Source organism: Schistocerca piceifrons, chromosome 3, assembly GCF_021461385.2.
Source record: "Schistocerca piceifrons isolate TAMUIC-IGC-003096 chromosome 3, iqSchPice1.1, whole genome shotgun sequence".
NCBI lineage: Eukaryota > Metazoa > Arthropoda > Insecta > Orthoptera > Acrididae > Schistocerca > Schistocerca piceifrons.
Window position 1 is genome coordinate 174,677,965 of NC_060140.1, and position 72,089 is coordinate 174,750,053.

At 42.4% G+C, this 72,089-nt stretch overlaps 1 non-coding gene across 1 annotated transcript; it reads left to right on the forward strand.

The window, feature by feature from the left end:
• The first annotated feature begins 46,153 nt into the window (after positions 1-46,153).
• Positions 46,154-46,260, forward strand: LOC124791115. The gene has a single exon (XR_007016541.1). It is a non-coding gene; the product is annotated as a U6 spliceosomal RNA (small nuclear RNA).
• Positions 46,261-72,089: the final 25,829 nt, after the last annotated feature.

Sequence of the window (72,089 nt, forward strand, 5' to 3'; positions counted from 1 at the left end):
AGTTTAAGAATAGGTTTAAAACTATCGAAAAAATTACGTTTTTAAGGTGTAATGGATCATTAAGAATAAACTCCCTATAATCGAGATTGTACCAAAAATTTTTAAATTCCTCCAGCATGTCCAATATAAAACCATCTTGTTCCCTAAGCAAAATAACTGTATCTTCCAGTTTAATACCGGACTGTGCATATTCTATGAGATGCTCACCATAGGTGGAGCCATGAACGTGACCACCTCATAATGTTCTTTGAATCTTTGACTGCTCTTCCTTTCTTCCCATTATAGAAAGAGGGAAATCATTACACCTCATTTTACGGACGCTAGAATGAGAAAATTGTCATTATGCTTTAAGGTGTGAATTAAATTTTTTCCAAGACTTTTGTCGGTTGAAAGCGAAGCATTGCAGCCATACTTCTTAGTAAGAACGCGGCCTATACTTTATGAAATGTTTCCTAGAAACAGTGCGGAAAAAAAATCCCTTCCTCTTTACCTCCTTTCTCCAGCTCTATCGGGTTTTCTTCTCTTTTTCGAGATTTTTTTTCCTCTCTAAGGCGCAGTCTGTCACCATCCTACTTTAATGTGCTCCATAGTTTTGTTCACCATTTGCGTAGGTTTATATGCTCTTTTACAATTTTTTAATATTACTGTTTCTGTAATGTTATTATCTTAATGTAATTTTGTTAACAGGTCAGGTGTCCGTTGCAGTTGGCACCACTTCTTACGTGAGCGTCACTTGGGTGCAAGTTTCCTGCTGGTTTCCCCTTATGTGTCTGCGTATGCGATGCACGTCAGCTTTAGAGTACACTTGGATCATTTTTACTGGTGACTAAGCCTTATGGCTATGCCATAGTATTTATATTGATCATTTTCTTGTTGATTAAGCCTTATGGCTTTGTTTCTCTTTTCACGTAATAGGTGACGTGTAAGTTTGTTTTATACTTGCAATTAATGTAGTTTTTGATATTTCTTTTTGCTGCGCATGACTTTCGTGTATTGGTTAAAATAGGTCCTCCATTTGATGTTATTACTTCTCCTGAGGTAGACAAGTTAATATCTGTCGAAACCTAGGTAAAGAAATGAATAAATTTGCGACGTAGAACTGGTAGACTGTATGATTTCTATTGTATTCATCATTCTACAGTTGCTGAGTGCTGCCGTGTTGAAGATTTTAAATCTTCCAACGTATAATGCTAGAGTCTGAGGGAGTCTCAGAATTTTTCAGTCTTTATTGGGCGTCTACGGTTTACTTCCGGAAACAACAGCAATAATAAACTAAAAATCGGTTAAATTAGAAATGATGTTTTGAGCAGTTTTAACAGACAGGTTAAACCGAAGATAAAAAGAAAACGATCTAGCCCAAAATTGGTTGTTTCAGCTATAGCCGCCGTAAAGACTGAATGGTTGACGGCGGAAACCGTACACAAATCCGGAAGGACAAACCGAGAGTAATCCAAAATGTAAAAGTCAAGGATTACCCACAATTTACAAATAAAGCTACAATAGCAAACACAGAGGAAAACCAAGAGCAAGCGAGTCACTGTGTGTGAAAATAACGTAGGCGATCGGAAAATTTAGGAATCAGCAATGGAACTGGACGAGGAAAGGGTCCATACTTTCCTTCTAATTTACGCCACCAGAGGGTGTTGCCAATCGAGGCGAAGTCCACGCCACCACGAAACCAAACGACACTGGACATCTCGATCTTGATATCCAAGTGCGGTGAGTTTACTAAAATCTAAATAAGAAATACTGCGTTTCACGAAATCTGGCATCTGCTTCTTCAGTGTGTAGCCATAATTTTGAAGGAATGAGGAATTTCAAAACTATCACTACGAGGGGACTAAGCAATAATTCGTTGAGTTGATCTCAAAGTATGTTGAAGATATTATTCTGAGATCTACCTCACGTTTATTTCTGAGAAAATTAACAAGCCCTTATGAATTGTCATTAGTAGATATACGACTCAGTCTTTTATTTGGTCACAGGTGAAGTTGCACCAAAATTTGACCACTCCCTGTTTCGGCGCTTAGGCCACTTTCAGGTGTTCACAAGTGAACAATATGACCCATTCCGTTAGTCAGAGAGCAGCGGACAGACATGAAACCGGTCGCGGAGAAATTTTGGTACAACTGATGCTGCGATTCAACTGTGGATGCCCTATGAAGAAGGATAAATGGTAGACAAAATAACACGCTTTGCTGACATCGTTCTTTCTGTCTTGAGGTGCAGGTCCTCGGATTCTCTTGAGGTTTGAGCGTGTATTGATGCAGAACACCAGAAAAAAAAGCTTCAGATAATGTTTATTTCCTTCACTGGCAGGTCAGATAACAACATGTGGAGGAACACTCTCGTTAGCTAGCTTTACGATATGACGTCATTATTGCCACCATAAGATTACTCCAAAATAAGTTATTGTCGCTGCTCGACAGAGATAAAGACATTGTCTACCTCCCCTTCATGCTGTATGGCCGACACTGGCTAGCCTGCCTTCACCTGAGACAGCTTCTACTGAAATTGTGTTTTGAGATGCCATTGGTACGACGCAAAACCAAGTCACTGCATCTTTATTAGTAAATGTAGTTTTATTCAGTTTTCATTTTGTATAATTTTTAATTTAGTGGGAGCTTAATTTCCAACAAACCTTACATATTATTTCAAGCCTTAATGAAACTTTTCACCGTGACATCGCCCAAAAATAATGAAAAAACAGTGTATTTTTTAAAATGTTTTCGCTTTTCATACAGCAAAATTTCAGCGTAGGGCATGACGTTTTAATATATTACTTCTTTACTACGAAATGTATTCGCCACATATTTTGCAGCCAGTGTCTACATGCACCACTAAACCTCACGGTAAATGATGACAGCCAAAACAGTTGCAGGATAGAGATTTATTAAAATCCTTGACCACGGTGTCGGTATGTCCAAATATACCTTCATCAGAAGTAAAATACACTAAAATTACATCCTGCAATGGAGATTCATAAAACAATTGTGCCAAAGGCGTCGTCAGTACTTAAAACATCATCTCTATTTATACAACATGATTATGGACAGAGGGTTGATGTGAACACAGCATAGCGTCAGTACTTCGCCTATGAACTATCTGCACTACTAAATGTAACTGCAAAGTTGTACCATTGTACGACACATAGTTCAGGAGATTTGACGTCATAATGATTGAGATGAGTTAAGAGGTTACAGGACACAACAGAAATGCCGTTCACAGTTGCCGGATCTGTTTGCACGAAAATAGTGTATGTAATATGTTGACTGAACCGGACTGACATAAGCGTAGAAGAGTTAAAGATGTAAAAAATTAAAATCACTATGGAATTTAACACAATGTTGTTTATGTGTGTATCAAACCACTGTCTCTGATTTGGGGAGTATAAATCTGGAATCCGATTTCATAAAAAGAATTAGAACCATATCAGCGTGATCTTATGACTGTTTTCAGTACTTACTATTCATGAAAACATCGACTTCCATGGGAGATATTCGTCTGAATCAACGAATTTTTATTTTTGCTTCGACTGTAACGGCTGTTTTGCTTTCAAACCGCTTGAATCACAAGATGACAATCAATACAGTAAAATAAGTGACGTTTATGATATGTAAAAGACTGATAACGTCAAGCAATTTTGTATTATGTCAGTTATGTTACATCAGATCAAAATTTTAGTACGTCAGGATTTACGTTATGAGCAATAAGCATTCCATCTCCAGTAATTGATTAGATACTGATTAAATGCTTGAAATCAATCTATAATTGATTAAAAATCTGTAGGTTTGTCACACTACATTGCGAACATTTGCATTGCGGTTTTTTTTTTTTTTTTGTCATCAGTCTACTGACTGGTTTGATGCGGCCCGCCACGAATTCCTTTCCTGCGCTAACCTGTTCATATCAGAGTAGCACTTGCAACCTACGTCCTCAATTATTTGCTTGACGTATTCCAATCTCTGTCTTCCTCTACAGTTTTTGCCCTCTACAGCTCCCTCTAGTACCATGCAAGTCATTCCCTGATGTCTTAGCAGATGTCCTATCATTCTGTCCCTTCTCCTTATCAGTGTTTCCCACATATTCCTTTCCTCTCCGATTCTGCGTAGAACCTCCTCATTCCTTACCTTATCACCTAATTTTCAACATTCGTCTATAGCACCACATCTCAAATGCTTCGATTCTCTTCTGTTCCGGTTTTCCCACAGTCCATGTTTCACTACCATACAATGCTGTACTCCAGACGTGCATCCTCAGAAATTTCTTCCTCAAATTAAGGCCGGTATTTGATATTAGTAGACTTCTCTTGGCCACAAATGCCTTTTTTGCCATAGCGAGTCTGGTTTTGATGTCCTCCTTGCTCCGTCCGTCATTGGTTATTTTACTGCCTAGGTAGCAGAATTCCTTAACTTCATTGACTTCGTGACCATCAATCCTGATGTTAAGTTTCTCACTGTTCTCATTTCTACTACTTCCCATTACCTTCGTCTTTCTCCGATTTACTCTCAAGCCATACTGTATACTCATTAGACTGTTCATTCCGTTCAGCAGATCATTTAATTCTTCTTCACTTTCACTCAGGATAGCAATGTCATCAGCGAATCGTACCATTGATATCCTTTCACCTTGTATTTTAATTCCACTCCTGAACCTTTCTTTTATTTCCATCATTGCTTCCTCGATGTACAGATTGAAGAGTAGGGGCGAAAGGCTACAGCCTTGTCTTACACCCTTCTTAATACGAGCACTTCGTTCTTGATCGTCCACTCTTATTATTTCCTCTTGGTTGTTGTACATGACCCGTCTCTCCCTATAGCTTACCCCTACTTTTTTCAGAATCTCGAACAGCTTGCACCATTTTATATTGTCGAACGCTTTTTCCAGGTCGACAAATCCTATGAAAGTGTCTTGATTTTTCTTTAGCCTTGCTTCCATTATTAGCCGTAACGTCAGAATTGCCTCTCTCATCCATTTACTTTTCCCAAAGCCAAACTGATCGTCACCTAGCGCATTCTCAATTTTCTTTTCCATTCTTCTGTATATTATTCTTGTAAGCAGCTTCGATGCATGAGCTGTTAAGCTGATTCTGCGATAATTCTCACACTTGTCAGCTGTTGCCTTCTTCGGAATTGTGTGGATGATGCTTTTCCGAAAGTCAGATGGTATATCGCCAGACTCATATATTCTACACACCAACGTGAATAGTCGTTTTCTTGCCACTTCCCCCAATGATTTTAGAAATTCTGATGGAATGTTATCTATCCCTTCTGCCTTATTTGACCGTAAGTCCTCCAAAGCTCTTTTAAATTCCGATTGTAATACTGGATCCCCTATCTCTTCTAAATCGACTCCTGTTTCTTCTTCTATTACATCAGACAAATCTTCACCCTCACAGAGGCTTTCAATGTATTCTTTCCACCTATCTGCTCTCTCCTCTGCATTTAACAGTGGAATTCCCGTTGCACTCCTAATGTTACCACCGTTGCTTTTAATGTCACCAAAGGTTGTTTTGACTTTACTGTATGCTGAGTCTGTCCTTCCAACAATCATATCTTTTTCGATGTCTTCACATTTTTCCTGCAGCCATTTCGTCTTAGCTTCCCTGCACTTCCTATTTATTTCATTCCTCAGCGACTTGTATTTCTGTATTCCTGATTTTCCCGGAACGTGTTTGTACTTCCTCCTTTCATCAATCATCTGAAGTATTTCTTCTGTTACCCATGGTTTCTTCGCAGCTACCTTCTTTGTACCTATGTTTTCCTTCCCAACATCTGTGATGGCCCTTTTTAGAGATGTCCATTCCTCTTCAACTGTACTGCCTACTGCGCTATTCCTTATTGCTGTATCTAAAGCGTCAGAGAACTTCAAACGTATCTCGTCATTCCTTAGTACTTCCGTATCCCACTTCTTTGCGTATTGATTCTTCCTGACTAATGTCTTCAACTTCAGCCTACTCTTCATCACTACTATATTGTGATCTGAATCTATATCTGCTCCTGGGTACGCCTTACAGGCCAGTATCTGATTTCGGAATCTCTGTCTGACCATGATGTAATATAATTGAAATCTTCCCGTATCTCCCGGCCTTTTCCAAGTACACCTCCTCCTCTTGTGATTCTTGAACAGGGTATTCGCTATTACTAGCTGAAACTTGTTACAGAACTCAATTAGTCTTTCTCCTCTTTCATTCCTTGTCCCAAGCCCATATGCTCCTGTAACCTTTTATTCTACTCCTTCGCCTACAACTGCATTCCTGTCACCCATGACTATTAGATTTTCGTCCCCCTTTGCATACTGCATTACCCTTTCAATATCCTCATACACTTTCTCTATCTGTTCATCTTCAGCTTGCGACGTCGGCATGTATACCTGAACTATAGTTGTCGGTGTTGGTCTGCTGTCGATTCTGATTAGAACAACCCGGTGTGGCTATGTTCCAGAAAGTGACATCGCAAATCAGTAACCAATACGGTTACGCTAGCGTGCGGGGTTTGAATGCGAGTTTTCCGAGTGATAATCCGACCATAGCAGATCCTTGAATATCCATTGCAATGAAGCACTGAACACGTACGTATTTTTCTACACGACAATTCTATATCAGTAGTGCCGGCCGGGGCGGCCGAGTGGTTCTAGGCGCTACAGTCTGGAACCGCGCGACCGCTACGGTCGCAGGTTCGAATCCTGCCTCGGGTATGGATGTGTATGATGTCCTTAGGTTATTTAGGTTTAAGTAGTTCTACGTTCTAGAGGACTAATGACTTCAGAACTTAAGTCCCATAGTGCTCAGAGCCATTTGAACATTTTTTTTAATCAGTAGTGTGTTTTCTTTGTTTCTCTTCATCTCTCGTGGCTGCGGTAGTGGAGGCGGACACACAGCTGTATACAGAATGAACCTTATTAACGTTTAAAAACCTCCAAAGCGACTAAGATGACGCTGAGACAAGTAATTTAATATATGACACCTGGGATCGCAAATGTCGGGAAATACCCCAAAAGTGGACGACAAATGTTGAACATATGACGTCACCATATCACGTATCTCTCCTTACAAGCAGGAGTTGAGCCTATCTCAACACAAAATAGGTATTGACGTCGGTGTGGCTCTAGATCCAAGTGCGCGACTTCAACGTGTGGTGGTCAGGGTTCGAGTCATGCGTCTGTCAGGCAGTGCTTTCCTCATTGCCTCAGACTATTATGTGTTTACACCGAAATATGATTTATATTTTATTTGTCAGTCTCGTTGTCTCAGCTGGTTTAGTGAAAAAAAAACACTTACCGTATTGTGTCACAAGTAAATGAGTATAAACTTCTGAACTGCGTAGTTACCAGTAAATGACCTACGTTTCTTTACCAAATAATGCCTGTTAAAGAAAAAAGAAGGAACATTAGAAAAGAAGCACACAATAAGAACACCTTTTCCTTGGTTACAGCGAAGACAGTGATTTTGTAACTTCTACGTTTACAATGGATCGCATTTGTTAATCACTGCTTCACGCCCAGGCCCAACCGCTCCAAGTGCGGCGAGGTGCGTCATCCGATAAAGCGACATGTTTAACATTTGTCATCCATTTTTGGGGTATTTTTCTACATTTGCCACCCCATGTGTCTCACATCAAGTTACTTGTCAAATGGCTCTGAGCACTATGGGACTCAACTGCTGAGGTCATTAGTCCCCTAGAACTTAGAACTAGTTAAACCTAACTAACCTAAAGACATCACAAACATCCATGCCCGAGGCAGGATTCGAACCTGCGACCGTAGCGGTCTTGCGGTTCCAGACTGCAGCGCCTTTAACCGCACGGCCACTTCGGCCGGCAGTTACTTGTCTCTTGCGTCATCGACGTCATTTCGTTCTTTTTTTTTAACATAACATTGTATGTTGGAGCTGTTATCAGCCTTCAGAAGTTGCCTGGAATGGCGAGGATGTACTAACAACGCTCACGTACCATACTGTGGACCGTCTGCTATGGCAGATTTCTTGAGTTGGTCTTGCTGTTCTCTGTGTACGAACTGAACAGGTAGAAAATCCACAGAGCCTCAGCCATTCGGAAAACAAGTACTGAACTGGGAAACATCGTTGGCCATTATGACAATCGTGCCACATATTTCCTTCCAGTCAAACAGAAGTTTAGCTTATCCCTTGTCAGGCGTACCGTAGTGAATTCACATGGTCTCGTGGGGCTTAAAAAACCGACACTAAAGGCTTGAGAACGGTGCACAACCCAATTACCCCTCTGTTCCTGGCGACTGGTCATCCATTATCCACAAGTATAGGCATTGATAAGTTGCTAGCATCGCGTCGTACTTGGGTTTCATGATATCATGACCACATAATGCACCAGAGTGCTTAATCCGGTGATGTAGCAGTGACGTCGCCCCTACATAAATCATTGTCTATGATTATTTCTGTTTATAGCTCCTTACGTCGAATGGCAATCTTGTGCAAGGCCCCTAATCTTTGCCATGGTCTTGCCACTCCTCTTGACTCGCTTCTTTATTGTTCACTCCATACTTCCTGCAATCTTACAATCTTATTACCTGTCTTTTTACATATAATAGTCCGAAAATGAGAAGCATTTCGACTTGTTCTTCGAAGGAATACATCATTCACATTCGCTTGATTCGACGATACTAGTCTTATCGTTCCTATTACTGTTGTATTGCGAAACCGTCGTATGGTCAATGGCAGGTTAGATGGATACGCCGCATTCGGCGAATATTTACCATTTGCATGATATATGAGAGAGAATTGTCAGAGCATGTGCTTCGATAAGTGTCGATGTGACAGGAAATACCACTCAATGCATGATAGGAAGACTGCAGCACTGCACTGTTACCAACGGTTATCACTTCGAACACCTTCTGTAAATGGACGTTCATGCAACCTTTGTGACCTTCGTTGACCTTCATGTCCCTGAAACGACCCCACCTAGCAACAAAAAACCTACGTCATATAATGACCCCTGTTGTCCCATGCAATTTTTTTCCCACAAACTTTTCAGCTCCTATCATGCTTTCGCAGTTACTCTTGGTGGCAATAGACTCGATGTTCCGTCCAACGTAGTGCCACTTGTGCTGTTTCGCCGTGATATCGCTTGGACTAGTCTAAGCTAGGTTCCAGAAACGATTATTTGATATGAGGTATGAGCGTCTCGCACCAAGGACAGAAAGAAATCTGTTCCAGAATCAGTAGCTCTTTGCTTATTTTCCACCTTTGAACAGCATAGGGATTTTGAACGTTTGGTGTCAGGTCCACGGCCTTGCCACAGTGGTAACACGGGTTCCCGTCAGATTACCAGAGTTAAGCGCTGCTGGGCTCGGCTAGCACTTAGATTGGTCACCGTCCGGGTCGCCGAGTGCTTTTGTCAAGCGGGGTGCACTCAGTAACTGTGAGGCCAATTGAGGAGCTGCTTGATTGAGAAGTACGAGGTGCATTCAAGTTCTAAGGCCTCCGATTTTTTTCTCCGAACTGGAAAGAGATAGACACACGCGCATTCTTTTAAAATGAGGCCGCATTCATTGTCAATACGTCCCAGAGATGGCAGCACCGTACGGCAGATGGAATTTTACCGCCAGCGGCGAGAATGAGAACTGTTTTAAATACTTAAAATGGCGACGTTTTCCTTACTTGAACAGTGTGCAATCATTGGTTTTCTGAATTTGCGTGGTGTGAAACCAATTGAAATTCATCGACAGTTGAAGGAGACATGTGGTGCTGGAGTTATGGATGTGTCGAAAGTGCTTTCGTGGGTGCGACAGTTTAATGAAGGCAGAACATCGTGTGACAACAAACCGAAACAACCTCGGACTCGCACAAGCCGGTCTGACGACATGATCGAGAAAGTGGAGAGAATTGTTTTGGGGGATCGCCGAATGACTGTGGAACAGATCGCCTCCAGAGTTGGCATTTCTGTGGGTTCTGTGCACACAATCCTGCATGACGACCTGAAAATGCGAAAAGTGTCATCCAGGTGGGTGCCAAGAACGCTGACAGACGATCACATGGCTGCCCGTGTGGCATGTTGCCAAGCAATGTTGATGCGCAATGACAGCATAAATGGGACTTTCTTTTCGTCGGTTGTGATAATGGATGAGACGTGGATGCCATTTTTCAGTCCAGAAACAAAGCACCAGTCAGCTCAATGGAAGCACACAGATTCACCGCCACCAAAAAAATTTCGGGTAATCACCAGTGCTGAAAAAATGATGGTGTCCATGTTCTGGGACAGCGAGGGCGTAATCCTTACCCATTGCGTTCCAAAGGGCACTATGGTAACAGGTGCATCCTACGAAAATGTTTTGAAGAACAAATTCCTTCCTGCACTGCAACAAAAACGTCCGGGAAGGGCTGCATGTGTGTTGTTTCACCAAGACAACGCACCCGCACATCGAGGTAACGTTAAGAAACAGTTTCTTCGTGATAACAACTTTGAAGTGATTCCTCATGCTCCCTACTCACCTGACCTTGCTCCTAGTGACTTTTGGCTTTTTCCAACAATGAAAGACACTCTCCGTGGTCGCACATTCACCAGCCGTGCTGTTATTGCCTCAGCGATTTTCCAGTGGTCAAAACTGACTCCTAAAGAAGCCTTCGCCGCTGCCATGGAATCATGGCGTCAGCGTTGTGAAAAATGTGTACGTCTGCAGGGCGATTACGTCGAGAAGTACCGTCAGTTTCATCGATTTCGGGTGAGTAGTTAATTAGAAAAAAAATCGGAGGCCTTAGAACTTGAATGCACCTCGTAGTGCCACCGGCCAAGAAAACTGACAACGGCCTGGAGAGCGATGTGCTGACCACATGCGCCTCCATATCCGTATTCGGTGACGCGTAAGGGCTGAGGATGACACGGCGGCCGGGCGGTACTGTTGGGCCTTACCTGAAACAGTTATCTTACATTTGCCAAATTTATTACATCAATCTGTGCCTCTTCTGTTAACGCTCCTTCTTCAAGAATCTGTTCATGAGGTCGACTGCACAACAGTTACTACTAACAGTTACTACAGTTGCTCATCAGTGTGCTGACGGGACAGAGAGAGAGGAAGAGAGAGAGGAAGAGTTAGGTTGGCAGGGTGGGGGTGCGGGGAAGCGAGAGGATGTGGAATACGCCATGTACCCCAGTGGACAGCTCCGATGTCTGTGCCACGAGAGAGAGGGTGGTGCAGCGCATTCTTGGCGAGCAAGCTGATTAAGGTACGGCGCCAAGGACGGGCGTGATTCCGCAGACGAGCAGCGAGAAGGCCACCCAAGCTAACGGGATGAGGGCACCATGGGGCTTCGGCCTATCTAATTACCGCAGCGGCCGCGTGCGCCTGCAGACGCCGTGCCTGCCCAGACCAAGGGGACTTCCTGCCCCAACCTGTGTGCAGCTTCCAAGGTCTCCATCGTCCTCAGTCAGGGGTCAATACTGAGTGGGGTAGCGTATAAGGTTCGTAAACTGTTTTAAAACGGGAGGCCAAGACGTTCGGATGAAGGATTCACTTCAAACATTTTACAGGGAGGTCACGACGTTCGGATGAAGGATTCACTTCAAACATTGTACACCTTTAGTAGTCCGTTGTTGTTCTTGTTGTTGTCTTCAGTTCAGAGACTGGTTTGATGCAGCTCTACATGCTGCTCTATCCAGTGCAAGCTCCAAGTAACTACTGCACCTTACATCCTTCTGAATTTGATTAGTGTATTCATCTCTTGGTCTCCGTCTACGATTTTTACCCTCCACACTGCCCTCGAATATTAATTGGGTGATCCCTTGATGCCTCAGAACATGTCCTACCAACTGATCCCTCCTTATAGTCAAGTTGTGCCACAAACTCCTCTTCTCCCCAATTCTGATCCGTACGTCCTCATTGGCTACATAACCTAACCATTTAATTCTCATTTTACTAAGGTTTGAAACACCTCTTTTCGTTCTTCCGTGTTTGCGATTTCAAAATGATTCAAATGGCTCTGAGCACTATGGGACTTAACATCTGTGGTCATCAGTCCCCTAGAACTTAGAACTACTTAAACCTAACTAACCTAAGGACATCACACACATCCAAGCCCGAGGCAGGATTCGAACCTGCGACCGTAGCAGTCGCGCGGTTCCGGACTGAGCGCCTAGAACCGCGAGACCACCGCGGCCAGCTGCGATTTCAAAACTGGGTTGTTTTGTAAATCAGCCTTATGCAGACACAATTAGTTTATTTTTCTTTTTATGTTTGCCCGGACATGTTTCTACACCAACGTGTCATTTCCTCAGAGGGTCAAATTTTTTACAGCATCACATTTGTAATAATTTAACTGCTGTAGGCTTAAGAAATGGAATATTTGCAATTTGCTAAGTTTGGTTTAGACACTCACCATAAAACTACATCGCTAACTGAACTGTATTAATATACATCGTTGTTTGTGCTCTTTTTCATCTTTTTTTTTCAGCATGTCATCTGCAAACTAGCCATTAAGAAAATTGTTGCGTATTTGTGGAGAGCTGGTTCGAGTGTAGAGGTTATGTACGTTTCTGTACTTACATTTTTCGTTCTATTTCTGGTCCCTGGTTGGTGTCTCAAACAACTGCTATTTAGTACATTCTTATCATTCAGTTTTTCACAAATTTCCGCTTACTGCTTCACCTCACATGCACTTACACAAAATGTGGTCTAAATGTGATCTGAGCATACAGTTCTCGCCACACACTCAGTGAGAGGTATTATGTTGTTTGAGTGTGTGTGTGTGTGTGTGTGTGTGTGTGTGTGTGAGTGAGTGTGTGAGTGAGTGAGTGAGAGAGAGAGAGAGAGAGAGACAGAGAGAGGGGTCCCCGGAGGGAGCCAAGAAAACAGAAGTTCTTTTTTATATAAAAATCAACTAATTGTGTTTGCATAAGGCTGATTCCAAAACAATCCAGTTTTTAAATCGCAAACATGGAAGAACGAAAAAAGGAGCTTCAAACCTAAACTGAGTATTTCAAAGCCAAGTCAAACATTTCCCACGAAGCTCTACAACAAAGTCAAGAATACAACAGGACAACTGCATAAAATTATCCTCAACAACAGGTTTACCAAAATCTGTCTAAGTAATAACATAACCCCTGGTTTTGTAAAAGTCAAGGTAAACAGCAAGTCACCTGCAGCACAAGTAGCCAAAAGAAAAGCAGAAATTATTTGGTTAGAAGAAGAAATTCGTTTCCTCTATGCGAAAAAAATAGCAGCTTCATCTTCAGCTATACAAAACACACCTTGAATTAACCAGTCTCTTAAAAACACCAACCAATTGCGATGACATAACTCAATAAATCAGGTCTTACACAGAAACACTAATGAACAAAAAGAAACAAAAATAAAAAACTGAATCATCTCATGAGCTCTGCCACAATAGATAAAGAAGACAGTAGGGACCCTACATCAGTTCCATGACAGACTTGTCAATTTCACTGACATAGAATGAACAAAAGAAGAAAGAGAATTTCTTGAAAAGGGGTCTAAACGCAACATAAACACAAACCTGTCACACAAAATCATAGAAAACCTAATCACAGAAACAGAATAAATAATAAAGCAAGAAGAAAAGTTGGAGGACCGAAACTTCAATGCCAACTTGATACGGGAACTTGTAGCAGAAGAGGTAAAACACATAATACAGGAGAACAAGACTCACATCATCTCAAAAACTAAAACAACAGAGCAAAATATATCTACAAAACTAAACAAAAAACTCCGAAAACACAATGCAATCTTTACCAGAGCAGACAAACAGATTACACTTGAACTGATGAATGAGGCAGAGGACGTCAAGAAAACAGAAGAATTTATAGAATCGAACAACATCATCAAGTTAATCAATAATCCTACCGTGAGGTACTAAAGAAACATTCAAAAACTCTTAAAAATGCTAAGAGTCACTGTCACGGAAACTCGAGCCAAATACATGGCACAAAAAATCCCTAACCGCACAGACTCAATAGTTTGCCAAAGGTACATAAAAATAACTGTCCAATCAGGCTCATAATCAGTTTCAAAAATGCACGATCTTGCCACCTAGCTAGACACTTACATAAATTACTACAGAAATTATACACTTTCACAAACAGCAGAAAACTAAAAAATACCAGTGAACTGATAGAAAAGACAAAGGGTATAAACATACCATCAACAGCAACCCTGGTATCTTTTGGCATCACATCCATGTACACAAATGTGCCAGTAGAAGAAACAATCAGCATTGTTACTAGTACACACATAGATGAAATAACAGCCATCCTAAAGATTATAACAGAACGGAACTACTTCACTGTCAAGAAAGAGTTCTATCTGCATAAAGATGGCCTACCGATAGGCTTGCCCATCAGTGGTCTATTTGCAAGCATATTTCTAAGCCATGAAATCAAACATTCAAAACAGTGCAACATTATATACTGGTACCAATATGTAGATGAGATCATTTGTTTGATTGATGAAACAGATACCCAAATAAAAAAATTACACAGTGACATAAATACAGTTCATCCAAAAATACAATTTACCATTGAGACAGAAGAGGAAATGAAGCTTAATTTGTTAGACATTACCATACACAGAATCAACAACAAACATAATTTTGGAATTTTCAGAAAACCTACAGCCACAAGTACACCCATTCACATCAACTCCAACCACCCCCAAGCAAACAAACTCTCAAACTTCAGAGACATGCTACACAGGCTCAAGAGAACTCCACTGGACAAACTAAACTACACACAGGTACTAAATACAATACACCAAATAGCCAGAGAGAATGAATACAACACACAAATGACAAACGAACTGAACAACAAAATTAAAAAAACAAATTATATGAGAACATACCATCAACAACAAATCACCAGCCACAACAGTGAACCAACAACACAAGCTCCAGACAAACACAGGATACCAGGAACACCCTACAAAGAGTATAGTATGGCACATACTAACATACTGTAACAGAAACGTCCACAGGGTGGAAAACATACTGAAGAAACAAGGGCTACAAATATCATTCCGCACAATTAACACAGTACAGAAGAATCGAAGAACACCTCTGCAGACAAATTCTCAAAGGTTGAATATATTAGTTAACCTGCAGTTCATGCCAGTCGAACTAAAAAAAGTGGTTCAAATGGCTCTGAGCACTATGGGACTTAACTGCTGTGGTCATCAGTCCCCTAGAACTTAGAACTCCTTAAACCTAACTAACCTAAGGACATCACACACACCCATGCTCAAGGCACGATTCGAACCTGCGACTGTAGCGGTCGCGCGGTTCCAGATTGTAGCGCCTAGAACTGCTTGGCCACTCCGGCCGGCACCCAAGAAACATGGAGACTGATCTTAAGGTCCTCAGAGAAAGCAACAGTCTCTGTCAAAAACTCACAATAGAGGAAAACTACCACATACAAAAAGCAATAATACAGGAAAGAGAGCCGGCCGAAGTGGCCGTGCGGTTAAAGGCGCTGCAGTCTGGAACCGCAGGACCGCTACGGTCGCAGGTTCGAATCCTGCCTCGGGCATGGATGTTTGTGATGTCCTTAGGTTAGTTAGGTTTAACTAGTTCTAAGTTCTAGGGGACTAATGACCTCAGCAGTTGAGTCCCATAGTGCTCAGAGCCATTTTGAACAGGAAAGAGACCTGAATGAAAATACAACATGTGCAACAAAACATTGTTTGGAACTATCAATTAAGTATACAAAGGTGATCCCCACAAAAACATAACAGTAAAAAGAATTCTGTTTTCTTGGTGCCCTCCCCACCCCCACCCCCCTTCTCTCTCTCTCTCTCTCAAACAGAGAAACCTACCCACACACAGACACACACACACACACACACACACACACACACACATACACACACAGACAAACATACATTTAAAATCAGTGCCATAACAAATAGAAGACCAACGATGAGCAAATAAGCAACGACAACAACGTAACACCTCTCACTGAGTGTGTTGTCAGAAGTGAATGCTCGGATCACATTTTCGCCATATTTTGTGTAAGTGCATGTGAGGTGAAGTAATGAGGGGAAATTTGTGAAAAACTGAGTGAAAACAATGTACTAAATAGCGGTTGATTGAGACACAACCAGAGACACGATACATGACGAAAAATGTACGTACAGAAAACCCTCAAAACAGCTCTCCATAAATACGCAACAACCTTATTCATGGCTGGTTTGCAGATGACATGCGGTCAAAAAAACGACGAAAACGAACACTAAAGTCGATGTATAATAATATAGTTCAGTTAGCGGTGTAATTTTATGGTGAGGGTCTAAACCAAACAAAATAAACTAATAAGGCTGATTTCCAAAACAACTCAGTTTTTACCCATCTAATCTTCAGCATTCTTCTGTGGTATCACATTTCGAAAGCTTCTATTCTCTTCTTGTCTAAACTATTTATCGTCCATGTCTCACACCATACATGGCTACACTCCATACAAATACTTTCAGAAAAGACTTCCTGACACTTAAATCTATACTCGATGTTGTCAAATTTCTCTTCTTCAGAAACGTTTTCTTTCCATTGCCAGTCTACTTTTTATATCCTCTCTACTTTGACCATCATCAGTTATTTTGCTCCCTAAATAGCAAAACTAGTCTACTACATTAAGTGTCTCATTTCCTAATCTAATTCCCTCAGTATCACCTGATTTAATTGGACTACATTCCATTACGCCCCGTTTTGCTCTTAATGATGTTCATCTTATATCCTTCTTTTAAGACACTGTCCATTCCGTTCAATTGCTCTTCCAGGTCCTTTGCTGTCTCTGACAGAGTTACAATGTCATCGGCAAACCTCTTGGTTTTTATTTCTTCTTCATAGATTTTAATAGTTTCTCCAAATTTTTGTTTTGTTTCCTTTACTGGTTGCTCAATATACAGACTGAATAACATCGGGGATAGGCTACAGCCGCCCGTGGTGGCCGAGCGGTTCTAGGCGTTTCAGTCCGGAACCGCGCGCCTACTACGGTCGCAGGTTCGAATCCTGCCTCGGGCATGAATGTGTGTGATGTCCTTACGTTAGTTAGGTTTAAGTAATTCTGAGTTCTAGGGGACTGATGATCTCAGATATTAAGTCCCATAGTGCTCAGAGCCATTTGAACCGTTTGATAGGCTACAACGCTGTCTCACTCCCTTCCCAACGACTGCCTTCCTTTCATGTCCCTTGGCTCTTATAAATGCCGTCTGGTTTCTGCACAAATTGTAAATAACCTTTCGCTCCCTGTATTTGACCCTTGCCACCTTCAGAATTTGAAAGAGCGTATTGCCGTCAACATTGTCAGAAGCTTTCTCTGCAGATGCTAGAAACTTAGGTTTGTCTTTCCTTAATCTACCTTCTAAAGTAAGTCGTAGGGTCAGTATTGCCTCACGTGTCCCAGCATTTCTAGGGAATCCAAACTGATCTTCCCCAAGATCGCCTCTACCAGTTTTTCCATTCGTCTGTTAAGAATTCTTTTCAGTATTTTGCAGCCTTGACTTATTGAACTGATAGTTCGGTAATAGTAGTCCGTTAGGGCAACATAAGGCACAAGTAGTAAGGCGTACTTCGTAGGCAACTTAGAGAAAATCGGAAGGGAAGTTTTATGCGTCGAATGTGTTCCTGTGCTTTGCGACTTTGAGAACGAGACGGTGGCGGGTAAGTGGTTAGAGATCAAGCTCTGTAATCGGTGGATCGCTGGATCGAGTGACGCTTATTTTCTTTTTAAATGCATACTTTCTTCAACACTGATCACATTATTTCACATGTATGATATCTGAACGGTATAAGTAAGAAACAGCACATGTATTTGCATCAAGTCTGTAGAGTTTATAGATATCAGGCGGCGTGTTCTCGTGCGAGGCTCACTACTTTTATTTTTGTCTCCAAGTGGATGTATACGGATTTTGCCTTCTTTTCCGCTGGACCATTAGCTGTATCATCGGAAAAATCTTCAGCTTCACGGAGTAGATCTTCTTCATCAACTCCATCGGAATAAATGAGGTCCTTGTCAGTAATAAGTATCTTCTGTCCTAACATTTCGGCGGCAGATCGATAAAGTTTTTCACCAATCGCGACTGCATCTGCAGAAACTGTTGCTGATCATTCTGTATCAACAAGGTCCACTTATAATTAGGTAAATATTGAAGCGGTACCCACGTCCTGCCTCAGATACACGTTACAGAAACATTTAAGAAACGCTGTCACACTTGAACATAGAATCACATTTGAATATAGACTTACTCTAGACACAGAGACATGAAGTACTCACATTCCGTCTGAGGGAAATGGTTACGTCAGGAGGAGCACCCGGCGACTAACTACCAATAATATTGCCTCAATGGAGAGGCCTATAATAATGCTAACCCAGTGTACCATCTTGTAACTGACATCTGTCCACTGCATTAGGCTATGCATTCAAACTTCATGACATTTAACACCTGCAGTAGTCGAAAAATCGGGATTCACCTCCATTTTTGTAGTAAATATGTAAATTTCGTGATTTTTAAAAATCCGTCCATACCCTATTCTTTCTTGCTAAATTAGCAAGGTCTTACTGCTACGCAAATTAACTGCAAGTCGAAGATTTCATTTCCGATGCAGTTCTGAGTACCTTACCCGATTGCAGGTATAACGAATTTCACAAATTACGACAGGTACACGTTTTCAGGAAAACTTCATTCGTTGGGTCGTTTACTTGTGAATTATTGCAAATATATGTTGCAATAATTAACATTAGTAAAAAGCCAATTACCAAACAGAGCGAGGTGGCGCATTAGTTAGCACACTGGACTCGCATCCGGGAGGACGACGGTTCAAACACGCGTCCGGCCATCTGATTTAGGTTTTCCATGATTTCCCTAACTTGCTTCAGGCAAACGCCGGGATGGTTCCTTTGAAAGGGCACGGCCGACTTCCTTCCCCGTCCCTCTATAATCCGATGAGACCGATGACCTCGCTGCTCGGTCCCCTTCCCAGAATCACCCGCAAATTCAATAAAAGTTCATGGAAATACACGTGTTTTTTTCATTCTATACTTTTCAAAAGTAATATATATAACATAATACGAGCTGTCTTTAAAAGAAAGTTCCGCCATTTGACTGTATAGAACATTTTTTCTGCTGTGCTATCATGATTGCGACTTTTGACCATTTCTAACTAGTTGAAAATGGCGAAAGGCCGAAATCAAGACTGTATAATAGAATATACGATCTATACCAGACGTGGCAAATCGTGGCTCTCAAGCTATTCCCCTCCGGCGAGTGCTTCCCCCTCCAACTCTGCCCGTACGCTGCCGTTAGCGCCACAGCGCCGTAGCCACGCCGGCCAATTGCAGCGGCAACAATCTGTCGTCCTCGATTGCGAGCCTCACCCACTCCGTGGAAGCAAACGAAAATTCAAATTATTTAAGTGATCTGTAAAATTCGTTAGAAATGCTAATTCTGAAAAAGAAAAGTCAACCCTTCAGTTTCTTTTTCGAACTCCGAGGTATCCGATTTTACCTTTTTATCCAAAAACTTGTAAACTTCTAAGAAAAGAAAAAAATCTAAACTGTTGCCTGCTCTCGACCAACGATTTTCGGAATGAAGAATTTTATCTCCATATACTGCGTTATTTCCCACCAAAAGCTGCTTGAACTTTCGATCAAACATTGATTTTCATTGCAGACGGCATTCTAACACTTTTCTCTCAATCAGAAATTAAATAATTTATTCCGTTCTTTTCATAATCGGCCAACGAAGCTATTTACTCTACCGATCATAACTCGTAAATTACCCGTACAAACTGCAGAGCATTTTTGAAAACCGTCACGTTTGTCAACATACTTTTTAACTGCATTAAAAATATCCAAAGCTGTTGCTCCTAGCAACGGAACTAAAACAAGTAATTCTTCGTGCAGAGAAAAGTAGTGTACTATTACATGAATAAAAACTAATTGTTGACTGAGATCTGTTCCGTCAGTATTTTCGGCCGACAGGCTGCAGTTAAATTGTTTAGTTTCCTACTATGAGCCACATCAAGAAGTAGAGTTTTACTGTTTTATGTTACAAAGCAGCTGTTCTTAAATATTAACGATGTCGTCGCAGTCAAATGCCTTTTGGCACCTTCATTGCAAATTATTTTATGCATACGCCATTATCGAAGCATTTCTGATCTTTTTTGAATATTGAGCATACCGCTAACTGTTCTGTTAGACTTGATGGTTCAGGTAACTTTTCCATTGCTATTTTTACTTATCCACTACAGAACAATGAACGTCATCAGCAACGCTCGTGTGTGCCTTCATGGAGTGAAAAGCAAATTCGTGCTAGCTTACTACCTTTGTTTTGACTTAAGCGCTTTTTGCATATTAAATTTTCGGATCTTTTATCAGAATTGTCTGCAAAAAAACTTAATAATAATAACCAGACTCGAAACCAGAGTAACAGCCACAGTATATAATCGCTCTTTTAATTAAGAACAATATTATCACACTTATTTTCGTATAGGGGAGACGTGATCGATAATATCGGTAATAACTAATAGGAGTGAAAAAGTTTTAATCAAAATTATCGATATATAATCTCTTATCAGAATAACGCCCGCAGCAAAGTAGCGCTTCAGTGAAATCAAAGAGGGTTTAACGTGGCTACTTTTGTTTCTAAATTCTACTGTAAAAACCAAGCGCGGGTGTTGTTAGTTCTCTTGTCTTGGTTCCTGCGATGTGATTAAGTCTACGTAGCTGCGGCGTGCGATATAGCGGGCATTTCTGTACGATATTCTACGGAATGGATCGTGGCACTTTTGTTAAACTACAAGAAAATTAATTATGGTTCCATTTTTTACAGGACAGACTTTTGCCGAAAGTTCACTGACTAACAACATCTGAGGAGTTGTGTGCGCGAGGAAAAGTAGCGGTCAGTATTAAATTCTATTACATGCCGAATAACTGATAATAAGATCTGTGGACTACACGAAGGGACGTTAAATTTAATATAAGAACGGAACTGGACACTTAGCTTTGTGAAAGTAAGAGCGTACTAAGCATGAATGACTGTATCGAAGTACAGTAATGGACCATATTTCTTGCTATAATATCTTTGAGTGACGAACTATAAAAATCAGACATTTTAGTGCCATAACTCCTGAGAGTAATTGTAAGATAACCCCTCCTTTTCCCTCTATACAAAACGCAATCATTCATGATCATTTGATTATTATTGAATGTTGTTAATAATAAAACTAAACTGATTTCCATATTTACGTGTGTATAATAAAATAACTGACATCCAAAGACGTTATTAAATACGTTATCTTCAGTAAGGCAGCAACAAATGAAGGGTGATCGACTGAGCAAAAAGTTAACATTAATTAGTGTTAAAACCCGGAAATTAGTCGCCGTTACAGTGAAGATGTTTGTGGATGCTCCATCTGAGGTACAGATATAACAAGAATTCGGGCATATACAGTAGATAGCAACATAAATATCTTACGTCAGTCGACGGCAGCAGATCGACGGAGGGCGGTTACAAGTAGCAATCGAAATGACAGCCTAAGCGGTACACACATTAACGAGAATAAGTCTGAATAAACTGCCAAGAGCAGCCGATGCGTGTAAATACGATATTGCAATGCCTGTGTTATTTGGAATACGATGCAAAGCTCCTTTGGAGATGCATGCACTTAAAAAGGAACAGGCATTGCGGCGACTACATCCGTTATAAAATATATTAAATGTATTCGCAGTTGCGAATATCAGCTGATCAGCTGTAGAATACAATGACGACAAAGAAAATCTGTGTCAGTCCAGAACTTGAACCCAGATTTCCCGCTTATCGCGAGCGGTCTCTTTACCATTTGGCTATCTGTGCATGACTCGCGGCCAGACCTAAGCCTATATATGTCGTCTACCATGTGTCGAAAACCTATACTCATACAACCATTACGTATACTCCCGTACAGGCGAGGCATTTTACTTGAAAGTCGCTTCATCAAGTCAGTTAATATCTTGTGCTATATAATTTCCAAAGTAGCCTATGCTCTTTCTCAGAGCTCGAGCCACCTCCGTACTAAATTTAAACGACATTGGTTTAGTGGTTTAGTCGTGCAAACGTAACGGACAGAGCTATTCATGCGCTTCTAATATTAGTATGGATTTATTTTCTATACATTCGTTTACTTATTATAGCATAGCCTCCGGTAAAAAAGGATTATAAATAGGCTATCGATACGCAACTATAAAGAAGCGTGATCTGCGAATCGATATAGTTATGATCGTTGTCCATTTGTATAAAAATAATGAGAGTTTTTTGTTTCATTGTCTTCTCGATTCTGATGTTCTATCTGACGGACGCTTACTGTTGACGGTCGGTAGTTCAAACAATTACCTGTAGCAATATTAGAATTTGTTTGAATATATACGAAACTACTGGTTATGAAATGTGTTTTTGTCAGTAGCGAGTACCTTTTCTGAATATGATTTAGTTCAAAAATGTTCAAATGTGTGTGAAATCTTATGGGACTTAACTGCTAAAGTCATCAGTCCCTAAGCTTACACACGACTTAACCTAAATTATCCTAAGGACAAACACACACACAGTCATGCCCGAGGGAGGACTCGAACCTCCGCCGGGATCAGCCGTACAGTCCATGACTGCAGTGCCACAGACCGCTCGGCTAATCCCGCGCGGCTATGATTTAGTTGCGTAATAATTAAATGTTGCTCTGCCATTTTAGTGTACGCTCATTGTTGTAGCGACGCCATTAATGGTAAAAATGTTATAAGTCTTTTAATAGTCATTTCATGCTAAAAGTATTAAAGAGAATAATCTCAATAAATGGGAAACGGCGTTTTGTAATATTTTCCACTTCATATTAGGGCAGAGATACAGTTTCTTTTGTTAACGGTAATTTCTATAAATGCTTACGCTTCCATTGCACTTAGGCAGCTATCCTGGAGCATCAAGCCTCACAAAAAAAATTAAGCAGTGTGTTTAATGGTTTATCGCGTAATATTAAAAAAAAGATTTTTAATCCATTGTGAGTAAGACGGATGTCTTCACGTTGGAATACGTATGATATCTCTGGCTATAGCACTCTGAGAAAATTTAGCCGTGGCTTTTAACAAACATAAAAGAGCATTTTCAAAATGGCTCTGAGCACTATGGGACTTAACATCTGAGGTCATCAGTCCCCTAGAATTTAGAACTAATTAAACCTAACTAACCTAAGGACATCACACACATCCATACCCGAGGCAGGATTCGAACCTGCGACAGTAGCGGTCGCGCGGTTCCCGACTGAAGCGCCTAGAACCGCTCGGCCACTTCGGCTGGCAGACCATTTTCAAAACCATTTCATACAACAGGAATAACAGCACTGTTATCGTTGTATGAATTAACAGCATCTTCAAAAAGTTACTCGATATTATTCTTTCACGTCATGGCTAGTCAATATCGACTTCACGATGAGTGGCAGAACAGGTGAATCTCTCTGGAGCGCGACTGTAGATAAGACGCTGATGGGTTTGTTCTGAGCGCAGTTTGAGTCAGTCTATGAAAGCCGTTGTAGGCCAGCGTTAGTGTTGCATGTGATAAGTTAATCGTAATCTACTTAGGAACTGCAAGTAATTTCTTTTTTTCTTTAACTGTGTTTCATCTTTATTAAACAGAGTCTTACATATTCCTGTTAAGCTATACCGACGAAGGCAAAGATATGAGACTGACGAAAAGGCAACAACAGGTAATGGTGAATAGCACGAAGTCCAAGAAGTAATGAAAGTCAATTACAGACTTGAATATTATCTGAATCAAATATCCGGACATTCCTATGTAAATTGGAATTTACCACTAGATGTCACGAGAGGCAGAGTCACTAGTGTAAAAAGAGGCGAGGAGTACTGTGTTGCCAGTAGAGAATCAACAACAGCACAATGGGTCGGATAGGAGCTCAGCGTCTTCGAGTGTGGACTAGTCATATGTTTTCACCTGAGTAACACATCCTTAAGGGATATTTCAACAATACTAAAGGAGCCCAAACCGTCTAACCATCCAAAACCCACCCAGTCGACTGTTAGTGATGTGATCACAAAGTGGAGTCGCGAAGATGGCTCTGAGCACTATGGGACTTAACATCTGTGGTCATCTGTCCCCTAGAACTTAGAACTACTTAAACCTAACTAACCTAAGGACATCACACACATCCATGCCCGAGGCAGGATTCGAACCTGCGACCGTAGCAGTCGCGCGTTCCGGACTGAGCGCCTAGAACCGCTAGACCACCGCGGCCGGCCGAGTCGCGAAGAAACAATCACAGCTAGACAAAGACTACGTAGACCTCATGTACTAACAGACGGCGAGCGTCGAGCATTGCGTAGAGTGGTTGAAAAAATCGCATGAAAGCAGCAGAGTTCCAAAGTGCTACCAGGAATGCAACTAACACAATGACTGTGCCTAGGGTTTTACTAAGAACGATGTACAAAGATCGAGCAGCTCCTCATAAGACATACATTTCTGTAATCAATGCTAAGCAATATTTGAGAAGAGCGACGGCACTGGATAGTGAATGACTGCAAATGAGTGATTCAGAGTGTTGAATCACGTTATACCCTGTGTGAGGATGCCAATGACAATCATGCGAGGGTTCGGGTTTGTCGAGTGCCTGGAGAACGTTCCCCAACATCATAACGGTGATATACAGAGGAGGTGGTATTACGGTATGAGGGTGATTTCCGCTGTTAGGGTGCGCTTAAGGAAACGGCAAAACTCGGAAGGGTATGAACACATTTTACAGCTAGCGATACATTCCTCTGCAGCGAGTGCTTCTCCCTTCAACTCGACTGGTGCCCTGTCATCAGGACCGCGACACAGCCGCACCATCCGATCAATCAACGTGTTTGGGAATGAACGAGTGTATCTCCGTCTTCCGCGTCGACTTCTTCCCAAAACTATTTAAATTTTCAAAGAGACCGTCATCTATTTCTTTTTCGTTATATAGTCGTAAGTTTTCGTCACATCTTTCATTGCCAGCAGTATTGTGACACTTTTACCACTCGAATGAAAAGTCAAACTTTTTTTCCGTTTTTCCTTAACTGACCACCGAGGCCATTTTTCGCTGCTTGCCATACCTGATGCACCAGCGGTGGAAATTGCAGAGTACTTTTTGAAACCACCAGTTTTGTCAACACTCTTTTAAAATGCCTTAAAAATACACAAACCTGTTGTTATGAGTAACGGAACTAAACTGAGTAGCTCTTCATGTACATTAAAGTCGCCTATTATTAGACAAATAGATATTAGTACTTGACTAATATCTGTTCGTTCAGTACTCTCATCCACGCTAAGACATGCGGTTCTAGGCGCTTCAGTCCGGAACCGCGCGACCGCTGCGGTCGCAGGTTCGAATCCTGCCTCGAGCATGGGTGTGTGTGATGTCCTTAGGTTGGTTAGGTTTAAGTAGTTCTAAGTTCTAGGGGACTGATGACCTCAGATGTTAAGTCCCATAGTGCTCAGAGCCATTTGAACCATTTGAACCACACTAAGAAATAATCCCGACAATTTGCAAACTAAATTCTTTAGTTTCTTTTTTATGTGGGTCCCTTGTCAGTAGCTGAGCTTTCTACTGTGTTATGTGACAAAAACTGTCTTCAAACGTTCAGCTGCATCATCGTAAGCAAATGCTTTTGCCATTTATTTTCCACTTTATTTCACGAGTACGCCATCTCTGAAGTATTCTTGGGCTTTCACAAGTTTGAAGCAATCGACATACGATACAGTTAAACTCTTTAGTTTAATACTCGATGGTTCAGCCAAATCTTGTATTCACTATTTCACTTTTGAACTTTATCACATTTGTGAAAATGCTTTTATTGATTGATATATTCTACATAATACGATTCAACGCAATGAATACAATGCTAATACAGTCCTCAACGTGTTTAATCCATACTTGCATAATAATATTAGTCTACTAAACGCGATAGTTTGTTAAGCTCTTGCTAGTAAATTGCAGAACTGATTTAGACGATATTTGGTATGGAGAATCCTGAACATAAACTACCTTAAAAAGTTATTAAATTTGTGACTTAATTTACATATTATGTAATGCGTAGGCACTTCAGGTGGACGGTGCATAGATGCACCTCGTACTAAGCCTCCAGATATGTCTCAGTTTAGCCGGCGTGCAATCTAATTCGCGACCCTTTCCCACCCGAGTTTTGAGACATTTAAGCCAGTCCGTCCTTGATCTTAGTGAGCCGCCACATAGAAATTCTTACTACCTGTTATGTGGAGATGCTCTCGTGGTTTTATGTCCCCTTCTTGCAGAGCCGTCAGATTCTGAAAGTGCAACTTACTTAGTTTTTTGTGCAAATACTTTTTACACAGTATGTCATTATGTTCAGTTTATTTAAAAAAGGCAGTAAAATGGACTTGTTCACATTGATTATAAGCTAACTGTTAACGGTAGGAGAACATTGTCACATGACTAAATCAAAAGGCATTCTGTCGACGACTTCGGACTATGGCGCACAGTCTGTAACCTGAGAATACGATCGGTATGTTTCGTGTAAGATCGTACATCTTCGGTAATGCCTACGTTATTTATTTTTTTATTAATATCAACATTTCCTGGCACTGCAAAATTACTGAAAGGTAGTATTTATGATCCGTAGGCTCCTCCTAAGGTTTGACTGGCAAACAGCAACTTTTGTTAGCAAATATTTATTAATAACAGCTACTTGATTGGCGCCAGAATAAATGTAGCTTCCCTTTGTATCTCGCTGCTGACGTCACGTATGATTTCTGCATCGGCACGTCATCCCACTGGCTCCGAAAGCACCAGATGGCAAACCGCCTCTGCTAGCCACCGTGGAAACCTATTGCTCGTTCATTAGTCCGTATGTACTCCACCGCTGATACATTCAGTTCACGTATGTTAAATATCGAAACTGGAAATAAAGTAAAATGCGCTCTTATCTGCAAATAAGAGGTAACGTACCATGTGCAATCCTACTAATACCCCTCCTCATTACCGCTCAGCAGACACGCAGCGTGTGCCACCGCCACATCGTCCACTGGGGTTGCGGGATCTTGGAGTGTCGGGGGAGGGAGGCCGGGTGAGCGCAAATCACAAGCTATGCTTAATGCTTACCCGAACAAGCACACACGCGAGGGCAGCTGACGTTATTGTATGTACAGTGGCTTACTTACTCTCTCTCTCATCATAACAAAATTACTGATACGCAGGTGCAGGGGTGGATAACAGTTCTTTTTATACACATCAAGTACTGAGTGAGGATATAATCTCTTCACAGTCCCATTCAATCTCGTCTCCCTGAAGTTCATGAGTCTAGGAAGACTTTTTCCCATTCTGTTGCTGCATTTGAAAAACAGCTGGGCACTTCCAAATCTGAAATGCAGAGAATAGTCTATCAGGAACTCATAATGGGGCACTAAGTGATTGTTTACTTTCGGCAACTGGACCTTAAGAGACAGAGAGGAGAAAACCACTGAGCTTCTTTCTGCGATGGAACATTTGTATCAATAAAATGGCTCATAATACGACACCTGGATTCAGCCTGGTCTGCGTGTTAAAGTCGTGTAAATTGTTTGCTACAGTGAAGGACGATGGAACCCATTGAACCTACTACTTGTAAAGAATTATTTATGTGTGGCACAGCACCATTCTATTCACTGACGCAAATGGAAAATATTAGACCATGAACACAACCTTTTACGTGTGTACACTCTCAGATAGGAAAAAATCGATGCGCCATAAAGGAATTATCCAAATGGGACGGAATTAGGTAGATATGAACAGACAAATAAATGAGTCCAATTCCAGGACAATTGGATGATTCGGTCAAGAGAAAGAGCTACATAAATTAAGCAACTCAATGACGTGATGGTCAAAATCCCGTGTTGGTTGGAGGGCCCTGTCTGTAATGCACCAAACGTTCTCAGTTGGGGAGAGACCTGGAGACCTTTCTGGCCAAGGTATGATTCGACAAGCACGAAGATAAGCAGTAGAAACTCTCACCATGTGCAGGTATGCTTACCTTGCTGAAATGCATGTCCAGGATGGCTTTCTGTGAAGGGCAACAAAACAGGATGTAGAACAACGTCGACGTTCCCCTGTTTTGTAATGGTGCCACGGATGACAACCAAAGGGTCGTGCTATGAAAATAAATGGCACCCCAGACGATCACTCCCGGTTGTCGGGCAGTATGGCAAGCGACATTCATGTTGTTCCCCCCCCCTCCCCCCCTCCTCCCCCTCCCCCCCCCCCCCCCACGCTTTACGGGACGCCTCCAGACAAGGCTTTGTTAGTCATATGGGCACAGATATAGGAGGCACTCATGACTAAAAACAGTTCTGCTACAGTCAGTAAGATTTCAGGCCTCGATGGCTAGCGAAGACGTGTCTGGAGACGCCCTGGACAACGTGGGATCCCAACGCGACTGTCGACCGCTATGTCTCCTGACAGCCAGGAGTGATGGTCTGGGGTGTCGCTTCTTGTCATAGCAGGGCACCTTTGGTTGTCATCCAGAGCAGCCTTATAGCACAGCTGTACGTCGACGATATTCTGCGCACCGTTTTGTTGCCCTTCGCGGTAAGCCGTGGGCTTAACATTTCAGTAACATAATGCCCGACCACGCACAGCTAGCGTTTCTACTGGTTATCATCGTACTTCTTAAACCCTACCTTGGTCTGGATGTCTGCCCAATTGAGAATGTTTAGGGCCCTCCAACCATCTCGGTATTTTGTCGATCTACACGCCATTTGGGCAGAATTTGGCATGGTATCCCACAGGATGATATCAAACAACTCTGTCAATGAATGGCAAGCTGAATAACCGCTTGCCTAAGAGCAGTCGAACGCATTATTGACTTTCTCAATTTCAGCTCCTTCTCTTGCATGAATCATCCAATTTTTATGAAATCCTAATTATTTGGTTTTCTGTACACTGTAACTCAATTTTTTTGCATGTTACTTACTTTTGCTCGTGGCTGGCTATGAAGGGTCGCTTACTTTTGCTAGCAGGAACTTCTTTTTTATATTACTTCTTTTTGTTCCAGCCAGTTGTGATAGAGTATATTGTGCACATTCTTATTTTTCTTTGGCGAAGTAACTTTCTCTGATTATTTCGCCTGTTATTTGATTAAGGTTTAGACCCATCTAAATTTTCAGCACATTCCCTTAACTGACTGAATTTATTAAGGTCGCAACGGATAACTCAATGATATTCTTTGGAGCAGTCAGAGAAAACTACATGCTGTAAACTAATCTTGTGCCAAGAACTTTAAATTTGGGGTGTGTATCCATCAAATGCTACTAATATAACACTCTTTTCCAACAAGTGGAGAAATAAATTAACAAAATGTCTTTATTTTGACTACTCTTTCACATGTTAACAGTAATCTTTTTGTGTTTAACAGATGGACAAAACATTCATCATACATTTATATAAACGATCCTATGTCTTTCTCACTCGAGAATAACAAGCCACGTTGGCCTTAAGTTACTGAGTCCAGTGGGGTGGGGAGATCTGGGGAGCACGTGGTCACTGCTCAGTTTTGAAACACAGATATTCACATGCACTAAATCCACACGGGAAGCAAAATGTCGACAGCATTTCTAGTCAGAAGAATTGTATGCATCTTGTGGGTGGCATCGAGCAGGATTTGGTGGCTGCATATCTTTAGCGTGAAGCGCTTGGAAACAAATCGAATCATCTTGCCAAATGCACGCTCGATAGTTTTTTTTTTAATCTAAAATGTTCACCACAAATAAAAATAAAAGGCAAGCTGTAACTTTTTAAGATTTGGGTTGAGATTTGAATTTATAGGCCGCGTGGTCGCACCTAACGGAAATCACATTATTCTGCAACCGATTAACTGAACCAAAAATTATAACAAGTACGTAATGGTCATTGCAAAAATAGCTACGAGAAGAAATTTTAGAGTTTAACAAATTAATAACATATTCAAGTCTCTTTTGTCCCTTGTTCGACACAGCCGTTGTGAGGGACCGACTGGTCGCTTACCTGTCTTCAGAACAACTCATTCTGTAACCGTCGCGCGGAGCTCTCTCCGAACCGCCAGAGCTGGTGGGGGAGGCGCATGGCCAACCTCTGCTTGGAAAACGTTTTACTTTACACATCTTTAGCCAAATCCTCCTGTTACTGCTCTCTGCCTTCCACCGACACCGCTTAGGTTAAGAGGCCCGCCACTTCTCTGGTTCGTCTGCTACGACATTCAAATCACTCACACTTGACCACACACTTTCAGGAAGGGTGGAAAACGGAAATAAGGACACAGGACGTGCACATAAGAACGAGAAAAGAAATATGTCGACCCATATTGTTTCTACAATCCTGCGGTTGTTGGGGCTGATATTAATTAGTTGCATAAAAGATCGATTTAATTTTGATTTTTGTATATCAGATAGTACGAAGATTTGTTTTGGCACTAATTTTTAATCATGTAACGACACCTATAGTGATGTTACAACACGAACGTCATATCTACCGATTTCCATCCCAATCGGAAAATTCTTTTATAGTGCATAGTTCCTTTGTCTTAGAGCGTACTTTTTAATACTGATTGAAGCATTTCCTACAGATGAAGAATAGTGCAAGTAGGAGATGGCTGGAATTTCTCAAATGGAGTGCGCGATACAGCATGTTCAGAGGACATGCACAGGTTCCTGATCGACATCTTCCGGACTTTGAGAAAGTTCGCATCAGTGGAATGACAGACACGGTAGTATCGTACTGACAGATCGCACAGACAGTTGTCGGTATTGCAACGACTGCGCAGTGAGGTGGGCGTGATGGTCTCACGACGACACTGTGACAAGAAGAGTAGCAAGAAGGTCTACGCCACGAATAGTTCATAAGACCGTTCGTCTGGCTCTGGCAAATGTAGATTATGATAGATGAAATCCGAACAGATGTTGCAGACAGAGAGTCACCACGGACCGACGCTAACACATTACTAAAATCTGCGTTGAGAAACCGCGTTTCTATGCGTTGTTTGCCGCTGACGCCATCTCACAGAAAACAGATACTTACATGGTGTAGTTTGCACCCAGAGTCAACTGCGACACTCAGTTGCTGTATTTAGTATCTGTTCAGTGAATGTCTAACAATTACGTTGACATAAAAACACAATTTGGAAGCGATACCGAGTCTATAACGACAGTACCAGAAAACATATGAGGATGAAGTGCAATCTCTAAATGGTGATTGATTATTAAAATAAACCAAAGAAATGGTTCAAATGGCTCTGAGCACTATGGGACTCAACATCTCAGGTCATAAGTCCCCTAGAACTTATAACTACTTAAACCTAACTAACCTAAGGACACCACACACACCCATGCCCGAGGCAGGATTCGAACCTGCGACCGCAGCAGTCCTGCGGTTCCGGACTGCAGCGCCAGAACCGCTAGACCACCGCGGCCGGCAAAATAAACCACCCAAATGAATTGTACGCTACACAAATCGCTGTTAGCCCATAAACGCAAGTTGCCATGACCAAATGAATACAGAGATAAAGCGCTTTTTCGTCTCTGGGATATAAAAAGCACGTTGCTCTGTTCCCAGTTTCCGGTTGACGCAGCGCGTATGTTTTCTCATGGTGGAGCTGGAATAAACAAGAGCACAATCATTTTATTTTCACTGGACGACATTTGTATGTTTTTCGTCTCAAGCGTGATCTATAGGGTGAAATTTACTCCAGGTATCACTCCTCCACCAATGAAATACATTTATAATTGTGTACATTGCAACAATTAATTTTCAACTTACTCCCTACACGGTCTCACAAAACACAGCTTCGTTAAAGGCCATCTGTTCCTAACAACCGGTCATTTCGCACTGTCAGTGCTACTTCACAGCCGCAAGATCGTCTACTGATCTTCCGTGGTAACAATAAGTCACGACTAGACTCCTGCATGCTTCAGTGAGCGACAGCGAGTAGACAAGTATGAAGCGACTACAGCGACATAGTTCTGACACTCGTCATATTCATCGAACTACAGCGGGCACAAAGGAAGCTTGTTAGCTCAGGAAGCAGCGGTTCTTACGATACATATCTCTCAAATGGTTCAAATGGCACTGAGCACTATGGGACTTAACTTCTGAGGTCATCAGTCCGCTAGAACTTAGAACTACTAACCTAAGGCCATCACACACATCCATGCCCGAGGCAGGATTCGAACCTGCGACCGTAGCGGTCGCGCGGTTCCAGACTGTAGCGCCTGGGACCGCTTGGCCACCCCGGCCAGCACATATCTCTCTAACCCCTGTATTCTTGGTGCGGGACGCTACTGGGTGAGATTAGAGACTGGGTGTTGTGTGCTGTCCTTAGGTTAGTTAGGTTTAAGTAGTTCTAAGTTCTAGGGGACTGATGACCATAGATGTTAAGTCCCATAGTGCTCAGAGCCATTTGAACCATTTGAGATTAGAGTACTGATTTGTTAATTCTTAAAGGAGGCTAAATGTTCACCAATATCTGACGATAGTGCCGAAAACTTTTTGTCACGCTCTTCGTGACCGCCGAATCAAATGGCATGTCCCAGCATGATAATATAATGTCACATGATGCAGTTCACATCACAAACGCCTTGAGGAACATTCAGATCCTTTACAGACGTGCCCAGTCCCCTGATTTGTCACCGTTGTAGCACGTCTCGGATGCGATAGAAAGACGTACATTATCATACCAGCCTCCAGTTAACAATCTTTATGAACTGACTCAGCATGTGTTTTGCGCATGGCAATAAATTCCTCATGATGGCATTGGAAGACTGTTTGCTCCCGTGCGACAACGAATAAAAGAATGTGCCCGTGCGGGTTAGACCTCATACTGCAGCTCTTGACGAACACCACTTTCGAAAGGAAAGAAGCACTCCGTCTTCAGGCCAGGAGTGGCCTACCGGGACCATCCGACTGCCGTGTCATCCTCTGTGGAGGATGCGGATAGGAGGGGCGTGGGGTCAGCACACCACTCTCCCGGTCGTAAGATGGTATTCTTGACCGAAGCCGCTACTATTCGGTCGAGTAGCTCCTCAATTGGCATCACGAGGCTGAGTGCATCCCGAAAAATGGCAACAGCGCATTGCGGCCTTGATGGTCACCCATCCAACTGCCGACCACACCCGACAGCGCTTAGCTTCGGTGATCTCACGGGAACCGATGTATCCACTGCGGCAAGGCCGTTGCCTCAAAGGGATGAAAAGTTATTCATTTAATAACTCCTACGTGGTGGAAGAATCCACAGCGTTTCACAAATAACGGACTGGGGTAAAACTTTCCACTTCCATCAGTTTATTTTGAATATCGCGCGTTTGTGAAGTCTGTACACTGATGTAGACCAAAGTACACAGATGCAGCAGAAATGAGAATGGCGACAACTTGATATCAAAATTGCGGCCCACTTAATAGACGAAGAGAAGGAAACCGCGCCAAACTTTTCATCTCAGAGTAGCACCTGGAACCTACCTCTTCAGTTATTTGCTCGATGTATTCCAGTCTCTGTCTTCCTCTTTAGTTTTTACCCTGTGCAGCTGCCTTTAGTACCATGGAAGTTATTTCCTGATGTCTTAACAGGGGTGCTATCTTCCTGTTCCTTCTTCTTGTCAGTGTTTTCCACACATTGCCTTCTACGCCGATTCTACGGAGAACCTGCTCATTCCAGAAGGCTACTGGTATCAAAATAGATCTTAGAGTAATACTTCTGAGAATGTACGTCTGGAACACTTGCGCTAAAGTGTGTCAAGGACTGTGGGAAAACTGGAAATGAAAAGGACGGAACCGTTACGGAACTGTTGCGGAAGACATCTGAAAATAAAGTGGGCTGTAGAGGTACAAAAAATTGGTTGTCTTCTGAAATGACGGGGAAAGGAGTATGTGGAACACACAGCGAAGCAGAATGAAGACTCGCCCGCATAGCCGCATGCGGTACCATGCCATTTCCGCTATTGGCGAAGGCACGCCGCCCACGGCTCGAATCTGCCCGATGGTTCTTAGGGTGTTTCCCACATCCGATTAGGTGAATTCAGGGGTGGTACCTGACGTGTTGGCATAAGAGCCAACACTGTGTGCTAGAGGAGGCCGAAATGCACGCGTTTAATTACACGCTGACTGGCGTGAGGTCTGGAACAGTTAAGGGAATTAATAGTAGCAAATAAAGTACGTAGTTGATATAATACTTAACTTTAATCCACAATTGGTGTACATCGCTCTAGACGGTACATGTTATAATCTCAATATCAAATGCTATGGCGCCTTGCTAGGTCGTAGCAAATGACGTAGCTGAAGGCTATGCTAACTATCGTCTCGGCAAATGAGAGCGTAGTTGTCAGTGATCCATCTCTGGCTAAGTCGGCTGTACAACTGGGGCGAGTGCTAGGAAGTCTCTCTAGACCTGCCGTGTGGCGGCGCTCGGTCTGCAATCACTGACAGTGGCGACACGCGGGTCCGACGTATACTAACTGACCGCGGCCGATTTAAAGGCTACCACCTAGCAAGTGTGGTGTCTGGCGGTGACTCCACAGTATCCACACCTCGTCTCTGTTACTCGCACACTTTCACTTAGGATAACACTAGAGAGACAGACGGTTGTGGAACACCAATTCTATTCCGGGAGCAGGGCAGGGTGTAAGGAGGGTAGGGGGGGGGGGGGGGTTAGGATGATGGTTTAGGATGACGGGCACCGTCTACCGCTAAGATGGCCAAATCCGACCTCGTGAAGATATGCTTTAAGGTCCAGGAAAAAGAAACTGGCTAGGAGAAACATGTGTAGACATCAGGGAATAAGTTCAATGGTGGTAGAAGGAGCTGCGTAGGGCAATAATGTTATGAGAAGGCAGAGATCGAAATACTCCCAGAAAAGTAACTGATGACTTCGGTGCAAGTGCTTCACTGAGATGTACAGTAGGAAAGAGAGGAAGAAATTCACGCAGGCAGTACAAAACCATGCAGAAGACTGACAACACAAATAAAAAAAAATCACTCAAGCGCTTCCAAACCGGACATACCTACCGAGTGTAGCGAATAGTGCCCAGAGGACTGCTGCAACTTCCTTAATAGTGATTTTATGTGGTTTTTTTCATTCCATATCGCTTAGAAATATTACCCCTAAAATATGTCCTTGTAGTCGCATACTATCGGGTTCTTTCTGTTTGCTACAGGCATCATCTTGGTTTCATCCACGTTTAAAGAGAGCTGCCTTTCATTATACCTAACGGAAGTTTTTTCCATGCCTTTCTAAGTTTTCTTATAGAAATTCTAATTCTATCTAATATCGACCGTGTGCAATGAGAGGGGGAGTGTTATGGGACCATTGCTTTTCACAATATATATAAATGACTTAGTAGATAGTGTCGGAAGTTCCATGCGGCTTTTCGCGGATGATGCTGTAGTATACAGAGAAGTTGCTGCATTAGAAAATTGTAGCGAAATACAGGAAGATCTGCAGCGGATAGGCACTTGGTGCAGGGAGTGGCAACTGACCCTTAACATAGACAAATGTAATGTATTGCGAATACATAGAAAGAAGGATCCTTTATTGTATGATTATATGATAGCGGAACAAACACTGGTAGGAGTTACTTCTGTAAAATATCTGGGAGTATGCGTACGGAACGATTTGAAGTGGAATGATCATATAAAATTAATTGTTGGTAAGGCGGGTACCCGGTTGAGATTCATTGGGAGAGTGCTTAGAAAATGTAGTCCATCAACGAAGGAGGTGGCTTACAAAACACTCGTTCGACCTATACTTGAGTATTGCTCATCAGTGTGGGATCCGTACCAGGTCGGGTTGACGGAGGAGATAGAGAAGATCAAAAGAAGAGCGGCGCGTTTCGTCACTGGGTTATTTGGTAACCGTGATAGCGTTACGGAGATGTTTAATAAACTCAAGTGGCAGACTCTGCAAGAGAGGCGCTCTGCATCGCGGTGTAGCTTGCTCGCCAGGTTTCGAGAGGGTGCGTTTCTGGATGAGGTATCGAATATATTGCTTCCCCCTACTTATACCTCCCGAGGAGATCATGAATGTAAAATTAGAGAGATTAGAGCGCGCACGGAGGCTTTCAGACAGTCGTTCTTCCCGCGAACCATACGCGACTGGAACAGGAAAGGGAGGTAATGACAGTGGCACGTAAAGTGCCCTCCGCCACACACCGTTGGGTGGCTTGCGGAGTATCAATGTAGATGTAGATGTAGATGTAGATTGTGCTACCTTGTAGCAGACACGATGTTATTTACAGTTCTTTAGCATATTCGCCGACCAGCATAACGCGCTGAGTACTGCTTTAGAGATGCTGATGGAGCTAACCACATATCTAAGAAGCTGCTTCGTACGATGGTGTCTCGGTTAGTAGTCGAATTTGTTGAATGTTTTTGAACGCCTTTCTGAATTCTATCTGCAAGCAGTTGGGGTTGGGTTGTTTGGGGGAGGAGACCAGACAGCGAGGTCATCTGTCCTATTGGATTAGGGAAGGACGGGTTAGGAACTCGGCCGTGCCCTTTGAAAGGAACCATCCCGGCATCTGCCTGGAGCGATTTAGGGAAATCACGGAAAACCTAAATCAGGATGCAAGCAGTGTCCCACACGATCGGTTTCTTCTGAATACTTACTGATTCTTTCAGAAAATCTCCTTTTCCTCCAGGAATCTCATAATGTTAAGCGTAGAGTATGCCCAGGCGGTACTGGCCTGTAATTCTGATCCTGATCTTTCACCTATTCGTAAGCAGCAATGACCTATGTCCTTTCCATTCTTGCGGCAGTATTTGTTGCGCGAGAGATAGTGAATAAATATGAGTTAGGAAATGGAATAATCCAATGTAAAAGCTAAATGAAATTTCGCCAGGACCTGGTGCACGGAATGCTTTAAGTAATGTTATTTGTTTTTTGATACTGGGTGACGAAATGTAACTATCTTTCATTTGCGGGTGTGTACGGCTGTGAAACATCGTTACAGATTATCCACATACATACATTTTTAAATGCAGAATATAATGTAATTTTTCTTTTGTCTGCAGCATATATTTTCGATATCAGAACGGTTCACAAGACAAACCCTAGAAGGTTGGCCCCTTGCACTGGCCAGAACTTCCTAGCATTTTCCGAAATCTCGTTTGCCTCAATCTGACTTTGAAAACTGTTGCAAAGCTCTAAGACTGGCCCTTCTTACGGATGAAAGAGTTGCTATTAAGTTATCTCTATCAACTTTCCTTCTACTTCCTTTTCAGCGAGAATGTAGTAGTGACTGTTTTTGTGACATTGTCGGAATGAATCCAAGAGAGTCTTTGCCGTATTTACCTAGACCGCTTCAGCTTTAACCACAATTATTCTGCGTTTGCCAGATCTGAAACATATGATCCCAGTTCACCCTTTAAGTAAGTTTATAGTGACAGTCTATCAGTTCAACCAAACGCAATTACTTGTGGTGTCACCGCCAGACACCACACTTGCTAGGTGGTAACCTTTAAATCGGCCGCGTTCCGTTAGTATATGTCGGACCCGCGTGTCGTCACTGTCAGTGATTGCAGACCGAGCGCCACCACACGGCAGGTCTAGAGAGACGTCCTGGCACACTCCCCAGTTGTACAGCCGACGTTAATAGCAATGGTTCACTGACAAATACGCTCTCATTTGCCGAGACGATAGTTAGCATAGCCTTCAGCTGCGTCATTTGCTACGACCTAGCAAGGCGCCATTATCAATAGATATTTAACTTGGGATGCCTATACCATCAGACCGATGTACACCACTTATGGATTAAAGTTAAGTATTACATCAACTACGTACTTTATTTGCTACTATTAATTCCCTTAACTGTTGCAGACCACGCGCCAGCATGCGTGAGTTTAAGCGCGTGCCTTTCGGCTTCCTCTCATAGTGACTTGGCTGTCTTGCCAAGTCACAACATTACTCTCCTAGGTTTTATATGGCCTTTTTCACTTTGCTGACCACTATTCCAGTAATATCATGATAGCTAATCCCTTTCTCTCTGGTGACGCTCTCGGAAAGATCGGGTACGGCAATCCTCGTGTGGGTTGACGGCCTGGTTGTCAGTCACAGGCGTCTAATAATGTACTAAACACTATGTTTTTCCAGCCGACAGTGAGCAAGTTTAAGTCACTACCCACTACTATTGTAGACTTGAGTTATCTCCAGGCTAAATTTCAATGACACTTGGACCGACGTGTCTGAATCTGGCGTTCAGTAGCAACGTTCCATTATTAATCTAAGTCCACCGCTCGTAGTAAATTTTGTCGATAGTCGCATTCGAATTCATTCTGCACAGATTCCTCACGTTGTCGAAAGTTTCCCAACCCTTTATTTCTCGTTTCAAGCAATTCTCAGTTCCTATTATAATTCAAGGGCGACTGCTTTCTATGAGAGACGTGAACCGTGGAATTTTGCTGCTAATTCTGCGGCAGGTAACAACTAGTGTTCGAAGATTCTTACTCTACAGATTTGCTGTCTGGACTGTGGACATACCTGCTTTACATGATGCTGGTTTCCTCAACTTGAGGTCTCTGAGTTTTGCCTAAGCTTAACAAAAATGCTGATGACACCTGACTACTTCGAAATGTAATACTACAATGTGCTAAGGAAGGATGTTTCTGTATTCTGTTCAAGTCAGGATCCATGTGTAATGCATCAGCAAATTAAATCATCCTTAACATGCATAGAAGTATTGTAACGTAGCAGGATAGCCCCTAAGTGATTTAACTGGCTGTGCAATCGAATCCTCCTTAAGTAATGCTCATTATGTCGTGTCTTTAGAGTTTTATTAATACATATGGTAGAGATGCTTGCCACAGTAATACCATCTTGAATGGTATACTGTACATTTTAATATAGTATTGGACTGTTATTGCACGTTTACTTCTGGAATACTGGTCTGGCCTAGGCTAAGGTCACTCAAATTTCGCGAAGAAAGACTCACTGTAGGCCCGTTCGACGGCACGGCGGAGGCATTAAAAGAACCATCGTAACTGACCAGAGGACGGCGCTAGAGTGTCTGACGTATCTGTGCGGTTCCTACCCCGCTTTTGTTAAAGTACCCCGGGGCTGTCTGTTCACAGTGGCCAGCCTTGGAATATTGAATGGGGTCACTGAGACAGCGGCGTGATGGAAGACTTTGGCTGCAGTGCAAAAAGCGACCATACATGGCATAAGGCAGACACAGTTAAGCTGCACGAACTGCCGGTAAGCATTTTAGCAAGCTCGTGCGGATGTTACTTAATGGCAGTTACGTCTTTGGTATTTCCCGATGTGGGTGGCTGTCGCCAAGTCTGGAACGCTTACTTCAGGCCGGGGGAAACAGAGAGGTCAGCAGCGATTCGTCGAAAGTATTAGAATGTTGTCTGGCGGAAGAGCGAGCCAGCGGTGTTCTGATCATTGGTCGGCCTTGTAATATTGTAGAATAGCGGGAGTTTAACAAGAATTTGTTGATATTGTTTAACTCTAACAGATTCCCTGATTTAGGGAGAAGCAGCTTAACTTGCAGGAAGGGAGAGGGCAGCGAGCCTTCGAGGTGAGTTGAAGAATAGTGAGCAGTGGAATTCTGGCCCGGAAGCTGAGTCTAACCGACTATCCTAAGGATATCACACACATCTATGCCCGAGGCAGCATTCGAACCTGCGACCGTAGCAGCAGCGCGGTTCCGGAATGAAGCGCCTAGAACCGCTCGGCCGCCGCGGCCAGACCTCAAATGGTTCAAATGGCCCTAAGCACTATGGAACTTAATATCTGAGGTCATCAGTGCCCTAGACTTAGAACTACTTAAACCTAACTAACCTAAGGATATCACACACATCCATGTCCGAGGCAGGATTTGAACCTGCGACCGTAGCAGCAGCGCGGTTCCGGACTGAAGCGCCTTGAACCGCTCGGCCACAGCGGCCAGCCTTCATTTACTATACGCGTTTAACTTCTCATTTCAGAGAACGAAACAGAGGCTCAGTTCAGTATTCGTTGACTTTGTCTCAGTACGGTTATCCATTTCCTTTCTAAAAGAGCTGCATTACAGTAAAACCTGCGGCACCTATCTGAGCCGTGGCGGCTTCCTTCTTTCAAATCTCCCGCCGTACACAAAAGAGTACCAGCGATTCCTCACCTTAGAGGGCGCCTTCCAACTAGGGAGCGCGGCCGTGCAATCGCGAGCCGCTGGGCGACTGCTGTCAGCGGCAGTATGGTTTGCACCATCAGATCGGACGCTACTCGGCTGGGAGTGATGTGCTGTGTGGGACCCAGGCTTGGTTAAAGGTCTGTTGTGACGGAGGTTCTCTGACGTTGTACCCGAGTGCACGTTTATATAGCTACCTTGACCCTGTGTTTTTCTTGACAGCCAAAATTTATTTCATTTTGGGGTTCTTTTCACTTAGGGACTCAGTTTGTATGAACCAATGTACGGAGAGTCTGGTGTTGTGGAGAGTGTGATTCATTAGGTGCTTTGGCCTTTGGATTATGAGATCACTGTGCTGTCAGTCAGAACAGTGAGCTTGAAACTGGTTAAGCACGTCAGATGTCGGGAGAAGACGTTTTGGTAGTGTCTGAGTTTGTTTCCTATTCCGGTATCTTGCCTCCCTGAGCTGAGCAGAATCAAGGCCATGTGTGGTGTCACCGCCAGACACCACACTTGCTAGGTGGTAGCCTTTAAATCGGCCGCGGTCCGTTAGTATACGTCGGACCCGCGTGTCGCCACTGTCAGTGATTGCAGACCGAGCGCCACCACACGGCAGGTCTAGAGAGACTTACTAGCACTCGCCCCAGTTGTACAGCCGACTTTGCTAGGAAAGGTTCACTGACAAATGCGCTCTCATTTGCCGAGACGATAGTTAGCATAGCCTTCAGCTACGTCATTTGCTACGACCTAGCAAGGCGCCATTACCAGTTAATATTGAAATTATAAAACATGTACCATCAAGAGCGATGTTCTCCAGTTATGGATTAAAGTTAAGTATTACATCAACTACGTAATTTATTTGCTACTAAAAATTCCCTTAACTGTTCCAGACCTCACGCCAGTCTGCGTGAGCTTAACGCGTGCCTTTCGGCTTCCTCTCATAGTGACTTGGATATCTTGACAAGTCACAACACCATGCAATGCCTGAGATGTGGTTCTAGTAGGCGTATGCTCAAAAGTCAATCTGACAGAGTAAAAGTATTTAAAATTCTATAAATGATTGGTTATTCCGCGTGCAGGGAACTATTGAGCTATGTGCTAAGGACACCATCTTCTAAGTGAACACGGGAGAATAAGGGAGCTTATGAAAGGGGCTAGTGGTGCTGCAACATAGATCCTCCCCTAGTTTGTTCCAGTCTTATGTCTGTAGTGACACACGCAGAGGACATCGAACCTGTTGGCCCCATAGTTCTCTTGTTGACCTGCAACCAGTGTGCATCGCCTGCCGACATCATTGTCGCCTAGCCTGCCGACTCCTGCATCACCTCAAGCCACAAAGAATTAAGTCACGTACTTTGTTAAGGACTTTTGCGGCAGCAATTGCAAAATTTTGTTTTATTGTCTTTCTTTTAAAGCAGGCATCTTATCTAGCGTTTCAATTCGTTTGAGTTTCACCCTGTTGAGCTAATGTTGTGCAGGGCCGTGGACAGCCATTGCCCAGGTTGTTAAATTTTCTTTGATTTTATCATCGGTTTAAATCTTTCAAGATCTGTGATTGGCTGTTTCTTAATTTTTTTCTTAAAATGTTATTACCCTGCACTGGCCAAGTTTTTAATTAACGGAGCTTTTTATATAGAGGCAGTATCTTAATGGGGATACATTTATAAGTAATTGTGTTTATTACCCATCATGTTCTTGGTTTCACGTTGGTTGAGATCGCGCTTGTAGATTTGAGTTGTGGTATAAGATTCTAGAACACCAGCTGGTCGTATTTATCAGAATAATTATGCTGGTCGTATTTATCAGAATAATTATGCCGCGTGTTGGTTACTTGTTCAAGTTTCAAGTCTATGGGCGCGTTTATTAATTGTTAAAGAACTTTTTGTCCGGTCTCGGAAACTGACATACGGCTGGGAGAGCGGTGTGCTGCTGACCACATGACACCCCCCCCCCGCCCTCCCCCTCCACCACCACCACCATATACGCATTCGGTGACGCTATGGGCTCGGTCTTAGGCCTTCATGGCCTGTTCGAGAGAGTTCTAGTTTTTAAGAATTTCTTGGATTCAGACTGTTTTAAATTTATTAAGCAGGAATAGCCATTGGGTATATGCTGAAAGTTTGCTTAATATGAAATTGGAAATTTGCACCTTATAATCTTTTGTAATAGATGGTTTACAAAAGGCAGATGTTTACCCGAAACCCAGTCCAGTCCTTTCATGTAATTTACTCATCGAGCCTGGTCGCAATTTGGTCTTCAATCTCAATAAGGGACCGTCTATCCAATATGCTCGATGTTTTTGTTGTAGGGTCACCAATCGACATTCCCTTGCCAACACCGCAAATGTTTATTTGTTCAGTACCGTACTGCTGGCATAATTTCGTGTTTCATTTGTGTATGCCGTAAAGCGTCCGAGAAAGGAGAGTGTCAATCTGCTTGCCCATTGTGTTATTTATTTATCTGATTTTGTAATAAATTCTGACTAACAATCCATTCTTAAATTTAACAGTACTTCGATGATCCTGGTTCACTTTCGCAGGCAGCCGGAAAACGCGCGGTGAATTCTGCGCTGCATCGCTTTTTCCACAGTCCAAATAAAAGCATACACTCGCTGCAAAGGAAAGACGGTTGAAATGAAAGTATGATTCGCAAAACTGGACTGTACTTAGAGATTACATTGCGAGAGACAGTTACAAATGGGTGCGCGTTGCTTGGCGGTCACGGCCCGTCCCCCCTGTCCCTGCCAGTTCCGACCGTGCATTGTGTGGACTGCTGGGAAGAAAAAATTCTTACCTGCAGTGAGCGTCCTGTCCCTTGCGGCACGTTGCACCAATACCGAACATTCCGCCCACCTAATTCGTATAAATTACACAAATACAAATAATCACGTGCAGCACAAGTTATACCAAACAACCAAGGAAATACAATGACTGAAGGAATTGTGTCCACTATAAGCAAAAGAAACAGAAATGGTTCAGATTGCTCTGAGCACTATGGAACTTAATATCTGAGGTCATCAGTCCCCTAGACTTAGAACTACTTAAACCTAACTAACCTAAGGATATCACACACATCCATGTCCGAGGCAGGATTCGAACCTGCGACCGTAGCAGCAGCGCGGTTCCGGAGTGAAGCGCCTAGAACCGATCGGCCACAGCAGCCAGCCTTCATTTATTAGACGCGTTTAACTTCTCATTTCAGAGAACGAAACAGAGGCTCAGTTCAGTATTCGTTGACTTTGTCTCAGTACGGTGATCCATTTCCTTTCTAAAAGAGCTGCATTACAGTAAAACCTGCGGCACCTATCTGAGCCGTGGTGGCTTCCTTCTTTCAAATCTCCCGCCGTACACAAAAGAGTACCAGCGATTCCTCACCTTAGAGGGCGCCTTCCAACTAGGGAGCGCGGCCGTGCAATCGCGAGCCGCTGGGCGACTGCTGTCAGCGGCAGTATGGTTTGCACCATCAGATCGGACGCTACTCGGCTGGGAGTGATGTGCTGTGTGGGACCCAGGCTTGGTTAAAGGTCTGTTGTGACGGAGGTTCTCTGACGTTGTACCCGAGTGCACGTTTATATAGCTACCTTGACCCTGTGTTTTTCTTGACAGCCAAAATTTATTTCATTTTGGGGTTCTTTTCACTTAGGGACTCAGTTTGTATGAACCAATGTACGGAGAGTCTGGTGTTGTGGAGAGTGTGATTCATTAGGTGCTTTGGCCTTTGGATTATGAGATCACTGTGCTGTCAGTCAGAACAGTGAGCTTGAAACTGGTTAAGCACGTCAGATGTCGGGAGAAGACGTTTTGGTAGTGTGTGGGTTTGTTTCCTATTCCGGTATCTTGCCTCTCTGAGCTGAGCAGAGTCAAGGCCATGCAATGCCTGAGATGTGGTCCTAGTGAGCGTATGCTCAAAAGTCAATCTGATAGAGTAAAAGTATTTAAAATTCTATAAATGATTGGTTATTCCGCGTGCAGGGAACTATTGAGCTATGTGCTAAGGACACCATCTTCTAACTGAACACGGGAGAATAAGGGAGCTTATGAAAGGGGCTAGTTGTGCTGCAACATAGATCCTCCCCTAGTTTGTTCCAGTCTTATGTCTGTAGTGACACACGCAGAGGACATCGAACCTGTTGGCCCCATAGTTCTCTTGTTGACCTGCAACCAGTGTGCATCGCCTGCCGACATCATTGTCGCCTAGCCTGCCGACTCCTGCATCACCTCAAGCCACAAAGAATTAAGTCACGTACTTTGTTAAGGACTTTTGCGGCAGCAATTGCAAAATTTTGTTTTATTGTCTTTCTTTTAAAGCAGGCATCTTATCTAGCGTTTCAATTCGTTTGAGTTTCACCCTGTTGAGCTAATGTTGTGCAGGGCCGTGGACAGCCATTGCCCAGGTTGTTAAATTTTCTTTGATTTTATCATCGGTTTAAATCTTTCAAGATCTGTGATTGGCTGTTTCTTAATTTTTTTCTTAAAATGTTATTACCCTGCACTGGCCAAGTTTTTAATTAACGGAGCTTTTTATGTAGAGGCAGTATGTTAATGGGGATACATTTATAAGTAATTGTGTTTATTACCCATCATGTTCTTGGTTTCACGTTGGTTGAGATCGCGCTTGTAGATTTGAATTGTGGTATAAGATTCTAGAACACCAGCTGGTCGTATTTAGCAGAATAATTATGCTGGTCGTATTTATCAGAATAATTATGCCGCGTGTTGGTTACTTGTTCAAGTTTCAAGTCTCTATGGGCGCGTTTATTAATTGTTAAAGAACTTTTTGTCCGGTCTCGGAAACTGACATACGGCTGGGAGAGCGGTGTGCTGCTGACCACATGACACCCCCCCCCCCCCCGCCCTCCCCCTCCACCACCACCACCATATACGCATTCGGTGACGCTATGGGCTCGGTCTTAGGCCTTCATGGCCTGTTCGAGAGAGTTCTAGTTTTTAAGAATTTCTTGGATTCAGACTGTTTTAAATTTATTAAGCAGGAATAGCCATTGGGTATATGCTGAAAGTTTGCTTAATATGAAATTGGAAATTTGCACCTTATAATCTTTTGTAATAGATGGTTTACAAAAGGCAGATGTTTACCCGAAACCCAGTCCAGTCCTTTCATGTAATTTACTCAGCGAGCCTGGTCACAATTTGATCTTCAATCTCAATAAGAGACCGTCTATCCAATATGCTCGATGTTTTTGTTGTAGGGTCACCAATCGACATTCCCTTGCCAACACCGCAAATGTTTATTTGTTCAGTACCGTACTGCTGGCATAATTTCGTGTTTCATTTGTGTATGCCGTAAAGCGTCCGAGAAAGGAGAGTGTCAATCTGCTTGCCCATTGTGTTATTTATTTATCTGATTTTGTAATAAATTCTGACTAACAATCCATTCTTAAATTTAACAGTACTTCGATGATCCTGGTTCACTTTCGCAGGCAGCCGGAAAACGCGCGGTGAATTCTGCGCTGCATCGCTTTTTCCACAGTCCAAATAAAAGCATACACTCGCTGCAAAGGAAAGACGGTTGAAATGAAAGTATATGATTCGCAAAAGTGGACAGTATTTACAGATTACATTGCGAGAGACAGTTACAGATGCGTGCGCGCTCCTTGACGGTCACGGCCCGTTTCCCCTGGTCCGGCCAGTTCCGACCGTGCAGAAAAAATTCTTACCACCAGCGAACGTCCGGTCCCTTGTGGTACGTTGCACCAATATCGAACATCCCGCCCACATAATTCGTATAAATTACACAAATACAAATAATTACATGCAGCACAAGTTATACCAAACAACCAAGGAAATACGATGACTGAAGGAACTGTGTTCACTGTAAGCAAAAGAAACAAAAATGGTTCAAATGGCTCTGAGCACTACGGGACTTAACATCTGAGCTCATCAGTCCCCTAGAACTTAGAACTACCTAAACCTAACTAACCTAAGGACAACACACACATCCATGCCCGAGGTAGGATTCGAACCTGCGACCGTAATGGTCGCGCGGTTCCAGACTGAAGCCACAGCGGCCAGCGACAATTTGGTCCTCTACCTTCATACTCGCTTCGGCGGTACATATACTAAAATTGGAACGATACAGAGATGATTAGCATGGCCCCTGCGCAAGGATGACACGCAAAATCGTGAAGCGTTCCACATTTTTTCTTCCCCCATGAACCATGGACCTTGCCATTGGTGGGGAGGCTTGCGTGCCTCAGCGATACAGATGGCCGTACCGTAGGTGCAACCACAATGGAGGGGTACTTGTTGAGAGGCCAGACAAACATGTGGTTCCTGAAGAGGGGCAGCAGCCTTTTCAGTAGTTGCAGGGGCAACAGGATGGATGATTGACTGATCTGGCCTTGTAACATTATCCAAAACGGCCTTACTGTGCTGGTACTGCGAACGGCTGAAAGCAAGGGGAAACTACAGTCGTAATTTTTCCCGAGGACATGCAGCTTTACTGTATGATTAAATGATGAAGGTGTGCTCTTGGGTAAAATATTCCGGAGGTAAAATAGTCCCCAATTCGGATCTCCGGGCGGGGACTACTCAAGAGGACGTCGTTATCAGGAGAAAGAAAACTGGCATTCTACGGATCGGAGCGTGGAATGTCAGATCCCTTAATCGGGCAGGTAGGTTAGAAAATTTAAAAAGGGAAATGGATACGTTAAAGTTAGATACAGTGGGAATTAGTGAAGTTCGGTGGCAGGAGGAACAAGACTTTTGGTCAGGTGATTACAGGGTTATAAATACAAAATCAAACAGGGGTAATGCAGGAGTAGGTTTAATAATGAATAAAAATATAGGAGTGCGAGTTAGCTACTACATACAGCATAGTGAACGCATTATTGTGGCCAAGATAGACACAAAGCCCATGCCTACTACAGTTATACAAGTTTACATGCCAACTAGCTCTGCAGATGATGAAGAAATTGATGAAATGTATGACGAGATAAAAGAAATTATTCAGGTAGTTAAGGGAGACGAAAATTTAATAGTCATGGGTGACTGGAATTCGTCAGTAGGAAAAGGGAGAGAAGTAAACATTGTAGGTGAATATGGATTGGGGGGAAGAAATGAAAGAGGAAGCCGCCTTGTAGAATTTTGCACAGAGCATAACTTAATCATAGCTAACACTTGGTTCAAGAATCATAAAAGAAGGTTGTATACCTGGAAGAATCCTGGAGATACTAAAAGGTATCAGATAGATAATATAATGGTAAGACAGAGATTTAGGAACCAGGTTTTAAATTGTAAGACATTTCCAGGGGCAGATGTGGATTCTGACCACAATCTATTGGTTATGAACTGCAGATTGAAACTTAAGAAACTGCAAAAAGGTGGGAATTTAAGGAGATGGGACCTGGATAAACTGAAAGAACCAGAGGTTGTAGAGAGTTTCAGGGAGAGCATAAGGGAACAATTGACAGGAATGGGGGAAAGAAATACAGCAGAAGAATGGGTAGCTCTGAGGGATGAAGTAGTGAAAGCAGCAGAGGATCAAGTAGGTAAAAGGACGAGGGCTAACAGAAATCCTTGGGTAACAGAATAAATATTGAATTTAATTGATGAAAGGAGAAAATATAAAAATGCAGTAAATGAAGCAGGCAAAAAGGAATACAAACGTCTCAAAACTGAGATTGACAGGAAGCGCAAAATGGCTATGCAGGGATGGCTAGAGGACAAATGTAAGGATGTAGAGGCTTGTCTCACTAGGGGTAAGATAGATACTGCCTACAGGAAAATTAAAGAGACCTTTGGAGAAAAGATAACTACTTATATGAATATCAAGAGCTCAGATGGCAACCCAGTTCTAAGCAAAGAAGGGAAGGCAGAAAGGTGGAAGGAGTATATAGAGGGTTTATACAAGGGCGATGTACTTGAGGACAATATTATGGAAATGGAAGAGGATGTAGATGAAGGTGAAATTGGAGATAAGATACTGCGTGAAGAGTTTGACAGAGCACTGAAAGACCTGAGTCGAAACAAGGCCCCGGGAGTAGACAACATTCCATTAGAACTACTGATGGCCTTGGGACAGCCAGTCATGACAAAACTCTACCATCTGGTGAGCAAGATGTATGAGACAGGCGAAATACCCTCAGACTTCAAGAAGAATATAATTCCAATCCCAAAGAAAGCAGGTGTTGACAGATGTGAAAATTACCGAACTACCAGTTTAATAAGTCACAGCTGCAAAATACTAACGCGAATTCTTTACAGACGAATGGAAAAACTGATAGAAGCGGACCTCGGGGAAGATCAGTTTGGATTCCGTAGAAATGTTGGAACACGTGAGGCAATACTAACCTTACGACTTATCTTAGAAGAAAGATTAAGAAAAGGCAAACCTACGTTTCTAGCATTTGTAGACTTAGAGAAAGCTTTTGACAACGTTAACTGGAATACTCTCTTTCAAATTCTGAAGGTGGCAGGGGTAAAATACAAGGAGCGAAAGGCTATTTACAATTTGTACAGAAACCAGATGGCAGTTATAAGAGTCGAGGGGCATGAAAGGGAAGCAGTGGTTGGGAAAGGAGTGAGACAGGGTTGTAGCCTCTCCCCGATGTTATTCACTCTGTATATTGAGCAAGCAGTAAAGGAAACAAAAGAAAAATTCGGAGTAGGTATTAAAATTCATGGAGAAGAACTAAAAACTTTGAGGTTCGCCGATGACATTGTAATTCTGTCAGAGACAGCAAAGGACTTGGAAGAGCAGTTGAACGGAATGGACAGTGTCTTGAAAGGAGGATATAGGATGAACATTAACAAAAGCAAAAGGAGGATAATGGAATGTAGTCAAATTAAATCGGGTGATGCTGAGGGGATTAGATTAGGAAATGAGACACTTAAAGTAGTAAAGGAATTTTGCTATTTAGGGAGTAAAATAACTGATGATGGTCGAAGTAGAGAGGATATAAAATGTAGACTGGCAATGGCGAGGAAATCGTTTCTGAAGAAGAGAAATTTGTTAACATCGAGTATAGATTTAAGTGTCAGGAAGTCGTTTCTGAAAGTATTTGTATGGAGTGTAGCCATGTATGGAAGTGAAACATGGATGATAAATAGTTTGGACAAGAAGAGAATAGAAGCTTTTGAAATGTGGTGCTACAGAAGAATGCTGAAGATTAGATGGGTAGATCACATAACTAATGAGGAGGTATTGAAAAGAATTGGGGAGAAGAGAAATTTGTGGCAGAAGAAGGGATCGGTTGGTAGGACATGTTTTGAGGCATCAAGTGATCACAAATTTAGCATTGGAGGGCCGCGTGGAGGGTAAAAATCGTGGAGGGAGACCAAGAGATCAATACACTAAGCAGATTCAGAAGGATGTAGGTTGCAATAGGTACTGGGAGATGAAGAAGCTTGCACAGGATAGAGTAGCATGGAGAGCTGCATCAAACCAGTCTCAGGACTGAAGACCACAACAACAACAACAATAACCTTCGAACTACTGACAATACTACTGTGGTGCTTGTGTGAGTGGCGACCTACAGCAAGGTGTTGGTCAGCTCTCTCAGAGTATGTAAATTCTGAGCTATGTGCATCATCATTTACGTACTCGTTACAATCTCCAATCCCTATTGTCTCGCTGACTCAGCCCCACATTATTTAATCCTAACCCAAACATAAAACATCTCTTTCATTTCAGCTACGACCTCCTTTAACATTTATATAGCTCTACAGCGCTTTTGTTTCATTTATCCTGAAGTCTAATACTGTAGTAAGTGCCTGATTTTTTTAAATGTAAAATCTCTTTTAAGTTTTCACTAGCTGCAGAAGAAGTGGGAAGCAATTGTTACACAACAGTTGAATCTACATCTACATCTACGTACTCCGCAATTCACCATACGGTGCGTGGCGGAGGGTACCTCGTACCACAACTAGCATTTTCTCTCCCTGTTCCACTCCCAAACAGAACGAGGGACAAATGACTGCCTATATGCCTCTGTACGAGTCCTAATCTCTCTTATCTTATCTTTGTGGTCTTTCCGCGAAATATAAGTTGGCGGCAGTAAAATTGAACTGCAGTCAGCCTCAAATGCTGGTTCTCTAAATTTCCTCAGTAGCGATTCATGAAAAGAACGCCTCTTTCCTCTAGAGACTCCCACCCGAGTTCCTGAAGCATTTCCGTAACACTCGCGTGATGATCAAACCTACCAGTGACAAATCTAGCAGCCCGCCTCTGAATTGCTTCTATGTCCTCCCTCAGTGATCCCAAAAGCTCGAGCAGTGCTCAAGAATGGGTCGTATTAGTATTTTATAAGCGATGATGAACCACATCTTCCCAAAATTCTATCAATGAACCGAAGATGACTATCCGCCTTCCCCACAACTGCCATTACATGCTTGTCCCACTTCATAACGCTCTCCAATGTTACGCCCAAATATTTAATCTACGTGACTATGTCAAGCGCTACACTACTAATAGAGTATTCAAACATTACAGGATTCTTTTTCCTATTCATCTGCATCAATTTACATTTATCTATATTTAGAGTTAGCTGCCATTCTTTACACCAATCACTAATCCTGTCCAAGTGATCTTGTTCCTCCTACAGTCACTCAACGACGACACCTTCCCGTACACCACAGCATCATCAGCAAACAGCCGCACATTGCTGTCCATCCCATCCAAAAGATCATTTAAGTAGATAGAAAACCACAATGGACCTACCACACTTCCCTGGGGCACTCCAGATGATACACTCGCCTCCGATTAACACTCACCATCGAGGACAACGTACTGGGTTCTATTACTTAAGAAGTCTTCGAGCCACTCACATATCTGGGAACCAATCCCATATACTCGTACCTTAGTTAAGAGTCTGCAGTGGGGCACCGAGTCAAACTCTTTCCGGAAGTCTAGGAATATGGTATCCGTTTGATATCCTTCATCCATGGTTCGCAAGATATGTGAAAAAAGAGCGAGTTGCGTTTCGCAGGAGCGATGCTTTCTAAAGCCGTGCTGATGCATGGACAGCAACTTCTCTGTTTCAAGGAAATTCATTATATTCGAACTGAGAATATGTTCGAGAATCCTGCAACAAACCGATGTTAAGGATATTGGTCTGTAATTTTGAGGATCCGTCCTTCTACCCTTCTCAAATGCAAGCGTCACCTGCGCTTTTTTCCAATCGCGATAAATGCAAGCTAAGTAAGGAGCCAATGCAGTAGAGTACTTTATGTAAAACCGAACTGGAATCTCATCAGGACCGGGCGATTTATTTATTTTCAACCCATTGAGCTGCTTCACAACCCCAGGGACGTCTATCACTATGTCCTCCATACGGGAATCTGTACGAGACTCGAACGGCGGTATGTTCGTACGATCCTCCTGCGTGAAAGATTTCTCAAATGCTTAATTTAAAATTTTAGCTTTCGTTTTGCTGTCTTCCGTTGCTAGGCCAGACTGATCAGTGAGTACTGGATGGAAGCCTTCGACCCGCTTACACGAATCTCTGCTAACTTTTGCCTGTCCTCATTTTCCCGATCTTTCTTGTACCGAGAGTACAACTGTCTTTGCTTCCTGAGCATTCTCCGAATTGCACTGTTAAACCACGGTGGGTCTTTTCCGTCCGTAACCCACTTTTTTGGCACATACTTGCCCAATGCGTGATTTACAATGTGTTTAAAATTTGCCCATAATTCTTCCACGTCCATCGTACCGGAAGTAAATGGAGTCGATTCATTTACTAAGTGGGATGCCAACTGTGGTGTCACCGCCAGACACCACACTTGCTAGGTGGTAGCCATTAAATCGGCCGCGGTCCGCTAGTATACGTCGGACCCGCGTGTCGCCACTGTCAGTGATTGCAGACCGAGCGCCGCCACACGGCAGGTCTAGAGAGACGTCCTAGCACTCGCCCCAGTTGTACAGCCGACTTTGCTAGGAAAGGTTCACTGACAAATACGCTCTCATTTGCCGAGACGATAGTTAGCATAGCCTTCAGCTACGTCATTTGCTACGACCTAGCAAGGCGCCATTACCAGTTAATATTGAAATTATAAAACATGTACCGTCAAGAGCGATGTTCTCCAGTTATGGATTAAAGTTAAGTATTACATCAACTACGTACTTTATTTGCTACTATTAATTCCCTTAACTGTTCCAGACCTCACGCCAGTCAGCGTGAGCTTAAAAGCGTGCATTTCGGCCTCCTCTAGCAACACGGTGTTGGGTCTTCTGCCAACACTTCACCAACAACTTCTTATCTGCTCTTTCTAGTAGGAATACTCTCCTAGCCTTCTTGACCGACTTTTTAACTTTCGTAACCACAGTCGTAATGACAACATCATGATCACTAATCCCTGTCTCAACACTGACACTGTCGATGAGGTCTGGTCTGTTCGTGGCTACCAGATCCAAAATATTTCCATTACTCGTTGGCTGTCGATTTAGCTGCTCAAGATAGTTTTCGGATAATGTGTTCAAAAGTAATTCACACGACGGCTTGTCTGTACCACCTGTAATGAATCCATAGACATCCCAATCTATACTAGGTATGTTGAAGTCGCCTCCGACTAATATAGCATGATCCGGGTACTTCTACGATGCAGGGTGTAGACTCCCTTTGAATGATTCTAGAACTGTAACGAAGGAACCTGGTGGCCGGTAATAACACCCAACAATTAACTTTATTTCTCCCAGCCCTGTTAAACGTGTTCAGATAACTTCACAATCACACTCTACTTCGACCTCAGTAGACACAATATTTTTGTCAACTGCAATGAAGACACTACCTCCTGCGGTGACTAATCTGTCTTTCCGATATACGTTCCAACCATCACTAAATATTTCAAAACTTCCTATCTCAGGGTTCAGCCAAGTCTGAGTCCCGAGAATAATTTGTGCGCCACACGCTTCCTGGAGGGCAGTAAATTCAGTTACTTTATTCCGAACACTCTTAAAATTTACTGCTAATATCTTGACAGCTGAAGTGTCTTTACACTGAGCGCATCCTGATTTCCCTGCCTGCACGTTGACTGGTGAGTGTTCATCAGGACACCTCGCACTACTGCCTAGCCTAAAAAACCGCTATGTGCACGCCACAAGTACTCTGCTACCCGAGTAGCCGCTTCCTTTGTGTAGTGCACCCCCGACCTATCTAGGGGCGTTCTACAATTGCTCACCCAATAGCGCAAGTCTAGAAATCTGCAGCCAAGACCGTCACCGAATCGACGAAGCCTCTGGTTGAGATCCTCCATTCGGCTCCAAACCAAAGGAACCTGATCCACTCTGAGAACGATGCTGCAAATAGAGAGCTCTGCTTGCACCGCGCGTGCGAGGCCAGCGGTCTTCACCAAATCCGCCAGCCGCCTGTACGAACTGAGGATCGCCTCAGAACCCAAGCGACAGGCATCACTGGTGCCGACGTGCGCAACTACTTGCAGACGACTGCACCCCGTACGCTCGATAGCCGCAGGCAAGGCCCCCTCCACATCTTGGATGAGGCCCCCCGGCAGACAAACCGAGTGCACGTTGGACTTCTTTCCAGCCCTTGCATGGGGGCTTAATTAAATATTTAATGCAAATATTTTTAATTTTTTAGTAGCTGACTGTCCGATTACGAAGTCTCGTAAACGGTTGGCCCTGTCTGGTATAGTACGCAATCTGACTGCATAGAATAACAACAAAGAATGAGAGAAAACTTCCGTTAACACAATTAATTAAGTCCCCAGCAACTATAAAACCTACGAAACAACAAAACACAAGTGTAGCTGTTCTGTGTGTGGAAGTGTGATTCAACGTACACATCTGGCACGGTTCTTCCTCAATAATACCAGATATTTTAAACATCATTTATACTGAAGTAATTTAAAAAAACCAGAAATACTATAATTGCACATAGAAACCAGAAATACAGTCTAATACAAGAACACGAGCCAGATGCTTTGTTGACTGAACCTGTAACCAATAGGCATTATTGTTCAAGACATTGAAATAATACAAAAAAAAGGAATTTTTTTACCTTCATATATATTGACGAAAAGCACATTACAGCATCCCTAATCCAACAACAAATGGGGTCTAGTCCATCAAAACAATATGACAACATCTGAACAAGCACTCTCCATGGGAACCTCTCAACAACGACTCACCACTGCTACATCTCAACAAGCACTGCCTACTGCTGCTTCTCAATAAGCACTCTCCACCACGACTTCTCGACAAGAACTGCTAGTGGAGGCGGCGAAATAAAACTCTTTGGAGCAGTCTCTGGCGCTGTGGCTCAGTGTAGCCGCCTTTCATATGCCCCTCCTCCACGGGCTAGAATTTGATGGTATTTTTGCCAGCATTGGTGGTGAAAATACCACCAAATTCGTCCAAAAAATACAGAGAAAATAAAAGATAATATTAATAAGTAAATATCACTTCACTAAATAAATTCTGGCTTTGCACTGACCATTCCATAACCTAATATATAAAATACAGTAAGGAATACAAAGGCTTTAATACATGTGATTTTACATAATAGTTTACATAAGTATTATTCAATCAATGGCACCAGAAATGACGAACAGGTGCAGATAAGAATCTCATAACATTTCATAAACAGTAAACACAAAAAAATCAGTTTGTACAAATATTCACATAAAATGCTTTCCATAGTTCAATAAACAAGTAGTTGACAGTTCCAGCAGTAGCACCCAGCAATGTTGAACAGGTGCAGACACCAACAAGTGACATTATTTCAGTAGAAGCAGTTCCATCAGTGGCACCCAGCAATGTTGAACAGGTGCAGACACCAACAAGTGACATCATTTCAGTAGAAGCAGTCCATCAGTGGCACCCAGCAATGTTGAACAGGTGCAGACACCAACAAGTGACATTATTTCAGTAGAAGCAATTCCATCAGTGGCACCCAGCAATGTTGAGCAGGTGGAGACACCAACAAGTGACATCATTTCCGTAGAATCAGTTCCATTTGTGGCACCCAGTAATGTTGAGCAGGTGCAGACACCAACAAGTGACATTATTTCAGTAGAAGCAGTTCCATCAGTGGCACCCAGTAATGTTGAACAGGTGCAGACACCAACAAGTGACATTATGTCAGTAGAAGCAGTTCCATCAGTGGCACCCAGCAATGTTGAACAGGTGCAGACACCAACAAGTGACATTATGTCAGTAGAAACAGTTCCATCAGTGGCACCCAGCAATGTTGACAGATGCAGACGCCAACAAGTGACATTATGTCAGTAGAAGCAGTCCATCAATGGCACCCAGCAATGTTGAAGAGGTGTAGACAGCAGTCCATAATATTCACTATCACTAATTACACTGTTCATCAGAGTTTATCAGCAGAAATTAAACATTTCCAAGTGGCACACATCAATGTTGAACAGGTGGAAGCACGAACAACAGTTTGAATGCACACACAATTGCCTTTACAAAATTGTTATCAATGCTCTTACACTAAACATACAAATAATAGTAAACACACAAATGATATCAGATAAATGTCATATTAACTATTACAATACACAAATAACAGTAAACCTATAATATTTATGATTGTCAGTGCAAACCACAACAAACAAGTAAAATAATATTTAGGAGATAGGTCTGTACCAATTATTTGGGATTAGGAAAGGAAAACACACAAAACACACTCACTCATCTTTCATCCACATTAAGCGCTACTGTGTAATTGAATAGTGTTAACTGTGTAAATGCAATTCTGTCAAAGATTTGATGTTCGACATGTGTATCAAGTAGTAGTGGCAGCAATGTACAACAGTCAATAATAATTAGTCAACGTCATAGTCATCAAGTCAAGACTACTGTTTGCCAAGCCAAATCAAATGTACGGTTGCTGAACAACTGTCAATGTGCCAAGATATGCAAATGCTTCCTCTCTCCAAAAAAAAAAAAAAAAAAGAAGTATATACTGCTTAGTGATTTAACAAAGTGTGTGTGTAGACAATCTTCCTTCCACTTGAGTGTTCTAGTCTGCCATCTTCATCCTCCTTGTTCCATATAAACCAACAAAAAAATATGCTCCTCTCTTACTTTGGGAGTAAAATAACTGATGATGGTCGAAGTAGAGAGGATATAAAATGTAGACTGGCAATGGCAAGGAAATCGTTTCTGAAGAAGAGAAATTTGTTAACATCGAGTATAGATTTAAGTGTCAGGAAGTCGTTTCTGAAAGTATTTGTATGGAGTGTAGCCATGTATGGAAGTGAAACATGGACAATAACCAGTTTGGACAAGAAGCTTTCGAAATGTGGTGCTACAGAAGAATGCTGAAGATAAGGTGGGTAGACCACGTAACTAATGAGGAGGTATTGAATTGGATTGGGGAGAAGAGAAGTTTGTGGCACAACTTGACTAGAAGAAGGGATTGGTTGGTAGGACATGTTTTGAGGCATCAAGGGATCACAAATTTAGCATTGGAGGGCAGCGTGGAGGGTAAAAATCGTAGAGGGAGACCAAGAGATGAATACACTAAGCAGATTCAGAAGGATGTAGGTTGCAGTAAGTACTGGGAGATGAAGAAGCTTGCACAGGATAGAGTAGCATGGAGGTCTGCATCAAACCAGTCTCAGGACTGAAGACCACAACAACAACAACAACTCTTACTTTACCTCTTATCCACCAAAACTCCAATAATCATCAGCATCACATAATCTTAATACTTCAGTTACCTTACCTCTTGTCCACCAAAACTCCAATAATCATCAACTTCACACAATCTCAATACCTCAATAATACCTCTTCAATACGTCGATAGATATAAACCTTATCACCAATATCATTTCACCTCCGTAACAACTCTTTCCTCTAGTCAATCTCCTCGAACAAGTACAGATAAAATCCTAGTGCAAACTTCAATTCATCATCCCATACAATCCGAAGACACAATGTCCACACACAACCTCTGTGTAATCCATCTGACCCAAATCTTCTACTCATTATGAATTATAAAATACATTTTGGTTACCTTGTCCATCATTAAATAAAAGAAATGCATACATGACCTCTAACAGCCTTTAGTTCGAATAACTTTCAGTAAGTAAGTACGATTACGGAGTGTGAATGATCGTAATATTTCACAGTGTGTACACCACTTCAAGAATTATGGCAAAACAGAAGCAAACATGTGGAGTATTTCTTGTGTCAAGTGTCACTTGCTATTTCAATTGCTCACGAAGAATGCAGTGTAATAACTGTCAATGGTCTAAACCTAGTGTTGGTATGTCATGTCGTTAGAACCTTCCTATTAGCATAAATTTATACAGCTTCCATAAAACCTCCAGCTCATGTGACTTCAATGAAGTTTCTTGTACTAATGTCGTTCGTAGCATAATATTAGTTCATTTTCTTATCTTAAAATATAAGGCACTGAGCGTAAGCAAAACATGCAATAGCGAGTAAATATACCAGTAGAGAACAGAATGTCAACAAGTGGATGCAGCACAATCCCTACAACGAGGCTCTGCTAAGCAAACAATCTATAATTAATACCATAGTGTGACCTAAACTCCATGTTCGTACACAGTATATCAGCATTTCTGTATACCAAATTAAAGAGTAGTTATGAAAACAAACAGAAATGTGTAAATATGCAATCCATACGCAAAGCAGCAAATACGTATCTTACATAATAAACAGGTCATTAGCATCATATCAGCATAAGCAAATAAATGTTCATATGTAATCTTAATAAATAAACATGAAGGCGCAAGCAGATAAATCAAAAAGAGTAACTTACATACATAACCACAGTCAGCACAATTAATCAGGTGACAATTATAATTTAAATAAAAAAGCACAGCAGGCACATAATAAAAAAATATGACGTCAGTGAAAAAGCCATGCAGCCAAGCGATGCATAATTACATAAGTAAAAACACTGTTCATTAATCAATCATTGTCAAAATCAGTTAATGTACGCAAGCACGTCGCTTCACAAGTAAATTCATAGAACATAAAATTTAGCACAAAGTATAAATAACGTAATCGCGAACAGCAAATTACGTATAAAGTACGTACCAAGTGGAAATATGTTACCTGAAAAATAAACTCAATTAATAGTTACCCTTTTAGTTTATTAGTTTCTTCTTCGAAATTACATTCTTCCTGAAATTTTCTCGATAGCAAGTCCTCTTAACATAGGACACACACAGAATTTACCTGAAGTTCATAAATATTTTATACAACCGGATCCTGAAAAATACTGAACGTTAATAACATAATTTATCAAGTCACTATAGCTTTATACTAAATTTAATCGGAGAAATTAGACTGTGTATTTTTTGACGGCTGTCAGCGCATTCGCACTGAGCGCTCGATCAGCTGTAGGTACGCGTGACGTAGGAAGTAATTGTTTGCGGTCAACGACTACCTTGTGCGCCGCGCAGACTTGTGTGCGCCGCGCAGACTTGACTGTTGCTTTGCGTATGTGTCGCCGCCGGAACACGGCGCGGTATCCTTGTAATCTCCGTATGTTTACGTATAACTGTTAGTTTCTCAGAAGTATGTCATTCCACAAAAATTTTTCAAAAGTATGTCATTCCACAAAAATTTTAACGTTCGATATATGATGTACCCCCTTAGAGCGTCGAGATTTAAGAGTTTCTACTTCGACAGTGTTATCATGAATGATTTTGCGAACTCTATATGGACCGTTATAAAGCAGAAAAAATTTGCGACACAAGCCCATTCCTTTATGAGACAAACGGTGAGACTTAATTAACACCTTTTGACCAACAAACAAGGTCTTTAAACGCCCAGGATGTTTAGCTGATTTCTCTCTTCTAGCAGCCGCAGATGCAATATTTTGCAGAGCCAGGTTCACAACTTCCGAATGCCGCAGTTTCCGTGTAGGCGGAAAAGGAACTATTTCAGAAACGCGATTTGTCGGTGCTTTATTTTTTAATATCAATATAGGCGGTAAAGAAGTTGAATCATTAGGAAGTTCATTCAGAATGTTTTGAAAAATATGAAGATACTGATCCCACGTTCTGTGATTCTGATGACAATAAAGTCGACATAATTTATTGATTTCCTTCATCCATCTCTCTGAAGCGTTAGATTGAGGGTGAAAAAGTGAAATGAAAATTGGTTTAATCTTACGACGCCGTAGAGTACGAAGCCAAATTTTAGAGCGAAACTGTGATCCACTATCTGATATAACCTTATCAACATGACCCACTTCTTTAAGAAAATGTTTGATGAAAGCATTAGATACTGAACGAGCTGTGGCTTTGCGTAAAGGTGTAAAACACACATATTTTGATGTCAATTCCACTGCTACCAAAATGCACGCAAAACCATTAGTAGAATGACCCACTGGACCGAACAAATCGACTGCAGCCATCTCCTTTAATTTCGCTGGAATGATAGGAAACAACGGTGCTCTGTGAGAAATAGTTGGCGGCTTAGCCTTTTGACATAATTTGCATTTGGCAAGAACAGATCGAATACGTTTTTCCATATTACTGAAGTAGCAATTTTCTCGTAATTTATGAAAGTATTTTCTGAGACCAAAGTGTGCGTAACTGAAATGCGTGTACCAAATCAATTTATTGACCCACTCATCAGGAATACAAACTAACCAAAGAGAGTTGTCGACCGATTTTCGTTTAAAAAGAATATCATTGCGAACTAAATAATACTGTCTAATCGCTACGCGTTCCTTTCTCCTCCACTTCTCCTTTATGTCCTTCCAGATTGGATCCTTATTTTGCTCCTTAACGATGTCCTGGAGCGAAGACGAAATAAAATTTTCAAACGCAATGCCTTGAATATGCATCAAACAATAATTGTTTTCTTTGCAGTCCTCCTCAGCACTTTGTTTCAAACCCATAGGTGCACATGATAAAGCATGAGCAATAATATTTGAAGAACCCTGTATGTAAACAATACTAAAGTCAAATTCCTGTAGATACAGCGCCCATCGTGACAATCTTCCATGTTTCATTTTGTTGACATAAGAAATTCCAGAGCTCGATGATCGGTGTAAACCTTAGTATGTCTGTCATACAAAACTATGCGAAATTTTGTGAAAGCCCATACAACAGCCAAGGCTTCAAGTTCCGTAATCGAGTAATTCTTTTCTGATTTAGAGAGAACACGACTTCCAAATGCAATAGTTTTCTGTACTACAAAGCCGTTTTCTTCTATCTCTTGAAATAAATGTGCACCTAGGCCTTTGTATGATGAGTCCGTCGCCAAACAAAGATCTTTAGATAAATCCGGATGTGAAAGAGGTGGAGCAGCAACTAAAGCATCACGAAGTTGTTCAAATTCTGATTGAGCTTCCTAATTCCAACACCAGTTAGAATTCTTTCCAGATAGTTCACATAAACGAGGTGTGGCCAAATTGTCCAATCTAACAAAGCGTCTAAGAAAATTACAGACACCAAGGAAACTACAAACATCACGTTTTGTAGTAGGAACAGCTTAATTACGAATAGCGTCTAGTTTCTCTGGATTAGGAAGAATACCTTGTGTAGAAATAATGTGACCAAGAAATTTCACCTGAGAACGACCAAATTCAGATTTTTCCAAGTTCACTGTAATGCCAACTCTTGCAAAGATACGTAATAATGAATCCAAAATTTTGTTATGCTCACTCCAAGAACGTTTAGCAATAAGAATATCGTCAACATATGAAGTAATATTGTTACGAAGATAAACAGGTAAAATTTCCTTTGAACTACTGAATGCTGCAGAAGATATAGTAAGTCCAAACGGTAATTTTCGAAATCACTTTTAGGTAAAATAGTCATATCCGGTTATTCTTTACCGACTCTCTAGATAGATTGATAGTCGAAGAGTTGTTTTGATAGATACAAAGGATAGTAAAAGAGTAGGCAGCAGTGCAGAAAACTAGAAGGGAAATAGCACCACTAAACCTCGGGGCCCTGTGCACGCTACGGCACATATTCACTTAGTGTAGCGAATCCCCTGAGGATCTAAATGGCCACACATAAATTCCAGTTTGTGACTTAGTGGCAAATTTGGCGGAAGTGCGTACGTAAATTGATCTAACCATGAACATGGATGTATGTCATTCTTAGAATTGCGAAAGATCTAAATTTCTGAACAGTTAAGAAGTGTTTATAGTCAAAGTTTTCTCCTCGTGGCGACAAAGACCTACCGCATCTGTCCCAGTCCCAATGTCGATTATTGTCAAGTTCGCGCGCCTGGCGCTCTCTTGTTGCATCTCGTAAATGAAACAAATTATTTTCTTCAAACCCCTCTGCTATTTGTGATTCTAAATTTCTTCTGCAGTCTTTTCCTACGATTTCGCCTTCAATTTGTTTGACTTGCTTTCGTAATGCCTCAAATTCTCTTTTGACGCGTTCATTAAATTTTCCCTGATTTTCAACATGCTTATTTATGTTCTGGTACTCTTCGGTTTCTGCAAATGGCAATGGAGCTGTATCATCTGAATCTTTGTCCCCATGTAAACTAAGACTTGTCAATTTATCTGAAATCTCCTCAACTCTTTCCGATAAGTCACCTAATTGTCCTTTCTGTTTATTTACGTCTTCCGTAAGTGTCGCGACTCGGGTTTCAGTATTGACACATTTAGTAGTTAACTGTTCATACTGTTGTGTTAGGTTATTTATTCTGTCATTTGGTACGGATTCCTCGATTCTTTCAAATATTTCTTCCTTATCGTGGGCACGATTTAAATTTCACTCTGAAAATTTTTGTACTATCACGCGATCTCTTTCTTCCTGTTCTCTATCCTGTTCCTTTTGTCTGATTTCTATTGAAGTTAATCTATTATTGTGAGCATTCAAAATCGGTTGTACTTCTCTAATTTCCTTCTTTAATTCATTTTTCATGTTTTTGAAACATGTCCCTATTCGTGAGTCCAACCGTGTTTGCATTGTTCCCATATCAGTTTCTAGCCGTGTTGCCACTGTTTTCACATCAGATCCTAACTGTGATCCCAATGAGTCTAACCGTATTTCCATTGTTCCCATCTGTGTTTTTAATTCAGATCTAAACTGTGTTTCCATTGTTCCCATCCGTGATCCCAAATTTAATATAGCACCCATCAACTGCTCCATGTTAATTGGTTCGAAATTCTTTTCACCCCTAACATTTCCCATAAAACTAACTTCCTGCGTCATAGCTGTGAAGCTATCTGTGTTCGATACTATTCCAGTATCTTCTGTCATTAATCTCGTATTCTGAAAATTCTTTAATTGTGAAAAGTTTTGAACTGGTTCCGGACTATTTTCCCGACTTAATAAATTGTTTTCAACTTCATTATTGATCATACTGTTCTCCTGTGTTGGCGAGTTCTCCATGTTAACAATTTCGTCATTCTCACTATCCATCATTTTTGCCTTTTTCATCGATCGCGTAATCATTTACAAAACATACAAAACTCGTCACTATACTAAAATTACACACAATATGACACTTTATCACCAACAATACCATTCACACGAAATGCTTCCCTCAAACACGATTAACGAACAATTGAAATTTTCATAATTGCACAATATTGTCAAACGCGTATACAAGACATCAAAAATTAAATTTTGCAAAATACCATTAGAAGAATGACAATTACCAAATCTACACATGCAATATAGACTACAATTACTAAACTACAAATTACTACAACAATACTACTGTCTGCTATTTTTACAATCAGAAGAAATCCAAGGGACGATCCGAAGCAGCGGTCGCCACGTGCATGGGGGCTTAATTAAATAGTGATGCAAATAATTTTTAATTTTTAGTCGCTGTATGTACGATTACGAAGTCTCGTAAACGGTAGGCCCTGGCCAGTATTAGTACGCAATCTGACTGCATAGAATAACAACAAAGAATGAGAGAAAACTTCCGTTAACACAATTAATTAATTAAGTCCCCAGCAACTATAAAACCTACGAAACAACAAAACACAAGTGTAGCTGTTCTGTGTGTGGAAGTGTGATTCAACGTACACATCTGGCACGGTTCTTCCTCAATAAGACCAGATATTTTAAACATCATTTATACTGAAGTAATTAAAAAAACCAGAAATACTATAATTGCACATAGAAACCAGAAATACAGTCTAATACAAGAACACGAGCCAGATGCTTTGTTGACTGAACCTGTAACCAATAGGCATTATTGTTCAAGACATTGAAATAATACAAAAAAAAGGAATTTTTTTACCTTCATATATATTGACGAAAAGCACATTGCAGCATCCCTAATCCAACAACATCTGGTGTCTAGCCCATCAAAACAATATGACAACATCTGAACAAGCACTCTCCATGGGAACCTCTCAACAACGACTCACCACTGCTACATCTCAACAAGCACTGCCTACTGCTACTTCTGAATAAGCACTCTCCACCTCGACTTCTCGACAAGAACTGCCAGTGGAGGCGGCGAAATAAAACTCTTTGGCGCAATCTCTGGCACTGTGGCTCAGTGTAGCCACCTTTCACCCTGTACGCTATTTCCCTAAGGGGCTCCATCCCAATAACCAGCAAGCCTTTGCCCCCTAGTGCCTGCTCGGGCCCTGCTGAAGGATCGGTCACCTGCCCACTGACAGCTTGAACGGGCGAGGCCAATCGGCCAGCCTCCACATTGACCCTCCGCCTCGAGCTACGCGAACGCGTTGCAGTCCGCCACTCACCCTGAGGTGAGGGCGGCCCCAACGCGCCGGGTACACTAGAAGGTGCCTCGGCGGCTGAGTCAGCGGACGCAGCAAGCGACACCTGGGGTGTCTCAAGCGACGCGCCAGACTCTTCATGCTGCTGACCGTGGCCAACAGCACGCTCACCCGCACACAGCACGCACACACGCTATCCATTTTACTGCTAATATCTGGACGTATAGAGTTGCGACAAATAAACCAGCAATATGCGACTGCACAGTTGCGTCACCATTGCCAGATTGAGCTGCGATATATGAACAATTACTTACGAACTAAGAAATCAAATGACCACGACTACGCCACTATAGAGATATTACAATGCGATCCTACCCCTGTCTTAGTAGAAATGACAACCGCCTACGAGATGTTACACTCTACCGTTATTAAAATTTGATACTACCCCTTTCTAATTCGAAAATACGCAAATATCCGAAAAATTTCACCACGCAAGCACACAAACACACAAAGTAATTTGAATTAAACCTGCGGAACGAATACGAAAAACTGAACATACGACTAGTTTCCGCTACTGCTGCTCGCACACGTCACTCTGCAAGCACAGATGAAACTGCACTGGCCACTGTCTGCTGCTAACTGACTCTACGAAATAAACAGAAAGCACTGGCTGTCCAAAACAAACAACTAACGACTCAGCTATCAATAAGCAATATTACTCCTCTCAAATACGAGAATACGCAAGGATTTCATGTAATTAAATATGCAAGCGCACAAACACTCGGGAAGAAATTAAGAATCAAACTACAAAACAAATACGAAAGCTAAACATGCGGCTCGCTACTGCACTGCTGCTGCACTGATACTTCACCAGCGGCTGCTCAAGGCTCACTGTCGGTTCTATTCGTTTCTGTTCCCCGCAAGAAGTACAGGTAGATGCAGCGTTTCTCTAAATGCATGTGTATAGTTGTAGACTCATCTCAACATAGAAGCAATGTTTGTTTTTTAAGAAAAATGATTTAGAGATCACCTCTGGATGAAAGGTTAATTCAAGCAAGAATTAAAACAGAATTCCCTCGTCAAAAAAATGGTTCAAATGGCTCTGAGCACTATGGGACTCAACTGCTGAGGTCATTAGTCCCCTAGAACTTAGAACTAGTTAAACCTAACTAACCTAAGGACATCACAAACATCCATGCCCGAGGCAGGATTCGAACCTGCGACCGTAGCGGTCTTGCGGTTCCAGACTGCAGCGCCTTTAACCGCACGGCCACTTCGGCCGGCTCCCTCGTCAGATATTTACTTTCGCGCCTGCGGAATGTACAGTAAATAACAGGTGTCAGGTGATAAGACACAGTACTTTCACTTTCCCAGAGACAAAGGAAGAAAAGTAATACAACGTTGGCCCATGTAAGAGGCAGCACAAATAAAAACTCAGAGAGAGGAAGCAATTTTTATGAGATAATAAATCTGTTTGAAATAGTAAGTACACGCTTTGACTTTGCTACTACTGTTTATACACAACGCTCACTGCTCATGTTTATTCAAAGTCAACTGTCGGTGGAGCGCGTTTATGCAAACATGCCAGACACTTGCTATTTGTTCATACTGTCTTAACGCAAAGAGAAAATATATTCAGTGAAATTCTTACAAGTGCTTGCATCTAAATAAGCTAGTACGGTTGTGCACAACCTGGCACTAGCTGCTTAAAATTCTGTTACATTACTAAGTTCTCATAGTAATATTTGGCCGAAATCGGATTTCACTATATTGGTATATAATCCTTATAGCCAGACAAATTAGCAGTGATTTGGAATAAACTTCAAACCATTGTCTGATGGAGTTCTGATATTTGATAAAGTTTGTGATTTATCTGTCGGATGGAGACATTAACTTCAGCAGCAATCTTTGCGCAATTTGAGATGAGTTTATGTCCTGGCACCTGGTTTCGAACTCTGTCATCAATAATACAAATGCCGATAGTATATTTTGAGGTCGGTGTCTTGATCAAAAGATAACATCTTTTTTTCTCTCTATCTTCACATGTTTCAGTGCTGTTACACCACCATGAGCCAGTTGCCCTGTGCTGTTACATCACCATGAGCCAGTTGTCCTTAATTCCACTCGCAGTGCATTTTTTGTTAATCTTGCCACAGTTCTTGAGCAGTACAGTTTTTCATCCGAAGTTCTGTTGTTGATGGTAGTCGTCTTCACATTATGACAAATGTATGGAACATACACTGTCCAGTCCCATTCATGTGACCACCTGCCAAAATCTTCAGTAAATACCTTTGGCAGCGCCGACCGCTGCTCGCTGCGAGAGTTGTAGGCAGAGAGTCTGTGAGGTTCTGGAAGATACCGATAGGGATATGGAGCCATACGGACTCCAGTGCTGTGGCCGGCTGTGCCAGGTTACTTGGTTAAGGATTCATGGTGCGAAGAGGGCGATAAAGGTGGTCCCACAGGTTCAAAATGGTTCAAATGGCTCTGAGCACTATGGGACTTAACATCTGTGGCCATCAGTCCCCTAGAACTTAGAACTACTTAAACCTAACTAACCTAAGGACATCACACACAGCCGGCCGGTGTGGCCGTGCGGTTAAAGGCGCTTCAGTCTGGAACCGCGTGACCGCTACGGTCGCAGGTTCGAATCCTGCCTCGGGCATGGATGTGTGTGATGTCCTTAGGTTAGTTAGGTTTAATTAGTTCTAAGTTCTAGGCGACTGATGACCACAGAAGTTAAGTCGCATAGTGCTCAGTCATTTGAACCATTTTTGAACATCACACACATTCATGCCCGAGGCAGGATTCGAACCTGCGACCGTAGCAGTCGCGCGGTTCCGGACTGAGCGCCTTAACCGCTAGATCACTGCGGCCGGCTCCCACAGGTTCTCAACTGGGATCTCATCTAGGGTATTTCGTTATAAGGGTGATCTTCGAACCACGCACGCACATAGGAAGCTGTGTGACACGTTCGATTGCCCTACTACTAGATGCCATGGCGCCCACGAAAAACAGGGCGTAGGGAGGGAAATGGTACCAAAAGATAGTCACACTTGTGCTGACCCATTGTGTTGTGTTGGCTGAAGAGCCAACACCGTGTTACGAATGGAGGCCGAAAGGCACGCGTTTTAGCTCACGCAGGCTGGCGTGAGGAGGGAAGAACTATACTGACGTGAGGTCTGGAACATGACAAGGAATTAGAATTCAGAAAGCGGACGTAATTAGTTTGATACTTAACTTTAATCCATTAATGATGAACGTCGCTCTTGACGGTACATGAGTCACAATATTATCTGTTCAGAAGACAAAGTAACTGAATATGGCGCCTTGCTAGGTCGTAGCAAATGACGTAGCTGAAGGCTGTGCTAAACTGTCGTCTCGGCAATTGAGAGCGTATGTAGACAGTGAACCGTCGCTAGCAAAGTCGGCTGACCAACTGGGGCGAGTGCTAGGGAGTCTCTCTAGACCTGCCGTGTGGCGGCGCTCGGTCTGCAATCACTGATAGTGGCGACACGCGGGTCCGACGTACACTAACGGACCGCGGCCGATTTAAAGGCTACCACCTAGCAAGTGTGGTGTCTGGCGGTGACACAACACATTGTGCCTTCCAGAATGACATCACCCATGGAATGCCACTACGCATTCCCAGGATCATAACGCTGGTTCCAGACTGTAGCGCCTAGAACCGCTCGGCCACACCGGCCGGCTAGGAGTTGTAACTAGACGTATCAGATGTCTCATATCACTCCAACTTCACATGCCCCACACCATTACAGAGTCGCCACTAGTTTGAACAGTCCCCTACTGACATGCAATGTCCATGGATGTTTCCATAACCGTACACGTCCATAAGTCCATCCGCTCAATACGATTTGAAACGAGACTCGTCCGACCAGGCAAAATGTTTCCAGTCAAACAGTCCAATATCAGTGTTGGGAGACCCAGGCAAGGCGCAAAGCTTTGCGTCGTGCATTCATCAAGGGTACACGAATGGGCCTCCGGCTCCGAAAGCCCACATCGATGATGTTTCGTTGAATGGTTCGCGCGCAGGTTCGAATCCTGCCTCGGACATGGATGTGTGTGATGTCCTTAGGTTAGTTAGGTTTAAGTAGTTGTAAGTTCTAGGGGACTGATGACCTCAGATGTTAAGTCCCATAGTGCTCAGAGCCATTTGAATGGTTCGCAGGCTGAAACTTTTTGATGGTCCAGCATTGAAATGTGCAGCAATTTGCGGAAGGGTTGCACTATGTCACGTTGACCGATTCTCTTCAGTTGTCGTTGGTCCCATTCTTGCAGGACCTTTTTCCGGCAGCAGCAATGTCGGAGATTTGATGTTTTACCGGATTCCTGATATTCAAAGTACATTCGTGAAATGGTCGTACCGGAAAATCGCTAGCACGGAGATGCTGTGTCCGATAGCTCGTGCACTGATTATAACACCACGTTCAAACTGCCTTAAATCTTGATAACTTGCCATTGTAGCAGCAGTAACCTATCTAACAACTGCGGCAGACACTTCTCTTATACAGGCATTGCCGACCGCAGCGCTGTATTCTGCCTGTTTACTTATATCTGCATTTGAAATGCATGCCTATACCAGTTTCTGTGGCGCTTCAGTGTACTAAGAGTACCATGTTAAATTTGCAGCTGATATGGTGGTATACAAAGTGGGAATACTTTTATGCACAAAACTGTCACTTCCAATAGCAAGAATGTCTGATTACAGATGTAGATAGCCCATTCCAGTCTGCTCCATCTCTGTGTCACAATTCGTCAATCGTAATGGCTGGCAAGTGGTGGTGTGTTAGTCTATCGGCAACCCATGACCAGACGATTTAAATCTTGTTGAAAGGTAACGCCTTGGAGACCTAGACAACGGAGCACAGCCGCCGGTTTTGCAAGGTTCGCAGGAGAGCTTCTGTAAAGTTTGGAAGGTAGGAGACGAGGTACTGGCAGAAGTAAAGCTGTGAGTACCGGGCGTGAGTCGTGCTTCGGTAGCTCAGTTGGTAGAGCACTTGCCCGCGAAAGGCAAAGGTCCCGAGTTCGAGTCTCGGTCGGGCACACAGTTTTAATCTGCCAGGAAGTTTCGTTGTGTTAATCATTTGTGTATCCGCCCGCACTACACTGCATGAGAGTTTGACGTTCTTGGCATTTCTCGAAACTAATTTACCGCCCAAGCGAACACGGGCACAAAGAAAATCACTTCAGAATGACACACAGTCACCAAATTAAATGCTATGCACATTTTAAACACTTGAAAAATACCAGTTACATGTCTCAGACAACATAAGCCATTGTTCACAATGAATGCTACCACTTCGGTTAGCGACCTCAGAGATTCGTCTCCTCAGTCTTGAGCCTCTATTTTATCAATGAAAATATTATATTGGTGGTCAACGCTTTATTCTGAGACACAATAAGATTGATATACTAAATTTAAAAATATGGCGTGCTTGATCAAACCTCTGAAACATGTACATAGTGGTACTGTTTACGTTAGAAGAAATTAAAATGTGTGCGGCGCTCAGACAACTCATTCTTAAACACCCAGAAAGTATGGAAAAAGGCCACTGGACTGTGAAAATTAGATCATTGCCGAATGAAGCCTCAGTACTACATACAAAAAATACATCGCTGTATCATTCGGATGAATAGTAGCATATTACAGTATCACATTCTAAATACTCTAGGCCATAACCACAAAAAACAGAAATTACCTTTATTTCTCGAAGACACTGACACTCCGACGCACAGTTACATCAAAAATGGTTCAAATGGCTCTGAGCACTACGGGACTTAACATCTGAGGTCATGAGTGCCCTAGAACTTACAACTACTTAAACCTAACTAACCTAAGGACATCACGTACATCCTTGCCCGAGGCAGGATTCGAACCTACGACCGTAGCAGTTGCGCGGTTTTGGACTGAAGCGCCTAGAACCGCTCGGCCACAGCGGCCGGCTACGCAGTTATATAGGGACGAAGACATTCCCGGAGACGCCTCGGACAGCGGTAGGATACCTGTCACCCACCGTGCAGCCCCACTAACAGGTTCAAATGGTTCAAATGGCTCTGAGTACTATGGGACCTAACTTCTGAGGTCATCAGTCCCCTAGAACTTAGAACTACTTAAACCTAACTAACCTAAGGACATCACACACAGCCATGCCCGAGGCAGGATTCGAACCTGCGACCGTAGCGGTCACGCGGTTTCAGACTGTAGCGCCTAGAATCGCTCGGCCACTCCGGCCGGCCCCACTAACAGGAGTGATGGTTTGGGCTGCTCTTTCTTTCCATAGCAGGACCCCTTTGGCTGTCGTTCGCGGCACCCTTACAGCACAACGGTACATCTGCGATACTCTACGCCCAGTTTTGTTGCACTTCGTGGCAAGCCATCCTGGGCTCACATTTCAGCAAGATAATGCCCGCCTGTTTGCCAAACACTACCATGTCCAGCAAGGTTGGTGGATCTCTCCCCAATTGAGAACGTTTGGAGCATTATGGACAGGATACTCCAATCATCTCAGGATTTTGAAGCGCCAATTGGACGCTATTAACCACGATATTCCTGAGGACATCCAACCGTCCTGTCAGTCAACGTCAAGAGGAGTAACTGCTTGCATATCGGTCAGAGTAGGAAAAGCTCGTTGTTGCCTTCCTCAATTTGTGACGCTCTTTCTCTTGTGTAAATCAAATCAACCAACTTTTTTCTGAAATTGTAATCATTTGTTTGTATCTACATGTACGACTACGTCACATCTAACGATTTCCTTGTCATTCGGATAATTCCTTCGTTGTGCGTCAATTGTTTTCTCTTAGTGTAATATTGACTCACATCCCCGTCCAGTCACCCAGATATTTCTTCCTTTTGTTTCCTGGAATCACTTCAGGTGAATTTCAGGGCCACTCCTTTCATAGACAGACGCGTATCAACTTTCCTAACGAAGCTATATCCAATTGGTTCAAATGGCTCTGAGGACTATGGGACTTAACATCTGAGGTCATCAGTCCCCTAGAACTTAGAACTACTTAAACCTAACTAACCTAAGAACATCACACACATCCATGCCCGAGGCAGGATTCGAACCTGCGACCGTAGCGGTCACGCGGTTTCAGACTGAAGCGCCTAGAACCGAGCTATATCCAAGCTTGTGCTTCAGTTATAATAACCACATCATCAATTGGACACTAAAAGTTCAACATTTCTTTGTTCTTTCGTCGCCTTCTAAGCAACAATACGAAACAATGCCTTTTTTTACATTCTTATTGGTTTCAGGCAAAGACCGTTTGGATCTTATAAGAAGAACTAGAATATACCATGTTTTAAAAATTACGAATATTTTTTTTTTTAATAATTCCTAGCTCCGCTAATAGTTCCCTTGTCTAACGTGCCTGCCATTTCATTCGACTCGGTAAAAGGTGACTTAAAAATCGTTATCTGACATAATGATATCCACGGATCATGTATCGGACTTCAGTACAAAATACAAAACACACTATATTACGTCAAACCAAATCATATAATGAAAAACGAAAATTTGTATGGTATTTTATATTAATTCATTTTATATTCTAAAGGCTAATACTTTCTCGTTGCAACCACTTCCTGCCGTTATTGGCTGTTCGTTTCAGTTACATGTAATTGTCACATGTTATCCTCATCTCGATGCCTTCCAAGTACTTCATCCCGCGTCGTCCTCTTCCTTTGTTTTCCATGGTAATATTAGGGAAACAGGTGTTGTGTCTGATGATATGTGCAATGAATGTTGTTTTCTCTTTTTCAGTGAGAATGTAATAGTACATTAGCCCGACTGCACCATTATAGTGAAACACGCAAATTTTTAATCTGAAACCAAATTTTGTATATACAGCAGCTCTTACAGTTTTTAAGTCCCCTTTTCATAGAGACGAATGAAATGTCAGGCACATTTGGCAAGCGTACTATAATGGAGCTACGAATTACTCTAAAAAATTATTCGTAATTTTTAAAACAGCACGCAATCAAGTTTTTCTTGGAGGATTGAATTTAATACTTTCTGTTATCATAAACTGACTGACAAAACAGTGAAATGACCCAGAAGACATGATTGGACATCAGCGTTAACTTCATAGACGTACACACCAGTGGCAAGTATGCAAATGACTAGAGTTGTAATCGCGGAGAAGAATAAGTGTGAGAGGATACTTAAGTACAGAGGAATGATGAGACGCATTTGGAGGTAGCGGAAGATGTGGATACTGCTATAAGGAATAGCATAGTAGGTAGTTCAGTTGTAAAGGAGTTGATATCACTGAAAATGTCAATCACAGATTTTGGAAAGACAGCGTAGCTACTAGAAAGGTAAGAGCGAAGGAACCTTGAATAACAGATGAAATACTTCAGCTGATCGAC